General features: G+C 39.1%; 3 protein-coding genes across 5 annotated transcripts; 2 read left to right on the forward strand and 1 right to left on the reverse strand.

The window, feature by feature from the left end:
• Positions 1-7,690: 7,690 nt before the first annotated feature.
• Positions 7,691-21,050, reverse strand: LOC115925289 (UDP-glucuronosyltransferase 2B1-like). Its single transcript, XM_030988963.1, has 4 exons — positions 20,107-21,050; positions 16,807-17,035; positions 14,423-14,642; positions 7,691-7,982 (listed from the first exon to the last, which is right to left on the reverse strand). Exons 1-4 carry the CDS (start codon positions 20,989-20,991, stop codon positions 7,691-7,693), a joined length of 1,626 nt encoding a protein of 541 aa, XP_030844823.1. The 5' UTR covers positions 20,992-21,050.
• An 8,000-nt stretch (positions 21,051-29,050) lies between these two features.
• On the forward strand, positions 29,051-54,711 carry LOC115925587 (TNF receptor-associated factor 6-A-like). Of its 3 annotated transcripts, none has more exons than XM_030989751.1 (7): positions 29,051-29,180; positions 31,133-31,650; positions 39,166-39,217; positions 48,646-48,744; positions 49,555-49,716; positions 51,307-51,456; positions 51,940-54,711. In XM_030989751.1, exons 2-7 carry the CDS (start codon positions 31,196-31,198, stop codon positions 52,915-52,917), a joined length of 1,896 nt encoding a protein of 631 aa, XP_030845611.1. In that variant the 5' UTR covers positions 29,051-29,180; positions 31,133-31,195; the 3' UTR covers positions 52,918-54,711. The 3 variants fall into 3 exon arrangements, with proteins under 3 accessions (XP_030845611.1, XP_030845609.1, XP_030845610.1); XM_030989749.1 differs by having other exon boundaries at positions 29,051-29,176; XM_030989750.1 differs by lacking the exon at positions 29,051-29,180 and adding an exon at positions 29,983-30,058.
• An 8,399-nt stretch (positions 54,712-63,110) lies between these two features.
• On the forward strand, positions 63,111-65,654 carry LOC100893692 (ankyrin-1-like). Its single transcript, XM_030988965.1, has 3 exons — positions 63,111-63,357; positions 63,548-64,414; positions 64,564-65,654. The coding sequence occupies exons 1-3, from the start codon at positions 63,111-63,113 to the stop codon at positions 65,652-65,654; spliced, it is 2,205 nt and encodes a 734-aa protein (XP_030844825.1).
• Positions 65,655-72,089: the final 6,435 nt, after the last annotated feature.

The following is a 72,089-nucleotide window of genomic DNA, read 5'->3' on the forward strand; positions in this document are numbered from 1 at the left end:
CATTACGAGAGAGACATGACGAGAGCCATGACGAGAACCATGACGAGAGAGACATGACGAGAGAAACATTACGAGAGAGACATGACGAGAGCCATGACGAGAACCATGACGAGAGAGACATGACGAGAGAAACATTACGAGAGAGCCATTACGAGAGCCATTACGAGAGCCATGACGAGAGAGACATGACGAGAGAAACATTACGAGAGAGCCATTACGAGAGAGACATGACGAGAAAGCCATTACGAGAGAGCCATTACGAGAGCCATGACGAGAGAGCCATGACGAGAGAGCCATTACGAGAGAGACATGACGAGAAAGCCATTACGAGAGAGACATGACGAGACACACATGACGAGATAGCCATTACGAGAGCCATTACGAGAGAGACATGACGAGAGATACATGACGAGAGAGCCAAAACGAGAGAGACATTTCGAGAGACACATGACGAGAGAGCCATTACGAGAGCCATGACGAGATAGCCATTACGAGAGAGACATGACGAGAGAAACATTACGAGAAAGCCATTACGAGAGAGACATGACGAGAGACACATGACGAGAGAAACATTACGAGAAAGCAATTACGAGAGAGACATGACGAGAGCCATGACGAGATAGCCATTACGAGAGAGACATGACGAGAGAAACATTACGAGAAAGCCATTACGAGAGAGACATGACGAGAAAGCCATTACGAGAGAGACATGACGAGAGACACATGACGAGAGAAACATGACGAGAGAGCCATAACGAGAGACACCTGACGAGAGCCAAAACGAGACACACATGACGAGAGAAACATTACGAGAAAGCCATTACGAGAGCGACATGACGAGAAAGCCATGACGAGAGAGACATGACGAGAGACACATGACGAGAGAAACATTACGAGAAAGCAATTACGAGAGAGACATGACGAGAGCCATGACGAGAGAGACATGACGAGAGAAACATGACGAGAGAGCCATGACGAGAGAGCCATTACGAGAGAGACATGACGAGAAAGCCATTACGAGAGAGACATGACGAGAGACACATGACGAGAGACACATGACGAGAGAAACATTACGAGAAAGCAATTTCGAGAGAGACATGACGAGAGCCATGACGAGAGAGACATGACGAGAGACACATGACGAGAGAAACATTACGAGAAAGCAATTTCGAGAGAGACATGACGAGAGCCAAACCGAGAGACACATGACGAGAGAGCCATGACGAGAGAGCCATTACGAGAGAGCCATTACGAGAGAGACATGACGAGAGAGCCATAACGAGAGCCATTACGAGAGAGACATGACGAGAAAGCCATTACGAGAGAGACATGACGAGAGCCATGACGAGAGAGACATGACGAGAGAAACATGACGAGAGAGCCATGACGAGAGAGCCATTACGAGAGAGACATGACGAGAGAGCCATAACGAGAGAGACATGACGAGAGCCATGACGAGAGAGACATGACGAGAGAAACATGACGAGAGAGCCATGACGAGAGAGCCATTACGAGAGAGACATGACGAGAGAGCCATAACGAGAGCCATGACGAGAGAGCCATTACGAGAGAGACATGACGAGAAAGCCATTACGAGAGAGACATGACGAGAGCCATGACGAGAACCATGACGAGAGAGCCATAACGAGAGACACATGACGAGAGAGCCAAAACGAGAGACACATGACGAGAGAAACATTACGAGAAAGCAATTACGAGAGAGACATGACGAAAGAGACATGACGAGAGAAACATTACGAGAAAGCCATTACGAGAGAGACATGACGAGAGAGACATGACGAGAGAAACATGACGAGAGAGCCATTACGAGAGACACATGACGAGAGAGCCAAAACGAGAGACACATGACGAGAGCCATTACGAGAGAGACATGACGAGACACACATGACGAGAGAGCCATTTCGAGAGCCATGACGAGATAGCCAATACGAGAGAGACATGACGAGAGATACATGACGAGAGAGCCAAAACGAGAGAGACATTACGAGAGAGACATGACGAGAGAGCCATTACGAGAAAGCAATTACGAGAGAGACATGATGAGAGCCATGACGAGAGAGACATGACGAGAGAAACATGACGAGAGAGCCATTACGAGAGCCATGACGAGAGAGCCATTACGAGAGAGACATGACGAGAGCCATTACGAGAGCCATGACGAGAGAGACATGACGAGAGAAACATGACGAGAGAGCCATTACGAGAGCCAAAACGAGAGAGCCATTACGAGAAAGCCATTACGAGAGAGACATGACGTGCAGGCCACGCTGCATGTTTTTCAAAGGCTAAAGTATTAACGATCCGGTAGAGCGTAGCGTTGGCGGGGTCAAGCGGCGTAGCCCCCGAAAGCTCAAGTGGCATGGGCAATTAATTTATGAGCATATTTTGATACCTTATTCATGACACTAGCAGGTCATTAATTGGCGTAGGGTGAGGGGATGAGCCCCCTGAAACTCAGGGATTTGAGGCATTTTATAACGGTCAGATGAGCATTCAGGGGGCCGCCTTAGGCCCCCTGGTGGAATCGAGGGGGCGGAGCCCCCGGAAGCTCAGGATTTTAGACATTTAATTACGGTCAGATAAACATATTTTGATACCTTTTTTGTGACACTGGTGGTAGGACACTAATTAGCCCGGGGACCAGCGGGCGGAGCCCCAAGAAGCTTAGTGGTTTTAGGCATTAAATTACCGTCAAATGAGCATCCAGGGTCATCCAGGGGGCAGAGCCCCCGGAAGCTCAGGGGTTTTAGGCATTTAATCACGGTCAGATGAGCATATTTTGATACCTCATTATTTTGTGACACTGCAGGCACTTTTCTTTCTTCCTTAACGAGTAATGCTTGCAAAAAATGATCTCGAGTGTATAAACTGTGTTGTTATCAGTGGGGTCCCTAGACCTTTTTCAGAGGGGGAATAGAGGCCACCGATTACCGACAAAACTAGCCACCAATTATCGACAAATATATCAATGCGACAATGCCAATGTCCAGTCTACAATTTAACCCTATAAACCCGGGGCCAGGTACTAAGTTATTTTTCAGTCCGTCCCCCCCCCCCCCCTCCCGCGCAAAGTGCTTTGACAATTCAATAAATTATTGGAGAAAGAAGACAATTCGTTGCACCGTTCTCGACTCTTAATTCTTGCCTGAATTCAGCCCCCCCCCCCCCCTCTCCTCCCTTGCGAAGCGCGGAAGCTTTGTCGTTTCATTAAACCATTAGAGAAAGAAAACGATTCGTTGTACTGTTTTCGACTCTTATTTCTTGTCGGAATTCATTTTCGCCCATCCCGCGCGAAGCGCGGGAGCATTTACGTTTATTAAATTATTAGAGAAAGAAGACGATTCGTTGTATCGTGTTCTTGTCTGAATTCAATTTCCCTCCTCCTGGGTGGAACGCGAAAGATTTGACGTTTCATTTAACTATTTCTCTTAATCTGTGTCTGAATTCATTCTCGCCCATCCCGCGCGAAAGCTTTCACGTTTCATTAAATTAATAAAGAAAGAAGACGATTTCGCTGTACAATTTATCGACTCTTAATCCTAGTCTGAATTAAGTTGCCCATCCCCCCTCCTCCGCGCGCGGAAGCTTTGACGCTTCATTTAATTATTATAGAAAGAAGACGATTCGTTGTACCGACTCATAATAATTGTCTGAATTTTCAAAAATGCTTCTATGTCCGATAAAAAGTCACAGTTCGTAGGGAAAATCGGCCCGTGGATCCGCGCCTGCTCTCAAATGCATGTTCAGATAATCACATCCAACTTCAAAGTATGACGCTTGAGCAGTATCCTGGTGTTCTTTTTTTTTCCTTTAATTTGTTATTGAATGTAATCTACATGCTCAAATAGACTGCCGTTATTTATACAATGGAATCTACAATTTACAAGCTTAGCTTTTTACTAGACTTACCCATATTTCACTACAAACACATTTGTCTAATTTCAGATTAAATATCATGCAATTGTTTTTTCTATCTCCATATGTTATTTTGACTGTATTACTACTTTCATGACCTGGTTGTATGCATTTTTACACCTATGTAAAGAATATTTGTTTTCATTCTTATTGTATATTGCTAGTAAAACAAACTAAACTGAAACTGAACTGAAACTGAAGGTAAATAAATAATATTACTCTAACAGATTGAACTTATTCAAATATAATACAAAAACGGTTTGGTTTGTAATCAATTCATTACTGACGAAGCCTGAAATATCTTTCCCTGAATATTTGACTAATGACAATGAAAATATATATCCACAACATACCGCAACTGAATTTAATCAACATTTCCTAAACTGTTGTAAACAGAAAACCAGTCCAATGTCCAATTCTTGTAATGATACTTCAATTTTAAAAATATCTGACTAGATTCTAAAATTATTCTATTTTCTTTAATCCTATTACAGAACATGAATGTATGCATAAGTAATTCATTAAACAACAGTTGCTCTAGTGATTTGATCATCTTTGCATTAACTTAAAGGAAAGGGGTCTTCTTTTATATTTTAGACCCATTCGATTTTATATTTAATCTTTCTCTCTCTTTTTACAGGCATAGTCCCAGTTAAACTATAAAATTAGAGAAAACAATCCAGCATTCACAAAGATTAATCCTCATAAATTCGATAATTACAGGCCCATTTCCATTCTTCCAATCATATCGAAATTGTTATAAAAATACATTTATAATAGATTATATTTATTCTGCTTAAATCAAATTAGTCTTCCTGACTCCCAATAATAATAATAATAATAATGAACGTTATTTGTATAGCGCATATCACTAATACAAAGAAAGTCCATATATGCGCTTAGAAAAGAAGGAAATAGAGATAGGGCGAAATAGAAATGAACATTATGCCTGATACATGAAAATAATTAATTACAAACAATAATAATGATACACAATTCCTATATAGCTTACATGTATTAGATTGAACATTCAGGTAATACAAATTTAAACATTAAAATTAAGCTCTTACGTCAGACCGGGAGGGAGTCCAATAATCAACTGGGAAGAGAATGTCAAGAACTGAAGTGGACTCAAACTGCAAGAGTGCACTAGATTGGCAGAAGATGTTGCAAATTAAATATTAAATACGGTTTTAGAAAACATCATTCGATTAAATTATGGTTTGATATATTTACAAGATAAAGTTCTGCCAGCAATTAATACTAATACATTTGTTTTGGGCATTTTCATGGACCTATATAAGGCCTTTGATATAGTTGATCATGGAATACTCTTGTCAAAATAGGAACACTATAATAATAATAATAATAATAGAGTAAATTTGTGTAGCGCATAATAAATTGTAAATTTCTCTATGCGCTTTACATTTGAATATATAAACAACACTGATACAACAATAAATAACAAAATAGATAAGCAAATGACAAAAAATATTTATGAAAAAGTAAACCAATTAATGCACCTATAATTACACCTATTAAATTAATTAACATTACATATAACAAATTCAACAAACGGACAGACACTCATCATGTCGAATCAGCCTTCCAACCAGCAACGGACAAATCAACTCTAGGAGGAGACCCTTGAAAACAAAAAGGTTTTCAGGGCTCTTCCAAAGCCGTCAATGCTCCCAGCAACTCGAAGCTGGTCAGGAAGCTGATTCCACAAGACAGGCGCTGCCGTTGAAAGGGCACGAGAACCATATGTTTGGGTCGATGTGGTAGGGACAGTCAGGAGTTTCTTTGTTGAGGAGCGGAGATTTCTACGGGGTATGTAAGAGCAAATGATATCATGAAGATAAGTCGGGGATTTAAGAATCATTACCTTGTAACACAACATAAGAACTTTATACACAATTCTTTCTTTTACAGGTAACCAATGAAGGCGAGTTAACATGGGTGTTACTGGATCTCTCCAATTAGAGGCACACCATTAAGTTGGTTTGAAAGTTATTTTTGTAATAATAGATTTCTATATGTAGGTTATAACCATAATTCTTCAGATTGTTGTTCTGTTACACACAGCGTACCCCAAGGTTCTATCCTAGGTCCTTTACTGTTTTTACTTGAAATCAATGATCTTACACATTCTTTTGACAAATGTGATGACATCATGTACGCCGATGATACCATTATAATTTACACCCAATCTAACACTCATAATAGACAAAATAATATCAATACTGAAATAGTTAAATTCACAAAATTGTTCAAATCGACAAATTATTGACAATTCCTAGTAAAAACACATCATAATATTACCTTCTTCCATATAGGCAGTTTAATTGAAATTAGCAAATTCACTTCTTACAATCGACAATGTTCCATTAAATGAGGTTAAAAGTGTTAACTTTCTTTGGGTTCATATTGATTTTACTATGCATTGGGATACACATGTCCAAAAAGTTACTCAAATGGTAGCTAAGTATATTAGTAATTTAGTATATATTATATATATATACTATATATTATATTTATATAATATTTCACTTTTATATCGCGCTTAATACATCTACGATGTCTCCATTTAATTTACAGATATTGTATAGATTAGAAGACTCTCTTTCATCTTCTGCATTAATATTACTATATAATTCATTAGTTATGCTCTTGCATCTAAATTACTGTATTGCTGTTTGGGGCAATTGTCATCGTAATAAAATAGATCCATTGTTTAAATTACAGAAAAGGGCCCTTCGCATATGAATGGGATGTCCTTATCGTGCTCGTTCTGCCTCTTTGGTTAGACAATTGAAAAGGTTAAATAGTACTACTACTTCCTTTCTCTTCCTGTTCTATTTTACTTTTAAAATAAATTACCATTTGGTCTAACCATTTGTGATTTCTCAAATGCTCACTCGAATTACTAAATATATAATCATAATATCCGTTTTTAAGGATTTGTTTTCACTTAAAGACCTTCAATATTACTGGGCCAGAAGGGATTAGACCACACAGCGAGGTCACTGACAGGTGGCTATCTCATTAACTCAGCTCTCAACTAACATAAGAAAAAGAGGATCATGAGGGACCAACAGGCACCGATTGGGGAAGTTTTCTATATAGAGGGAGCAAGAGGGAGCAATTAGTAGCTACAAGTAGGACAGTGGGGCTTTAATGCCAGTAAAAACAAATAGCATCATGAAATCAGTGAGACATAATTTCCCTGTAAGACAAAGACATTTTTAAACGCAAGACAATCTTTTTTTCATAAAAAAATTCGAAGCAGTTTTTTCCCCTGAAATATGTATAGTTATTTTCCACAATCAGCACTCTGAACTGTAATGAATACACAATAGAGTACCGAAGCTGTGACGTCATAAAAATCTATTTTTAGAATTTATCAATATTTTCTTCATATTCCGAAAGAACATCAAAAATAATGTCCAAATGTCGAAAACCAATTGAATATGTTAAGTATTGGCTAAGATATGACCATCTGAATAAATATACTCCCCATAGGAACTCAGTGTTATATGCTCTGGCTCCTAATGGTTAGGAGCCAGAGCATATAACACTGAGTTCCCATAGGACATATATTCATTCAGATGGTCATATCGCAGCCAATACTTAACATATTCAATTGGTTTTCGACATTTGGACATTATTTTTGATGTTCTTTCGGAATATGAAGAAAAAATTGAGAAATTTTAAAAATAGATTTTTGATGACGTCACACTTCACCACTCTATTAGTCAGCTTTGGATTTTGTGCTTTTGCCAGGTATTACCAAATTAATACATATCGTAAGGCAAAACCATAAAACGTATAATATAACCAATACGAACGCTATAACGATTCCAATGAGGAATGTATACACATCGAGAAGGTTATATTGAACGAAATTGAGTTCGTTGACAGGTGGTCGCATGTTAGCCCCACCAAACTTGATAGCGTGTTCGATCCAGAAAGCAGCCTTATCAGGTCCACTCATTGGTTCGTTGCGGTAAATGGCCGACACTTCTTTCGCTGTCTTGGTGTAACTGTTAAAAGGAGCAAAGTGAAAAAATAGTCACAATAAGGGAGTTTCCAGATAGCACATGGTACAAATGACCCCAAATATCCACAGATCTTTTACACATGGAGACGTTCTACTTTGAGCAACTTAGAATAATAACTGCCAAAGTCCTAGGTGTGCTTCATGAAAACCTTTTGTTTGCCCTCTTGAAAAGAATACTTCCACCTGCGTACCTTAGAATGTACCGTTGGTGCATAAATGAATAATGTTACATAACTTTCATGAGGGCATATCCAGTATTCATCTCTGGTTGGTTTTACCTTTTTGGTATAAATGATCTTTATCTGCCCATGCGCAGATTGTATTTGTAAACTCCCTTATTTATTTCGTCTTCCTCCTGTTATAACCTTGTCATGCTTAAAACTAGAATTGCTTCTTGTTTTTCAAATTATTAACGGACAATCATGCAATACTAGTCATATTTTTTTATTTTTTTTAAAGAGAGAAATGTCAAATTATGCTTAACGAACGACGTTTAGACTAGGCCCAGCTACGCCATGCCCATTTCAATACAAATCACTACGAACTGAACTAATACATTGTGTCATGCCTGCATCATCTCTCCTGAATTCGCTCCTTGCGATAGAAATTGTACTAGAACCTAACTATCTTGCATTCGTCTCGATTTTTGTTGAAAAATATATATTAGGGTAATAATTTATTGTAACTAATTTATTTTAAAATACTAACAAAATATAGCAGTTGAAAAATCTATTTCATCTAAAGGCCAAGTCCACTCCCCCCAAAAACGTCTGTCGTATAACTTCACATATTATTTCGTCTGTCATCCCTCTTGACCTCCAATACCAACAAATAACACAATAATACACTTCAATTATTGTGGAATAGCCTGACAACGACATTTGTCTGCTATACAAACGTACCGCAGACAAATAATATAACTTTCAATAGGAGCAGATACACAAGGGAAACCAATCAAAAACAGTTTTAGTAAAATCGGACAACTTATGATTTCTTTTTTTTAGTATGAAAAAGTATGGAACAATGGAAATCACTACTCAAATTGCCAATTTAGTTTTCAGTTTGTGACGTCATGGCCTCACTATTTATCAGTTGCTTTATCCGTTAATTTCCCTTTTTATCCCCAAAAACTTGATTTCCCCATGCCTTTGCCCAAGTTATATGATTTGCAGGCATGACATTTCACGAAATCTTTTATGAACTTTGAAGAATTGATACTATTTTCTGAATATTGTATATTCATAATTGTTGATTCTTATATAAATAGTTTATCAAAATTCACATTTTTCATGATTTAACTGAAAAAATTACTCTATATTAGTGTATCCACACAAAAACATATTACTATAATATTACTTGGATGCTGGTGTGAGGAAATAATATTCTTAGGGAGATTTATATCATTTTTTGTATTTTTTTTTTGTATTTTATTTATTTAATCACGGTTAAAAAGCCTGCTATCAGCTAGAAGCTGCTTTTCAGCAAGGCCGTTAACAACAATTGAACACAACAAGTAAACGAATACAAAATTATATACAAAATAAATCATACAAATTATCATAACAACATAATAAGATGAAAACAAACAAAAATGAATAAAAAATTACTTGGAAAACAGAAACGATGGAAGGGGTGTATTATTTAAGAGAGGGATATAAGACGTGCGAATGCTCCCAGGCTTTTTTCTAATCGGATGTTTGCCGGTAGGTTATTGAAAAGTTTAGAGGCTGAATAGAGAGGGCTCTTTTTGAGGTAATTTGTATGTGGTCGTGGCAGTTGAATTTGGCAATCGATATTACGTAACAGGTAGTTGTATGATTTAAGATGGATCCGTGAGCATAGTGAGGGTGGGGCTATGTTATTAACTAATTTGAATATAAGTAAAATTGACTGCTTATTCCATCTTTCGTCGAGTTGATCTACATTTAGCGTGTTATACAAAGTGGCTCTATTGAAACGATTATTTACCTCTAAAACGGACCTTAACGCTCTATTCTGTAAAACTTGGAGACGATTTAGCTGGCTTTCATTGCCATTTCTCCAGACTGTACAACAATAGTCAAAGATTGGTTGGATTAACGATTTATACAAAAGGAGAGCAGTACTTCTCGGTACATAAAATCTGATGCGCTTTAAAGAGTAGAATGTTTTTAAAACCCTTTTCCTAACATTATCAATTTGGGGAGTCCATGTTAGACAACTATCAATTATCACGCCAAGATATTTACAATATGTTACTCTCTGTAATTGAGAATTTTGAATTTTGATTTTTACATTTTCAAATAACCGGAGTTTTGCTTTAGAGCCTAGTAGCATGAATTGACATTTATCGAGATTTATCAGCAATTCATTGTTTGAAAACCATGTAGAAATCAACTTTAAATCTCTGTTTATAGTTGTTTCTAACTCTGCTGACTCTTTTGATGCAAAATAAATACACGTATCATCTGCGTATAAGGAAACAGAACATTTTTCGACGGATTTTACCAAATCATTCAGTGTAAGGATAAAAAGAAGGGGCCCCAAAATACTCCCCTGGGGCACCCCGCTTTCCACCGTTCGAAAACTTGACATGTTACCATTGACAACCGTTGATTGCTCCCTACCACAGAAATAGTCACGGAACCAATCTATTGCACCCACGTCAAACCCGAAGTAGGATAATTTCTTCAATAATATGTTATACGAAATCAAATCAAATGCTTTCTCCAGGTCTATCGTAACCATACCAATGACATATCCTTGATCAATTTTGTTTGCAAAATCGTCGGTGATATTTAACAAGGCAGTAGTGGTTGAATGACCTGGGCGGAATCCGTGTTGACATGGATTAAGCAAGCTATTACTAGACAGGTAGTTATACACTTGATCGAACACAATCTTTTCTAATACTTTAGACAATACTGGGAGGACCGAAATCGGTCTGTAGTTCGACGGATTTGTTACGTCACCACTTTTGAAAATCGGCGTTACACGGGCCTTTTTCCACGCATCAGGGATTTTACCAGTACACAGAGAAATGTTGACAATATGCGTCAATGGCACAATAATGTAGTCTATAGCATCTTTAATTACACCGGCTGGAATTTGATCCAGGCCAGTGGCCTTATTTCTTGCAATTTTATTTATATGTTTCTTAACATCTTGACAGGAAATCGGTTTAAAACTGAAAGTGGTTGGTACTTTGGTCCGATATTGCTCTAAATCATCACCAAAGGTAAACTTTTGTTTACGATTTGTTGCCATGTCAACAAAGTTATTATTTAAGCGTGTAGCAATTTCCTTAAATCCAAAAATTTCTTCACCATTTATGGACAACTTTTGAATTACTTTCATATTCTTTTTATTTGGCAGCATACATCTTAAAGATTTCCACATTGCAGCACAATTTCCCTTGTTATTTAAAATACTTTCAGAGATATATGACCTTTTTGCCTTTCTTATCATATCGGTCACACTATTTCTCAGTTTTCGATACGATTTCCAGTCTTCGTCTGATTTTGAAAATTTAGCACGGGTTTTCGTTTTATTTCTTTCCCCTATTTTATTTAATATGTCGTTATTTATCCATGGCGTTTCTTTTTGTCGCACTCTTTTTTTCCTAAGAGGGGCATGTTTATCCAGTACGGAACAAAATTGTCTACACCATATTTCATAGGCACTATTTGCATCAGTTTCTAAAAGGACGTTTTGCCAACATTCACTGCTCAAATCATTCGAAAAATCACTTAAATTCATTTTCTTCAGATTTCTTGAATAAACAAACTTATGACAAACAGTGGGAGATTTTTGCTTTCCCAAGGAGCATATTATCATGTAGTGATCACTCATGCCTAATGGAACGACATCACAAAAAGTGATCTTCTTATGATTTGAGGAGTATAAAACATCAATCAGGGTGGCAGATGTTTGTGTTACTCTCGTCGGTTTTTCAACCAGTTGTTTTAAATCGTATTCTTCTACCAAGCTCAACAATCGCTTTGTTTGGTAAGAGGGAGGCTGTTTAACAATATCACAATTTAGATCTCCCAAGAGAATGAAATCTTTAGACAATGATTCTAAAGGCTGAAGTACGCTATCAAGCAAGTCAAACACTGCACTCTGTGAGTTTGGTGGTCTGTACCAATACACAATAAGAAAGGGTTTCTGTTTATGGATACATATCTCAACACACATTAATTCCAAACCGTCAAGAGTCAAATCATGTTTTATGTTGAACAAAATATTTTCTTTAATGTATATCAAAATTCCACCTCCGTTTCGGTTTCTATCTGTTCTAATAGCTCTAAATCCTTCAACATTAATCTCACTATCATACACAGAAGAGTCTAACCTTGTTTCACATAAACACAGGATTTGGATGTTTTGCTTGCACAATATATTGCGTACTTCGTCAATATTTTTCAATAATGAACATATGTTAAGATGGGCAATAATGATGCCAGAAATCGAATTAACTTTCGTGAAAATATCGTCGATACTGTTATAATTATACATAGCAGGTTCACTTTGATGTGGTAAACCACACTCGACATCAATACCAATATCTATACATGCATTTGTTGGCAGTTCATCGAATTGACAAGGGACACATGTCCAGTTTGTATCAGAGATAAAAGTTTCACGAGTCGCCCTTGAACATACCAAGTGGGCCCATCGTTTGCAAGATACGCATAATATAAGAAGGAAAAAAATTGGATACTGAGGCAAAGACGTCACAGACTCATGAGTGATTTGCTAATTTGTCTTGTGATTTTCAAAGTTTGTCATGTCATTACAAATTCATAACTTTCTTAATAGTTTAACTTTTTTGATTGGTTTGTCTGATTTTTCTGCTTTTATTGAAAGTAAGTTATTTTTGGAGCGGACTTGGCCTTTAACCCCAGAACAGCACCAACTTATTTATGCAATCTGCGTTCTGGCGATTGGAGTACAGAGGATAATAGCAGGTGAATGAAATGCTTCAACACCACAAACACCTGGGAAGAAAGTATCCCTAAATGTGAATACATTTAGTTGATAAACGACTCAGCATAGTACGTCATGCAATCAAGAAAATGACGATGCCCATGTCTTGCTGAGAAACTTTACTTTATTCTTGCTTTATGCCTTTCTCATACACTTTGGCGGGGAATCTTGTTGATTGATGGGCAAGAACGCATTAAACCTCTCAAAACAACCAAAGTTATTATGTGGGGTTACTTCTCCTTTAACAAATACATTTTCGTAGGGCTTTCGCAAATCCAGATTATGATTATGCAGGTCATGCGAGGAACGTGATCAGAACAGGAACGAAGGCAGAATCAAATAATACAAAGCGTGTAAAGCAATTTTCCCCACAAAGGTCATTTAAATACCGTGTGAGTAAAAAAAAAAATTAACACCTAGAAAATTGCTAATTATTTTAAAATCATCTATGAATTACAGTAAATTATTATACACGTGTGTTATCCCAAATCATTTGGTATCATTTTTGTGTGGTATGTGTTCACGCTTGGATGAACACGAAGCATTGTTTGCGAGAGATTTTAGATTCGCTTACATACAGAAGGAAATAAATGAATACATAAGTAAAAAATAAATAGAAACAAAATCTCAATAAACTCAAATTGAGCCATACGCGTATTCTTTAAGGATGCTAACGACTTTGCCCGTATGATAATAATAATAATAATAGTTCGTTCTTTTATAGCGCATTTCAGGAAGTGACGGGTACCTGAATGGTAAATGATTCATCTCATGGAACGCATCAGGGAACGCATTCCCCGCTCCAAACCAGGTAACACCCCCCCCCCCCCCCCCCCCCCCCCCCTCCCGCGTGGGCCTCGTATCGTATGAAACTGCAGGGGCTGAATAGAGGAATAAGCCTCGAAAGCATTTTGGTTTAGTGCAAGGACCTTGAAGACTCCGTTTTGTCCGAAAGCCACAGATTATAAAACAGCTATAAGAAGATGAAGCTATGGAGTGGATTATCGAGGGAGGGGATCTCTTGTCAAGGATTTTTGATTTTTGACAGAAAATAAGAGCAAAGTGAAAGCAATAGATTCCCTTTTCTCCCCTTCCCCGTTCTTTGTCTGTCTGTCTTTGTCCGTCTCTTCCTGTGCCTCTGTTCCTGTGAGTTTAATATGCATGTAGGCTATATCTATTTTTCAAAAGTAGCCAAATGCGTCGTTACCAGAGATGGGGGGGGGGCGATTTGAATGAACGCCCAGTGGTTTGTTATAAATTACTTTGTATATGCACGCAAGACTATTTTGTTTTCATTTAACTAAACAAATTTTTATTTCACACATGTCTTCCAAACTTGTACCATACCCTTTTTGTTAAAAAATATATAGCAATACTAATTCTATGAAATAAGATTTCATCTCATATACAAATATTATCATCTAGACTATATGCTATTTTTAAAGTTAACAATACCTTGGATTGCCAATGACCTCTTCAATGGTTTCGTAGATGACATCAGCACTCAGGGACATTTTATCGAGTCTCTTGCCCATACCTCTCACCTCGATCCTGGCTGCGACATCGGGTTGGTCGCTGTGAAGAGGAATGACTACGATGGGTACACCGTGATAGCTGGCCTCCTGGAAACCATTATTACCTCCTTGGTACATCAACATTCGGGTCTTGGGATGACCTGGAGGAGAGGGTTATGTAAGATGATAAATACTGAGTCATAACACCGATCAAGCCTGAAATGCAGTAAATTAGACGTTTCGCAAACGTTATGTATATCATGAAATCAAAATTATATGGTGATAGCTAGACTGATAGAGTGATACGAAAATTAAAAGGAATACACGCAGTTCTACATATTTGCTAATAATAACTGCTCATGAATATGAACATTCTTTAATATCAATGTGTGTAGGGGTATGTTTGTGTGTGGGTGTGTGTGTGTATGTGGGGGGGGGGGGGTAGGATAATGAATCAGAGCAGCCCTACGGCTACGCATGCGCATAATCCCATTGCAACTTTTAATGATTTTTGACGAGTAACTCCATCCCCGCAGTGACATCAGGAAACCCCCAGCCATGCATGACTTATTTGGTCTATGGCTGCTCTTCAACGAAAAGGAGTTAAGTCTTTTGTCAATTCAGTTTGTTGCTACGGCAGGCAGCCAGTGAAAACGAATTCGTTTAATGAAATTATAGAAATGCAAGCACTACTTTAAACAAACAGAACTTTGTAATTCCTAGCTCAATTTTCCTGATTGAGGTGTCATTTGAAAGGGCATAAACTGAACTTTCTAGAAATGTGATTTTCCCTGTGAAATTCAGATACCGTCCGCCAAATGATTTTTTGGTTTCTTCTCTTCAAATTGATTTTGATCACTCATGCGTGAGATATGTATCAAATAAGTTGCATCAAATGAAAGAGGAGGATCTAAGATTAACAAACATGTGTCGTTTATTAATTATCATTGTGACGAAGTTATGATAAAACATCGATAATTCTCGGTTTCGTTTTCTCTGGGACGCACTGTATACAAAAGGGAACGGCTATCTTTGAATTATTTTAAAGTAGATATTCATTGATTCTAAAAACTAACTTTATTTTCATTATTGGACAGTTGAAACTTTGATTCGACAAGGTTATCAAAATTCAATGTTTGGAAACATTCGAAGTAATGATTATTATAAATTACAAAACGCTTAAATACAGCCCCGGCATAGCACCTGAAGAGCTCTCCGAACGCTACTGGGATGTGTGAGATCACAATATGGACATGATTTGCACAAGCAGATGATGTCCCATGACATCTCACACATTTTCAGTGCATTTTTTCATCTTCTCTTGAGTTCTTTCTCTTTCTTCACTGCCGTCAGGCTAAATGTATTATCTATTGCCTCACTCTCAACCCCGCGCATGGTTTTATTTTGATGACAAATGCAGCGATACAAAAATAAAAGAATCTGTCGCTTGTAAACAAAATAAGACGCCATTGTATATTCAGCTGCACACACCGCGGTATGTTCGGCGTTTCAAGAGGGAACAAATGCCGTCCTTAATATCACTCCGGGGGTTTTCAATTTGAAAGTCTGGCTTATTTGATTGTTAATTAACCCCTATCCTGTGTATTTACAAACAAAAGATTTTATTTATCAGAATCGGTTTCATATTCCCTTTTGAATGGTTTGTAATGCCATCACATTTATATACACTAAACTCATTATAATAGGCCATTTTCGTAATGTAACCAAATTTAATGCATAAGTCTTTATGAAGTGCCTCAATACAAATTATTTCATTCACCTGATAAGAATAATAGTATTTCAATAGACAGAACCCGAAATGCATACATTAGTTGTTGCCAGGTTGGACAAACATTATGGCTTGACCTACCTAGCAACACTTAATATATGCAGTTTGCATTCTGACTATTGAAATACTATTATTCTTATCAGGTGAATGAAATTATTTGTATTGAGGCACTTCACAAAGACTTATGCATTAATTTTGGTTACATTACGAAGATGGCCTATTGGAGAAATAATAGCTTTGCAATTATGTTCATTCTTTATGGGATGTCGTCTTCTTGGGCTTTGTAACTGCCATTTTAGTAAAAATTATTTGGGCTAATGTAGGAGAGTGGCTAGCTTCACTTATTTTCTGCTTTAATTTCACACCTCAAAATATACTTTTTGGTTTATATGGACCAATGGTTGCCGATCAGGTTTTCTATATAGAGGGAGCAAGTACCTACAAGTAGGACAGTGTGCCTTTAATGTAGGGGATGCTATGTTTATTATTATAAGAAATTATTAAAGATAATAATAAGTTTGTGATAGACTGCATACCGAGAAGATCGTTTTGAGGTAGCCAGGGCATAGCCTTCACGTTAGAGGGTAGCTCCCAATCAGGCAATTTTTTGAGCTGCCAGATGACCTTCTGCGGCAATCTTCGGAAAACTTCGGCAAACATCGTCACTAATTCGGGTCTGATCGTCGTAATGGACGTCGAGTAGGTACCGAGGGTGAAGATGATAACGCCATGATCTCCAGAACTCTGAACAAAGTCTTCCAACTCCTATATACACAACGAAAAGAAATTAATCAATACTGAGACATCTTTCTTTTTCTTTTTCTTTTTTTCGGGGGGGGGGGGTGGATGCTTGGTTCTGATTCCGTTTTTAGTTCTGATTCCGTTTTTAGTTTTGAGCTGCACATACTAGGTATGAAAAATATTTGGCACTTTCAACACATGCACTCAGTGGTTGGTCCAAGGGGCATGGGGAAGCGCCTCCGGTAAAACCCAAATCTGGCATAAAGGCCTATCTATATAATTATATATATATATATATATATATATAAACATTATTTTGTTGTATCTGTAGAAAACCGATTTACCCTCTGATTTTTGCCTCCACTGATATTAGCCCCGAAATTATAACCGATTTGAATTGAATTGAATTGAATTGAATTTATTCACCACTTTCATAAAAACATGCAAAGGCAAACAATATTTACGTAGAACTTCAATAGACGTGTGTTTTCCACTTTAGATCTTTATCAATATTAAAGCCTAAGAACTTGGTTGAATTCGTATGTTCAATCAGATTTCCATTCATATATTATATTTTTTACTTCACTAGCACACGTCTTTGGGAAGATTGGTTTTTTCATAGTTAAGTTGCAGTTTATTTGCTTTAATCCACTCACTAACTTTTAGAAGCTCATTTTTAGATTTTTGATCAGGCATTCAACATCTTTGTGCTTATAAAATATATTTGTATCGTCCGCGAAAAGTATAAAATTCAAAATGGGAGAGACTGAATGTAAATCATTTATATAAATTACAAAGAGTAGGGGTCTATAATTGACCACTGCGGAATACCACAGGAAACTGATTGTAAACTTGAATTTTTAGAATTGAAAACAGTGAATTGTTTGCGATCATTTAGATAACTGCGAAATAATTTAAGAGTAACACCACGAATTCCATAATAATAAAGTTATGGAAGGAGAATATCATGGTTAATTGAATCAAAAGTTTTCTTAAAGTCTAAAAATATACCAACAATGATTTCTCTGTTTTCAATTGCCTTTGATACTTGTATTGACAAAACTAAAAGAGTATGCTCAGTTGAATACCTGAGTGGCCCTAAATCCAAACTGCTTTTTATAAAGTATACTATGTTTATCGAGAAAACCGTGTAGTCTGGTATAGATGCATTTTTTCAGAGACTTTAGAGAAGAGTGGAAGTAATGAAATGGGTCTGTAATTTGAGAATATATCTTTTGGTCCCTTTTTATGTATGGGAATAATTTTGGCAATTTTCAGGTCAACAGGTACAACACCTTGCTCAATACATGAGTTGAAAATATTGCACAACCGTTTAGATATCATGACATGAATAACCTTTGTCACTACAGAACAATCAATGGATTCAAAACCAGGAGCTTTACTATTCTTGAAAGACAGAGCATTATTAATTATTTCTTTTTCAGTGAGGGGTAAGAAATATGCAGTATGAGGAAAATTGCTATTTAAAGGTACTATTTCCCTTTTGCAGCCAACCTCAAATTCTGTAGAACTTTGCAGGAATTATGAATATGTCATGTATGTCCTATCTGTGAAATTTAAACGTTAGCAGTGTCCTCATATTCAAATTATGCAAGGAAACCCGTTTACTTGCTAGACTTCACTGTCAGACACTATTGAGTGAGTGACTGGCTTTTTTCTTCTTTGGTAATAAGATACATGAAAAGAGTTGTAAAGGGTACATGAGCATTTGTCTACATCAATAACCCACTTCTTGTGATGGCCAAGATTAAACTGATTGAATCTTTGCGCAGCATAAAACGTATGACCATTCGGTACCATTGTCTGAAAATCAAGACTATTACTTTTGGGCTCTATAGCCCTAAAGTCGATTTGACAACTAACAGTCGTTATTTTCCCACTTGAAGACATATTCAAGCCCCACCTGTTTTAGGGAAGTTCTAAATTAGTATTATCTTTCAAATGCAATTGGAATTTAACTTTTTTATTTTTTTGGCCTGCAAAGGGGACATAGTACCTTTAAATAAGATGTACAATTAATATCACTTACGTTCCTCTTTATACAAGCTTTTATATTCTTAAGTATTTAGTCTTCTATTTCAATCCTTATTGCTTTTTTGATGCATACCATTGATTTGGAGTCGAAAATCACGTAAGAAATATGTGTTCTTTTGCTCTTAAATTAAAATCATGGTTAAGTATCTCACTATCATCACCATGCTCATAACTACCATCATCTTCATCACCACCAGTCCACCACCATTATACAATAGGGACTTTTAGATTGAGTGGACGAGAACACGACGAACGCCGACTGATCATGCGTGTCAAAGTGCTAAACTTCCCATGTTGACTACAATTAGAAATCTTTTAGATTGCACTCAACGATATACATGCATGAAGGAAGTAACACTATGAACATCACGGACAAAATATACAGTTCCTCATTCTACCCTCAACAATAGGCCATTTTCGTAATGTAACCAAATGTAATGCACTTGATTTCATTCACCTGATAGAAATAATAGTATTTCAATAGTCAGAATGCGACTGCATAATTATGTTAAGTGTTGCTAGGTATAGGTCAAGCCATAATGTTTGTCCAACCTGGCAACAACTAATGTATGCAGTTGCATTCTGTCTATTGAAATACTATTATTCTTATCAGGTGAATGAAATAGTTTGTATTGAGGCACTTCACAAAGACCTATGCATTCAATTTGGTTTCATTACGAAAATGGCCTATTGCTGTGGTAGAACATCCCTTCACTGCTATTGTGTAAAAATGTGTAGAACAGGTGAATATGCATGTGACACCTGTTCTACACATTTTGACATAATAGCAGGGAAGGGATGTTCCTTTGTCTACCTGAGGAACTGTATATTTTATGCGCACGCGGCATATACTAGTACCGTACTAGATTTAGGAAAATCAAGGTTGATGCATTCTCGATCGCCGACTGAGACGACGAGACGCATGCGCAGTGCCTTAAAATGACGTCATACGTTGCAGTCAAAGCTGTCAACGTGCAAATCTAAAAGTCCCTATTAATTCATCATCATCATCGTCATCATTGTGATCATTCCCCACGTACCTGGGTGAGAGGGGAAGCTGGTCGGCAGGTTAATCCACCTACTAGTACAACGTTTGGTGTGAGAGCGCGGGGGAAGTCTACAGCAAAGTGGGTATTAAACAAAAAGATATCGGCCTTTGCGTACATTTCTAGCACATCGAAATCGTGGCAGTTTTGACCCGTTTCTTTCTGTATCTCGCAGAACCAGCTGCTTACGGTTTTAGACACGAATCGCCACTTCCAATGCTCTAGCACATTCATTGTTCTCTGAAGAAATGTCATTCTATTGGTATATCCAGTACCGAACTCGGGCTGGTAGGCGCGGTTCAATGTCGATGATATATCCTCTAATATCGAACCAATCAGATTGGCTGCCGGGGTCATAGCTACAAGTGGAACTTTCCTACTTTTGTTTGTCTTCATTTCCAAGAAATCTCTGATGAAATATCCACAATTCCACGCTGTATCCACAACTATCCCATCGATCCCCTCTATGTTTCCCATAAAGGCCTTGTCTCTGAGTATAGATAAACAGTCGTTTATATTATGCTCCACTATTTTAAGCCCAGTCTTAAGCTGCACCTGTGAGCTTTCGAATGCATGTTGGCCAATGAGATTGCTGAATACGTCAACGATTTCTTCTTTGGGCACCGAGTGCTTGAAGATCTGGAATGAAAAATTGGAATATGCTGGGTCTTCCGCTCGATGTGAGAAAGCCTCACTGATGAGAAATGTAACATTGTGACCTTTCTTCAAAAGGCTCTCTGCCACCTTAGATCCGGCAAAGAAATGGCTTCCCATTCCATAGTAAGATGACATAAGGATATTGAACCCAAATGTACAAGAGCAACATCCAAGAAGTATGAAAATAAATGAAGTAAGTGCAACACATCGTGTGGAAGCCATAGTGCTTTATATTACGCATGCAGTGTGGATTTGCCAACGTCTGCATCCTGGGTGTTGTACAAAACCCCCGTCTGGTATACGTGGATCACGGTAGAGTGAATAAGTATAAAACTCTTCTGTTCCGTATCTTAAGACTTGTACCCCGCATTCACACGTCGGAGATATTCTTTAAAGCTACTATATAGGCCAAAAAATGAAAAGGTCAAATTCCAACGGCATTTGAAAGATAATACAATATTAGAACTTCACCCCAAAGGGGGGGGGGGGGGGGCTTGAAAATGTCTTTATATAAGTGGGTATAACGACTATTAGTTGTCGAATCGTCTTAAGAGCTATAGAGCCAGTAAGTAATAGTCTGATTTTCAGACCATTGAACCGAATGGTATACGTTTTATGTTGCGCAAAGATTTGTCACATGTGGCATCCCTGACGAGCTGGCCTCAGATGGTGGCCCCGAATTTACAGCAGCAGCCACACGTCGGTTCCCCAGGACTGGGGTATCCATCATCGCCTTTCCTCCGTGGCATACCCCCATAGCAACTGTCGTGCTGAAGTGGGTGTTAAGACCACCAAGCGCCTTCTCCTGGGCAACGTACACCAGCCCTACCGCGGTGTCCTTGACATTGACGCATTCCAACGTGCGATGCTTTAGTACAGGAACACGCCTGACATGGACACCAAGCTCTCGTCCGCCATGTGCGTATTCGGCCATCCTATTCGGGACTTCATTCCGGTGGCTGCCGGTAGATACGAGCCTCACCCGGCACTTGGCGTGAGACCTTTGGGGCTCAGGAAGATGCACTGCGCAATCGCCACATGAGAAGTGCTGAACGCTGGTCAGAGCACACCAAGCGGCTTCCGCCCCTTACAGTTGGTGACCATGTTCGCGTACAGAACCAGATGGGACCACACCCCCTTAAATGGACCTGTCATGCCCCCTGCCCAGGCAGCTGCGACGACCCCTGCCGCTTCTTCTGGGACGTCCCATGACCCGCCCCGTCGTCCTCTTCGCCCATCTGTGGTTTTTCCTGTCCCTTCTATCGACACGCAGTTGCCGTCGCTCACACCCGTCGGACGGGCCAGTACTCGATCCTAGGCGATCTACCCGTCGCCCAGCCAAACCTGTTTGGCACTCAGACTATGACAATGTGACATTGACACTCGAACAGTTTGCCTTATGTTTTTATTTCTTTAACTGATATTTGGTTATTGCATTTCTTGTTTTGCTAGATTTTGATGACATTCTGTTATGCGTTAGGTTTCGTTTTAGCCTGGTCCGCGTTCACGTTTCTTGCTCTTACATTATTTTTACTTGTCGTTGATCATTGGGTCGTAGTTTAAGTCTTTGTCGCACCGTTAGCCTTTCGTTTCTTTTTGCACCAAAGACTTGGGGGGGGGATATAGAGGATTATGTTCTAGTTTGATCTTATAATTAAGGGTATCTTCTTTTATCTTATTTGTTTACAGACCGTGATCATTGTTGAAGTCTACTGATATCGACTGACACAAATAGCCAGATCTTATGCTCCACCTACCAGTGCCAAAAATAAGGTATCAAAATATGCTCATCTGACCGTAATTAAATGCCTAGAACCCCTTGACTTCCGGTGGCTCTGCCCCCTGGTCCCCCACCTAGGGCCTAGCTAAGGCGGACGGCTGGATGCTAATCTGACGGTAATTTAATGCTTCAAGCCCCTGAGCTTCTGGGGTCTCGGCCCACTGGACCTCAGGTCAATTAGTGTCCTGCCAGTGTCACAAATAAGGTCAAAATAATCATCTGACCGTAATTATATGCCTAAAACCCCTTAATTTCCGGGGCTCCGCCCCTTCGACCCCACCTAAGGGCTTAAGACGAGCCCCTGCATGCTTGTCTGACCTTTTTAAAATGCCTAAAACCCCTGTTACGCCAATTAGTGACCTGCCAGTGTCACAAATAAGGTATGATTATGCTCATCTGATGTAATAAGCGAGTACGTAATTAGGATTTGCGCATGGGCAGGTCTAGTCCAGATTCTGGCCTATTTAATTTTGATCTCACCACACCAACGCTACCTCTCCCTACTTACTTGCTACCAGCCGATGATGGCGTGATCATTAAATTAGAACGCCCGGTCCTCAGACTGGGCTGGTGAGCATAATTTGCTGATTGTTGAGTTTGTTGATAACGCCATCTTCGACGGCTTGAATCAAGTGTGTAGGGAAATTATAAAGGACCGTGCAGATTCTGGACTAGGGCAGGTGAAGGTTATTCGTACCCAAAAATTATTGTAAAACCATTGAGACGAATACTCGGATCGTGCTCATGAAAGTTATGTAATCAGTATTCATTTATGTACCAACAGCAGGGGCGTCGTTAGACTTTTTTCAGTGGGGGGGGGGGGGGGGGGGGGTGAGGAGGCCAACGATTACCGACAAAACTAGCCACCAATTACCGACAAAATTAAATGTCCCAATATCTACAAATTCAACCCTATAAACCCGGGGCCGAAGGCTATATTTTTCCTATAGACTATATATTGTTCTTGCGTATGCACTAATGGTCTTTTTCCTCTACGATATAAATATACGAATTATTTTAGTCAACTTAGTCAGCATCATAGCTATATATTTTAATGCAGGCGTGGAGCTAGGATCTTATTTTAGGGAGGGGCGGTAGTGAGCAAGCGAATCACTTAAAAAGCGCGCTCATTAGGAAGGGGATAAAGCGCGGAAGCTTAGGCGTTTCCTTAAATTATTAGGAAAAGAAGACGACTTATTATACCGTTCTCGACTGTTTATCCTTGTCTGAATGAAGTTTTTCCCCTCCCACGCGAAGCGCGAAAGCTTTGACGTTTCATTAAATTATTATAAAAAGCAGACGATTTGGTGTACTGTTCTCGACTCTTAATCCTAGTCTGAATGAAGTTTCCTTCTTAAGCGCGAAGCGCCGAAGCTTTGACGTTTCCTTAAATTATTAGAGAAAGCAGACGATTCGTTGCACCGTTTTCGACTCTTAACCCTAATTTGTCTGAATTCAGTTTCCTTCTTTCCTCGCGAAGCGCGGAAGCTTTGACGTTTCATTAAATTATGAGAAAAAGCAGACGACTCGGTGAACTGTTCTCGACTCTTAATACTTGTCTGAATGAAGGTTCCCCCTTAAGCGCGAAGCGCGGAATATTTAACGTTTCATTAAATTATTAGAGAAAATAGACGATTCGTTGAACCGTGCTCGACTCTTAATCCTTGTCTGGATGAAATTTTGACGTTTCATTTAATTATTATAGAAAGAAGACGATTCGCTGCACCGTTTTCGACTCTTATTAAGCCCTATTTATCTGAATTCAGTTTCCCCCTCTCACACGAAGCGCGGAAGCTTTGACTTTTCCTTAAATTGTTAGAGAAAGCAGACGATTCGTTGTACCGTTCGCGACTCTTAACCCTAATTTGTCTAAATTCAGTTTCCCTCTTCCCGCGCGAAGCGCGAAAAGCTTAGACATTTGTTTAATTATTATAGAAATGAGACGATTCGTTGCACCGTTTTCGACATTTATTAAGCCCTATTTATCTGAATTCAGTTTCCCTCCTCCCGCGCAAAGCGCGGAAGCTTTGACGTTGCATTAAAAATTATTATAAAAAGACGATTTGCTGTACCCTTCTCGACTGTTAATCCTTGTCTTAATTCGGTTTCTTCCGCTCCCGCGCAAAGCGCGGAAGCTTTGAAGTTTCATTAATTATTAGAGAAAGTAGACGATTCGTTGAACCATGCTCGACTCGTAATCCTTGTCTGGATGAAGTTTCCCCCTCCCGCGCGATGCGCTGAAGTTTTGACATTTCATTTAGTTATTATAGAAAGGAAGACGATTCGTTGCACCGTTTTCGACTCTTATTAAGCCCTATTTATCTGAATTCAGTTTCCCCCTCTCACGCGAAGCTTTTACTTTTCCTTAAATTATTAGAGAAAGGAGACAATTCGTTGTTTCGTTCTCGATTCGTCTAAATGTAGTTTCCCCTCCCGAACGAAGCGCGGAATTTTGGGCGTTTCGTTCAAATACAGAGAAAGGAAGACGATTCGTCGTACCGTTGTTGACTCTTAATCCTTTTGAATTTAGTTTCCACGAAAATGTTAAATCTCTGATTTCTTTAGCTGATATTATAGGAAAGTGAAACTTCGAGAAAATACAAGTATTGTAGATATATATTACTCTCTAAGTCGTCACAGCGGATAAAAAGTCACACTTCGTAGGGAAAAAAACTTGTCGGCCGACCGACAATATACATTTCACCGACTTTAAACTTCTGCAATGATATGGTACACGAGGATCGAGCAAGAATACCAGAAGCGGATCTAGATGGGGTGTTGGGGGGGTTGCAACCCCCCCCCCCAAAAAAAAAATCCGGGGACCACTTTTTTTAAATCTTATCTTTTTTTTTAAACTTGTAATTTTATTTTATTCTATTTCTATGTATTTATTTCATTTATTATTATTATTATTATTATTATTTCTTTTTTGGGGGAGGGGGGGGGGGGGGGGTTGGGCGAACAAATGTCACAGAGTCCCTTGCCCCCCCCCCCCCCCCCCCATCAGCTTTTTTGAGGACACGGGCCACCGCCGAAGTGACAAGCTAGGCCAGCGTTGCCGATTCTCATCCCCAAAATCCCCACATTAAAAAAAAAAAAAAAATTGGGGGATAGTTGAAGTCTTTGGGGATGAAAAATAAATATTTGGGAATGAAAATAATATTGAGTTTTATGAAAAACGAATTTGGGGATTTTCTGTCAAAATTTGGCAACTTTGGGGATATTTTAAGTGTCGTTTGGGTGGGGATTTTGTGAAGATTTAACCTGGCAACGCACGCTGAGCTGGGCTGCTCATTTCCTGGATTACTTGTTCAAGTTGCTCACTTTTTTATCAGTCTGGTCTGAGTGTAGTGACAAGCAATATGGAAGCAAACAGGGCAAAGAAGTTGCGGCAATCCAGTCTCGCATCTTTTTTTACTGGAAGGTATGTTTGAATCATGCAAAAAAGTTGGCATACAGGGTAAATTACCATACATGGGGGTGTAATACGGACGTGTTCATGCACTGCTTTTTATGGTCTCCATTGTGTTAATAGATGCCAGGAAAACATCACTTACGGGGTTCAAATAAACACCCCAAAAAAAATCGGCTCGCCGCTTCGCGGCTCGTGGACGATGCTCTGCATCGTCATTATTGGTCAACCCCCCCCTTAGCAAAAAGCTAGATCCGCCCCTGAATACCGACACATCTGATCCGACACAGCAACATATTTACCCGTGTCTTTCTTGCTCCCTCGACGAGACGACTCCACCCAACAACCCCCTCTCTCTTTTACACCCACTCCTCCTCTCTCAGGCCCTTACCTTCCCTCTCTCTCCTCTCTTTCATCCCCCGTTTCTTTTGTTTCCCTTTTCTGTTTTTTTCTTTTCTTTCTTTTCCTTTCTTTCCTCTCCTCCCTCTTTTTCTTTTTTTTCCCTTTCTTTCTTCTCTTTTCTCTCCTTTCTTTCCTTTCTTTTCCTTTCTTTCTTTTCTTTTCCTTTTCTTTTTTTCTTTTCTTTCCCTTTCCCACTCTTGGTTCCCTCCCCCTTTTTTCTTTTCCCGACGGCATCGCAATTTTACCGACAATATCCTGACAGGTGGGGGGGGGGGGGTGTCGCACCCCCCCCCCTTTGAAGACGCCCCTGACCAACAGTACATTTATCTGATACACAGGTGGAAGCATTCTTCTCAAGCGGCAAACAAAAGGTATTCATGAAGCACCTCAATCACTTCGGCAGTGATTATTGTAAAATGCACATTATGGGAAGTATCCATCGTGTCTAAGATCTGTGGATATTTTTGGGTCATGCGTTCCAGAGCTATTTATGAACTCGCTTATTAAATGCGTAAAGCCTTGAGCTTCCCGGGCTCTGCCCCCTAAACACAACCATTGCCCTAAGTCGGGCCCCTAGATGCTCATCTGACCGTAATCTATTGCCTAACACCTCTGGGCTTCCGGGGTTCTCTGCCCCCTGAACCCCACGCCAATTCGTGACCTGCCAGTGTCACAAATAAGGTATCAAAATATGCTCATCTGACCCTAATTTATTGCCCCAAACCCCTGAGCTTATGGGGGTTCCACCCCCTGGACCCCACGCCAATTCGTGACCTGCCAGTGTCACAAATAAGGTATCAAAATATGCTCATCTGACCGTCATTTATTGCTCAAAACCCCTGAGCTTCTAGGGGCTCCGCCCCCGGACCCAACACCAATTTGTGACCTGCCAGTGTCACAAATAAGGTATAAAAATATGCTTATCTGATGATAATTTAATGTATAAAAACCCTGAACTTTTGGGGGCTATGCCCCCTAGACACAACGCCAATTTGTGACCTGCCAGTGTCACAAATAACGTATCAAAATATGCCCATCTAACGGTTATCTAATGTATAAGACCCCTGAGCCTCTGGGGATTCGCTCCCTGGGGGCTCCACGCCTTGACCCCCGCCGAGAAACGTTCAGCGGGGCCTGCATGTAAGAGTGGGGTGATGGCGATTTGTTGTTGTTGTCCCCCCCCCCCCCCCCCCAAAAAAAAAAAAAAAAAAAAAACCTACCAATATTTTGGTTCGCCATATTGCTCCGATTGTCTCATTTTCGCTCGCGTGAACATTGCCAGCAAAAACCACTGACCTCTACCTCCTGGACGGATCATCGCCCATTCCCATTCACTATACGTTACGTACTAAAAGGCTGTATTGTCTGACCGTTCATGAATATCAATGATTTTGCTAACGACTTTTTTGGGGGTACAATTCCATAGGCTAACTAACAGGTATGGCTGCTGACTCTGACGACAGGGGGCGTTGTGAAATGAGACTAAACGGAGCTATATGCATAATTTCAAATTTGCCCCCCCCCCCCCCTAGGAAATCCTGGATCCGCGCCTGGATCAGACACCCTTTACTAGGTCTCGATAGCGTAAACAAACTTGATTACCATGATTGGTAAGTCGCACATGTATTCTATGACCCTTTTCGGTATATAAAAGTTATAATGACTGCTTTAATATTCGAGGCATAGTTGTTTTTATAGATCTTAGGGGGGGGGGCATGATGCCTCCCCCCAGCCGTATTAAAACCTCAAATAGCCCGACCTTTTTAGGGTTAAGAGAAATGCTATTCCTCATGCTCCCGCACCTCTTTTATCGTTGTTTAATTCTCTTTCATTTGTTTCCTTTCTCCTTTAACTCACACAAATTCTCTCTTTCACCCCTCTTTTCCATCTCTTTTTTTTTGGGGGGGGGGGGGGGGCTACACGCCTGGCAATAGGGACCCCATATCGTCCACAATGCAAAATTACGTTTCCCCGCCCCTTTCCTGGAGAAAACACCTTTTTATAATATAATCCCCCTTTCTTTCTTTTCCCTTCTTATTATTCTCCTTCCCCCCCTTTTCCCACATTCGTCTTTCCCCCTTTTTTCTTTTTCCAACTTTTCTCTCCTCTCTCTTCCCCTTTCTTCCTGCCCCCTCCCTTTTCTCCTCTCCCCTTTTCTGTCCTCCCTCTTTTCTTCTTCTTTCTCTCTTCCCTTTTCTTTCTTTCCCCCTCCCCCCTTTAAACGGGGGGGGGGGGCACGTGCCCCCTGTGCCCCCTGAGTCCACCAATGAAAGACATTTTCAGTTTAAACCCTCCGATTCAAATAACTCTATGGCCCCCAAATACTAGACTAGTAATTAGGGGCCATAACTCTTCAATTTATAAGGATGATATTTTTGCTTTGTTCTTCCCTTTTCTGTTTCTCTCTTTATTTTTTTAATATTTTTTTTCATTCTATTTACAAATAATACTGATTATTATTTTAGTTTTTATTCAACCGAGTCAAGTGTGCAGATAGCTTTTCCTGCGCCCAATTTTATAATTTTTTAAATTTACGATATAAAGATGAATGATCTTTATATTTAAAAAAAAACAAAAAAACGAATTTTTGTTCACTTTTCCTCAAGTTTCATCATGACTCGAAATGTAAACCAGTCGAGCGCGCACCGTACCGCCGAGTCGCGAATTAACGTGGAGCGCGCGAGTATACGGTCGAGTGCTAGTTATAGAGTATGCAGTGCGTGGAAATGCAGTGTAAACTGTTTTAGATGTCTCTCGTTAGACCGAGTAGGCCAGGATGAGTACAAACTGTACTCAACGAAATTATCTTTAAGGTAAGTAAGTGAGAGAATCAGTTTCCTTCTGTCTCGTGCATTGGAATCCACTCAGTGAAGTGGCATTAAGATATTGGTGGTGGTATTTTTTATAAATTATGTTTGTCCACGTCGGCGCCAGTTATACAACAAATGTTGCTACAGCCTACAGTACAGGCTTTGCGCCACATCTGTCGGGGAGGTACGGCTCAGTTGTACGATATAGCTACACGGATGCATGTGAATTTCGGCGAATTGGAAGAGGAAGTTGAACGAATGATGTAAAATTCGCAAAAGCAGTCCCTAATATTTCTACGTTAATTAGGTTGGATTGATTAACGTGATTGATTCCACGGATAAATGTTACAATTTATGTGATACTTTCCTGCATATAGAAGTAAAATATAGGCTTTATAGGCCCTACAATTTCTGAAAATGCCTAGAGCTATAGTAAGTAGTCGTTGATCTACATGCGATGTACGTATGAAGCGAGCGCGCGCGCGCGTCCTTCAGAAAAGGGATTTCCCCTTATTTTCCCAATTCCCCATTTTGGGCAGCTCAGTGTGTATTGCAATTGATTTTGTTTATTCATTTAAACCCTGCTATCTCATAAACCTGAATTACCCTACCAGGGATCGCTGAGCAGAGCAGATCTGTTCAACAAACACAGGGCCTCTCGCAGTTGTTATGATCGGGTGGCTTTTACTTATTTATAGTCTACTGACTGACTATAGACAAATATATTAGCAGGACCAGGTCAGCCTGTTTTCCAGAAGGCTTAGCAAGTTGAATAGGACTCAAATAGGGACTATTTGTTGTTAATCTACATGCTACACTAAGGAGTGGACTGCTTGTGCATCATTGAAAAGCATACAAGGCACGATACGAGAAGCTTTTTAAAAGGTATTTGTATTAAATACAGTATTTCTGAAATATAATGGATTTATTGCAGGATACTCTAACTTTGCTCTTCTGGTAAAATTGATTCTTTTACTTGATTTTTTGTTCTAAATTTTGTGTAACTGTGTTGATGCTATATTGTTCAAAACATTTTATAAAACCTCTTTTCTAGTTATGTATATTTATCGTACTACATGTTTTTTTTATAAGGATTCAGACTCATTTGCTTTGATTAAGGTTATGTTTTTTCTTCCTAAGATTAATAGGCCAATGTGTTTATTTGTCTTGTTTGTTTGTGTTTGTTTAATGTTATTATTCAATTTCTTTGTTTTGCAATGAAACAGAAGAAGCTGAGGAGTTCAAGACAATGAGGATATAACGATTGTAGCACAATGTGCCTCTGTAATATGTGGAAGAGAGATTTGAAATTAGATTTCTATTTTTGTTCTTGTTGAAATTGACCAAGTAGCATTTGTGTGCATGGATGAACTATCAAATTGTATGTTATAGTAAACCCCAACTTCTTCATTTTCAACGTAAAATGTTAATTAAATTTATGATTCAATTCAACTTAATATTGAATAACTACAGGCAGCCTTTTGCATGATTCCTTTTGAAAACTAACATGCATAAATGTATACAGACAAACCTGTCTACAGCGACCGCCCAAGGAAAACACATAAAGTGGTCTTTGTAGACTGGTGGTCTTTGTAGACAGGTTCCTTTAGTTCATGTTACAATGAGAAACCATTTTCAAGGGAAACAAAAAATGTGCTTGTTGTAGACAGGTGGTCTTTGTAGATAATATTCGGGGAAATTTTTATACAAGGCCACCATGGGCTTTTCCTTTGTTCTCCCATTCCATTTGAAATTATTTAACTGAACATTCTTTGTATGTTTATTTGAATTTGTGTTTTTTATGAAAATGAAATAAATAAATGAACTTGAACTTGACAGTTGGTCACTAAAGCAGGTTTGAATGTATATATAATTGCTTTGCTTCCAAAGGCAAATACAAAGCTCAGTTGAACAAAAGAGTAATTTTCTCTCTTCATTTTCCATGTCTACTCTTTTCAGAGGCTCCACCCACCTATAGGCTCCACCCACAATGTCCTTCCCAGTGAGAATGAAAAGGACATCATGAGTGGCCAATATCCATGTAATAGTGATCCCGGCCTGGACCCACGGTACGTAGGGCGTCCTCAGTCACCGAACGTTAATGAGCTACGAGGGATTCAACGTGGCTACAGCTCACCGACCGGGGGTCGTCATGACGTCCAACAACCGACGGGACCGCCCCCAATCCCGGAAGCTTACTACAGGAACTTTGGTCACATCCCGGCGACAATCCAAGGTCATGTCGGTATGACCTTTAACCCCGACGGTAACCAGTGTCAAGTGACTGGGCCGTTGCCTCTCTTAAGGAGCCCTAATAGGGGTGCGGAATCGCCCCTCCCTAGTGGGTATGACTATCATTTTGAACCCACTCTAGATCCAAAATATGAGTGTCCGATCTGTTTGATGTGTCTCAGGGACCCTGTTCAGACGGAGTGTGGACATCGCTTCTGCTCAGACTGTATCAAAAGGTGTCTCAGGTTTGTCATATTGGTTAATATTTTTTTCCTCTTCTTTTAACCCTTTCATGGAATTTTATTACACATATCTATAGCGTTCACAAGATAGCATACTGTAAACGCTCTTATTTTCGTGTGAATAATTTTTCGCGCTGAGCGACCCCAAAACATATTTGACGGTTCTTAAATTTGTGTTGCACGCAATTCATCCTGTTCAAAACATGTGAGTTGTACAATCCGCGTTTGTCGATCTTAGTGCAAAATCACATGATCACAATGGAAATTACATGTAATATACTGCAAATATTTCTACTTTTACAGTATACATATCAAATATTGGTTATATATTGAAAGCTCTGTAGATAAATCCATTTAGGATTGTTAAGTATTTAACAAAGGAGACTTTTTATCAACTCAAAATTGCATCATTGTCTGCCCTTCTGCAGGGCTCCACTCTTACTTTCCTAGAAGGGGCTCTTGGGACCTGTTTCACAAAGCCTTTTTTAAGGAGACTATGACAAGAATCAGTGACAAATACATGCTATTACCAATTATAAGCAAGGATTTCACTAGCTTATAACAAAAACTGTCATTTGTCACTGATGACAAGTTTTGTGAAATGGGGTCAAGGATGAAATTTATAGAGTTAGTACATGCATACAGTACATACCCAGGGCTCGAATTACCCACCGGCAATCGGCAATTTGCCGCCATGCCCCTCTCACTGGCCGGAATGCCCTTTTCAAAATCAAACCGTTTACGGCCACAATATTTTAATCCACAAAAGTTTTGCCGACATTATAGTCATCGTAAGCCAACCCGACTTGTAATGTTCAAAAAGGTTTTGTTGCCCATACGGAGCTCTAAAAGCAATGATAGTCGGCAAGGTTTTGTTGCCTCTCCGGAGCTCTAAAAACAATGATAGTCGGCAAGGTTTTGTTGCCCCTCCGGAGCTCTAAAAACAATGATAGTCGGCAAGGTTTTGTTGCCCCTCCGGAGCTCTAAAAACAATAATAGTCGGCAAGGTTTTGTTGCCCCTCCGGAGCTCTAAAAAAATATTTATCGGCAAGGTTTTGTTGCCCCATTGGAGCTCTAAAAACAATAATTACCGGAAGGTTTTGTTGCCCCTCCGGAGCTCTAAAAGCAATGATAGTCGGCAAGGTTTTGTTGCCTCTCCGGAGCTCTAAAAACAATGATAGTCGGCAAGGTTTTGTTGCCCCTCCGGAGCTCTAAAAACAATAATTACCGGAAGGTTTTGTTGCCCCTACGGAGCTCTAAAAACAATGATAGTCGGCAAGGTTTTGTTGCCCCTCCAAGGCTCTAAAAACAATAATTATCGGAAGGTTTTGTTGCCCCTCCGGAGCTCTAAAAACAATAATTACCGGAAGGTTTTGTTGCCCCTACGGAGCTCTAAAAACAATGATAGTCGGCAAGGTTTTGTTGCCCCTCCGAGGCTCTAAAAACAATAATTATCGGAAGGTTTTGTTGCCCCTCCGGAGCTCTAAAAACAATAATTACCGGAAGGTTTTGTTGCCCCTACGGAGCTCTAAAAACAATGATAGTCGGCAAGGTTTTGTTGCCCCTCCGAGGCTCTAAAAACAATAATTATCGGAAGGTTTTGTTGCCCCTCCGGAGCTCTAAAAACAATAATTACCGGAAGGTTTTGTTGCCCCTACGGAGCTCTAAAAACAATGATAGTCGGCAAGGTTTTGTTGCCCCTCCGAGGCTCTAAAAACAATAATTATCGGAAGGTTTTGTTGCCCCTCCGGAGCTCTAAAAACAATAATTACCGGAAGGTTTTGTTGCCCCTCCGGAGCTCTAAAAACAATAATTACCGGAAGGTTTTGTTGCCCCTCCGGAGCTCTAAAAACAATAATAGTCGGCAAGGTTTTGTTGCCCCTCCGGAGCTCTAAAACAATATTTATCGGCAAGGTTTTGTTGCCCCTCCGAGGCTCTAAAAACAATAATTATCGGAAGGTTTTGTTGCCCCTACGGAGCTCTAAAACAATAATAATCGGCAAGGTTTTGTTGCCCCTCCGGAGCTCTAAAACAATAATAGTCGGCAAGGTTTTGTTGCCCCTCCGGAGCTCTAAAAACAATATTTATCGGCAAGGTTTTGTGGCCCTACGGAGCTCTAAAAACAATAATAGTCGGCAAGGTTTTGTTGCCCCTCCGGAGCTCTAAAAACAATAATTACCGGTAGGTTTGTTGCCCCTCCGGAGCTCTAAAAACAATAATAGTCGGCAAGGTTTTGTTGCCCCTCCGGAGCTCTAAAAACAATAATTACCGGAAGGTTTTGTTGCCCCTCCGGAGCTCTAAAAATAATAATTACTGGAAGGTTTTGTTGCCCCTACGGAGCTCTAAAAACAATAATTATCAGCAAGGCTTTGTTGCCCCTACGGAGATCTAAAACAATGATAATCGGCAAGACTTTGTTGCCCCTACGGAGATCTAAAACAATAATTATTGGCGAGACTTAATTTCCCATATGGAACTCCTAAATTAATTGGCGGGACTTAATTGCCGATACGGAGATATGAAAGAATGTCTTCATCCAAATGACTGAAACGTTTGGCACGAAAACCGTAATGACTCAGGCTTAGTTTTTCAATCCATCCTTTTTATTTGAACCAATCAATATCGGGAAGTTTTGTTTACCCATCGTTGGTTCAACATCTTTACTTCGCGTTGTGACCTTTTTTGGTGCGTTTTCACAGTTTTTAATCAGTGAAAAACTTGGATTTTTCTCGGGAGTAGGGTCTGGAATTAAGTCAGAAAAGGATTAAGAGTCGAGATAATGGTACAAAGAATCGTCTTCTTTCCCATACGTTTTAATTAAAACGTCATAGTTTCCGCCCATCGCGCGGGAGGGGTGTGAATTGAGTTCAGAAAAGGATAATACCGGTAGTCGAGATCGAGACGAATCGTCTTCTTTCCCTAATAATTTATTAAAACATCTAAGCTTCCGCGCTTCCCTTGGAATTCAGAAAAGGATAAAGAGTCAAGAACGGTACAACGAATCATCTTCTTTCTCTAATAATTCAATGAAACGTCAAAGGGGGAAACTCCCCCCCCCCCAATTTTTTTTTTGAAAAGCATTTTAAAGAGAAATAGAAAGAAAGAGAGCAAGAAATAAAAAATAGTTAACTACCAGTTTCTCAACAAAATAAGGTATCAAAAATTGCTCATCTGATCGTAATTAAACGTCTAAAACCCCTGAGCTTCCGTGGGCTCTGCCCCCGGGACCCAACCAAGGGCCCTTTGGCAGGCCTCTTGATACTCATCTGACTGCAATTTAGTGCCTAAAACCCTTGATCTTCTGGGGGCTCCGCCCGCTGGACCTCACGCCAATCAGTGTCCTGCCAGTGTCACAAATAAAGTATAAAAACATGTTCATCTGACCGTAATCAAATGCTTAAACCCCTGAGCTTCCGGGGGCTCTGCCCCCTGGACCCCACTGGATGCTAATCTGACGGTAATGTAATGCTTTAAACCCTTGATCTTCTGGGGCTCCGCCCGCTGGACCTCACGCCAATCAGTGTCCTGCCAGTGTCACAAATAAAGTAAAAAAACATGTTCATCTGACCGTAATCAAATGCTTAAACCCCTGAGCTTCCGGGGGCTCTGCCCCCTGGACCCCACTGGATGCTAATCTGACGGTAATGTAATGCTTTAAACCCATGGGCTTCTGGGGGCTCCGCCCACTGGACCTCACGCCAATCAGTATCCTGCCAGTGTCACAAATAAGGTATAAAAATATGTTCATCTGACCGTAATCAAATGCCTAAAACCCCTGAAATTCAGGGGTTTCCGCACCCTCGACTCCACCAGGGGCCCTGAGGCGGGCCCCTGAATGCTTATCTGACCGTAATTTGCCTTCAACCCATGAGTTTCCGGGGGCGAACAAGGTATCAAAAGATGTTCATCTGACCGCAGGCACGTAGCCGGGGGGGGGGGGGCAGTGGGGGCGCCCCCCCAAAAAAAAAGCCAAAAAAAGAGAGGAGAGAAAAGGAAGAGGACGTATGAAGAAAAAGGAGCAGACAAAAAACATTTTTGAACTTCAGACAAGGATTAAGAGTCGAGAACGGTACAACGAATCGTCTTCTTTCTCTAATGATTTAATGAAACATAAAAGCTTCCGCGCTTTGCGCGGGAAGGGGAAAACTGTATTCATGCAGGCGAGTATTATTTTCGAGAATGGTACAACGAATCGTCTTGTTTCTCTAATAATTAAATTAAATGTCAAAGCTTCCGCGCTTCAATCGCGCAGGAGGTGGGGTAACTGAGTTTAGACAAGGATTAAGAGTCGAGAACGATACAACGAATTGTCTTCTTTCTCTAATGATTTAATGAAACGTAAAAGCTTCCGAGCTTTGCGCGGAGGGAGGGGAACTGTATTCAGACGAGTAGGCACGTACGCAGGGGGGGGGGGGGGGGGTTTTGGGGCGTTAAACCCCCCCCCCCCCTTCGTTTTTTTTTATGTCTGTATTTTAGAGAAACCCCCCCCCTTTTTTTTTTTAAATGAAACACACACACACAAAAAAATTATGCCAATGGCTGATCTAAAAAAGGTGACCTCACCCCCCCCCCCACCTCCCCCCCACCCCAAAGGGAACAAAATGTCAAATTTTCAAATTTCGAGACCAAAAAAAAAAAAAAAGTGGCCCCCCCCCCCCCTAAGGAAGAAATCCTGGATCCGCCCCTGGGTGCACATATCCCCCCCCCCCCAACCTTGAAAACAATGGCGTGAGGTGATTTTACGCGCACTTTCCACGTTGGCCTTAGTGCCCCTTAGGATAGATTTGTGCCCCTTTCAGTGGATTTGTGCCCTCTCAAAAAAGTGGCCTTGACCCAAATTTGATGTAATTCGAGGCCTGCATACCCTTCATTACAATGCCGAAATTTTGGGGGTCCAGACTTTGTTTCATTGTCGTAAATATGAAGTGCATAATAAGATACCAGTGATGCCAATCGCTTTAGTTCATAAAAACACAGTTTCTGGAAACACATTGTTCGTTTTCTGCTAGACCACTGCAAGTATTTTTTGCTGGTACATGTCTATGTAGGCTACACAAGTAAATCATCCATCAGTACAAGCATGGTACGTGTGTGCACCTAAGATGTCCTTAGTAATCCACACTGTATCCTTTTCCCCTGTCTGTGAAATTTGGTAGGCAACCCCCCCCCCCCCCCCCCCCCCATTAAAAAAAAATCAGTAATGAGATATCTCAATTTTTCTCTGGAATATTCAGAGCTCACTCAAAATCATGCATTATTTTATGTTTATCCATGAGAATGCCCAGTGTGCTCTTGTTTGACAGGAAACTAGAGCACTAGATTGGCCATGGGGGATTAGACCTCCCTGCAAGGTCACTGACAGGTGGTTATCTCATCAAATCAGCTCGCAAATAACAACAGGGAATCATGGGGGACCAACAGGCACCGATTAGGCATTGTTAACTATATAGAGGGCGCAAGTAGCTATAACAAGTGCAGTGGGGCTTTAAAGGCTGGTATCTAGCAGAGATGATTTTCTGTGGATAATTATAACAGTTCACGTTCAAACAGAAACTAATATTATTCAGTAATGGAGCGTTTACACTGGTCTGAAAGGAAGTGAAAGCGTTGAATGATGGCATTTAGCAGCCCTTTAGGTAGCAAAGTAATGAGCTGGAACTTTATTTGAATTTAAGCTTCTGTATTTCCTCATTCCAAACTACATTTAGCATACATCAAAAAGCCTTGTGATGCCGGGGCAATTGATTGGCTTACTCTACATGTGCAGAATTGGAGTGCCCCTCCCCCCCCCCCCCCTTAAAGTGGGATGGACATGTCACCTTGCCTGTTTAAAACCAAGACCAGTTCTGGTCATGCGATTGCATTGTGAAAGAAACGTTATGGAATCGATCAGAAAAGGTTGATCATCTAGCATATAAGTATTGGTGTGTACTGCAAGGTACTGGAATCATCAAAATGATAAGAAATTTGGCCCAGTCGTGGTAAAGTTACAAGCACTGCACACAAAAAGATGTATATGGGACGACGTGACACGTGCGCGATATCTATCAGGTCCAAATTTACCAAGTATATCATTTAGTAGGCGGTTTCTCAGCAAAATTTGTATCATCACGTATTATTCAAAACATATTCTTTCACATGATTGGTAATAAGAGCTTCCATTTCATTTTTTGAGAGGGCGGCGATTCCAAAACATTGATTAAGGATCCTAATAGCCTAATGCATTAACTTGTGAGGGTTCTTTGTGGAAATGTCTGAGATAATTACATGAAGTTTTGTTTCTGTTCTTTTCATGACAAACCGTACTAATCGCTTAATGTTCTTTTGCTTTGTGCTTGAAGTTGTACAAGTACATTCAGGGAATTTCCTTTTTTAATTTTCTAGCTCATCACAGATAATACATATGTACGAACAAAGTAATTTACTCTCGTATTGTGTTTGATATGGATTTGAAACGTTAACAATTCATTTCTTTTTAAGGTAATAGTTTCAGATGAAAAAAATTGTGCATCTGTCCAAACGCCGTGATTATTCACCATATTGGAATGAGAAGAATATGCTAATTGAATTTCAAAACATATATATTCCAAGAAAATCAATTTCTATACTATGAACAGTGTGTTGTTCCAACAATAGTCATTTTATTGTCTTTCATGACATTATCTCCTTGCCCTGCTTTGAGTAAGCGAGCAACTGAAGGGAATTTCCCCTATCTTCTCCATCTCATGCTACATTGTGTACTACATATACAGTAGCATTATTGCCTTGTTAACTTCTTAAATCTGCAAGTAATATTCAAGTAACTTTGAAGGGAATTTCCCCATACTTCTCAAGTTCTCATGCTATACTGCAGCTCTTTAAGCTAGACGACTTGCTAAAGTTGCTATGATGCATTGAGAATGTTTGTTATCGCAAAATCAAATTAGAGGCACTGCGGACAGCCTGTCTATCAAAATATTAATTTGTTTACAAAATAAAGTTAGATCACAGCTGATAAGCTTACCTTACAATATCATTTTACAGTTACAAGAAACGAGCATATCTGTACATGTAATATGAGGACAGATGAAGATACATTGATAGAGGGGAAAATGCTGGTTACAAAATAACCAAGAGATAGTAGACTGTTTAAAGAGATAAGTACTTGCCAAATTATTTTGTGAGGTACATGTAAGTACATGTACTGTACATGTGTATGTACAATGTATGTGTATGAATAATATTATTGTTGTTTTCTTGATGTCATGGTTAGTATTAATATTATTATTATTATTGTATTATTATGATTATTTTGTTGGTTCTTTATTTAATTTTCAAATTAAAAAAAATAAAATCAATCATCGTCGTCGTCGTCGTCGTCGTCATCATCATCATCATCATCATTACTGCCATCATCATTCTCATAATCAGTATTGTCATTATACATAGCATTATGATTTACATTTATACATACTTGTCAATCACTCTTGTTTATGATATATAGTTTGATATATATCTGTCGATCTCTCTCTCCCATAGGAATGCTGGTTTACGCTGCCCAGTTGATAATGTATCTCTTACAGAGGCACAGGTGAGTATTACATTGTATACATGTATAAAGCTGTTAGTAAAAGGATGTTATGCAGAATTATTTGTCAGTATGTATACAGTCAAATATGCTTTTGATATCAAGTGAATTCTGCTTGCGATTGAAACTATTTATAATAATAGTAGTAATAGTGGGTTCTTGTATAGCGCTCATGTCTGTCAGACTTGACACTCCTGGCTTAAGCACGGCTGCCATTACAGCGCTCCGGCATTTCAAGGAATTAATTCCTGCCAGGTACCTATCACCTGGGTTGAGTGTGGCGCATGTAGATCAATGTCTTGCCAAAGGACATATAAGTGCCACAGCGGGAATGAAAATGCGGACCTTGTGATCGACAGTCCGGTCTACCACGACTGTTGGTCGATAGGAAGCTGTATTTTAATGTACATGTACATTAAAAATCTAAAAAATGGGAGATTCTTTATTTCTCATCTTTTATCTTTCTCCCTTAGACAGGAATCAACATTCATTTGGAATTAAGGGTTTTTGATTTTCTAAATGCCAAGACAAAAAGGGTGTAATCTAGCCTGCATTTTTCAGGGCATATGTCGGATACCTGATTGAATTTTTTTTTAAAGATGTGGATTTCTCGACAAATACATGGTAACCTTAACATCCAAATGTTTTAAAGGAACATATGCTTTGCTGAAAGCATGACATAAATGAGCTCACTTGTATTAGACTTTTTCATCCATGTTACTGTACAGTGGAACCTTTTTATAAAGAGCCCTGATTTATAATGAGGTTATAAGAAGGTGGTTTTGCTGGTCCCAGCTCTTTATATTCTTTTGTTTTTTTACCCTGATATAACAAGGTAATTTCCTTGGTCCCAAGGACCTCGTTATAACTAGGTTCCACTGTACAGATAATCTGACTATCAATATCAGAAATACATTATTTTGTTATAAATATAAGAGAGGATCAGTGATAGACTTTGTGAGTTCAACCAAAGTTCAATAATTAATGAAAAAGGGAACAAATTTCCCCTTTCTTCACACATTTAGTGACAAGTGACCTTATGTCAATAGCTTCAAGAATTTGAGGTGACATTTCTGTCTGATATGAATAACATATCCTTCAACAAAATGGGGGAAACCCCCATGTGTAAAGACCATGTTGAGTCGATGTGAGTTGTCTTGACTACGCAACTTTTCACTCTTCCATTTCCTAATTAAGGCATTCAAAGTTGGTGCATGCTTCATTTGTTAACGCTTTATGACAAGCTTTCAGTATGAACATGACGGACAATGAAAGCGGACAAAATATACGGTTCCTCATTCTACCCTCAAAAATTGCTGTGGTAGACAAAGGAACATCCCTTCACTGCTATTATGTAAAAATAAGTAGCACAGGTGAATATGCATGTGACACCTGTTCTACACATTACTTGTAATCCTTTGTCTACCACAGCAATTGTTGAGGGTAGAATGAGGAACTGTATATTTTGTTCTCTTTCTTTGTCCGTCATCTTCATAGTGATTGGCAAGCTTTCATATTCAGATGTGATTACCTGGTACTGATTGTGCTGAATGCAAAGTGCATATAATCATAATGTTGTGAGGTCAAACTAACTACAATGTTAAAGCATACCAATCACCCCCCAAAAAAATTGTGATTTAAAAAAAAAAAAAAAAATTTAATGTACGGCTAGAATGTATGAAATCAACTTAAAAAACTTAAACAGGCATTCTGTAGGCCAGCTGATAAGGAGTAAGACAAAAATATAAAATAACTTAAAACTTTGAGCATGGAACCCATGTCGGACTTCGGTTCTGTGCTGCCCCCCCCCCCTCTCTCTCTCTCTCTCTCTCTCTCTTAAAGGGGAAGTCCATCCTGAAATTAAGTTAGTTTTAATAGGAGTAGAAAAATGAGAGAAACAAGTCAGTGAAAGTTTGAGCAAATTCCGATTATAAATAAGGAAGTTAGGATTTTTGAAGTTGTGATCAATCAAACACAAATTGGCAACTCTATGACGTATCATGCGAGCTCAACTTCCATTTGCTCAGTACTAAAAAAATCTAAAATTTTCATTTTCCCTCAAGAAAACTTTCAACCATACATGCACCCTAAATATAATAATTGCAAATATGTTTCTATACTCCCCCTGCAAGGAACAAATATATATTCCATCATCAATAACGAAGAAAACATGATTTTATGGAATATTATGCACAAAGCAAATGAAGGAGAGCTCGTATAATAAGTCACAGAGTTGCCAATTTGTATTAGATTGATCACAACTTCAATAATTCATAACTTTCTTATTTTCATTCAGAATTTGCTCAAACTTTCACTCACCTGATTTTCTTATTATTCTGCCTCTATCGAAACAAACTTATTTTGGGGGTGGACTTTCCCTTTAATACTTTCAAATTCTGGAAATGCTTCTCACCCTTTAATCTGTTATTAATGTTGATAATCATGCAATGTCTATTTAACTCTAAGTTCTGCTTGTCTGTGTACATTGTATATTTATCACTTACTTATTTAGATTATTACGGTTCTTTTGTAAAATACCATGTAAAATTTCAATTCATCTTAATTTGGACGAGCCTTTATTGAAATTCTAGTTATCGCCTTATCGCTATCATTCAGGTTCTGACCAGGATATAACACTTAACAATAATTTTAACAATAGTAACATTCTACATGCGCCGACTTTATGACCATTCAATGAATATCGTTCTTTCTTTGACCTTCAATTGACTTTCAATGTATTCTGTGATGGTGAAAAGTCAAAGGGAAAACAAACAACAACAAAAAAAAATTGGGGGGGGGGATGCTCGAATGTTCAAGATAACAAATAAATGACATGTGCCAAACAATTTTGATAGGAAATGTATAGGGGATGAGTAATGAGCATAGAAAGATAAGGAAACCAAGGTACATGACACCATTTGCTAAACACAGGTCACTACCGGTATGTGCAAATGAAGGTTGTGGCTTTTAGTGAAGATGATTTCCAGCAAGTTCGTGTGAGGTTGTTTTTATTTTACTGGTTTGAACAACCAATCTACTGCAGGATAAACAATCCAGAGTGAATTATAGCCATGTTCTCTTGACATTCCCGGATGCCCATACCAGAGCTCAAGATTAGCTTGTATCGAAAGAGGAAAATGAAAGTATGTCACACTACACAGATACCCTGACCTACTTAAGATAGGTTTGCCCTTTTTGAGAACTTTCAATGCTACTTGTAAACTGATCATCAGTTTCCTTGTAGAGAACCTTGAGGAGCCAAGAAGACCTTGATCAACTCTGTTTGTGCTCTTTAAGTTCATGTCCTGTTCGACTGAGCTAGTATGCCAGTATTGATAAGCGATCAGATTGTTAAGAATAGGGGGATTCCCTAAACCTACCGTGTTGTAATTCAGTAAGTGCAAGCTGCCACTATGAGATTTCAGTGTTGTTTTGGATGAGTGCATCTGTACATCCTCTCTTTCAATTAATATTACTACTACTGTATAGACAAAATACACATACATGTATGCTGTACTGCAATATAGTATACTGTAGTTGAGTTCTAATGCTTTTGATGGGGCTAACATGTACATTGTATCTTTGGCCATATGAAAGAAGTGGTCCCTGTTCGTTGGCATTTTTACAGGATCAGTGAAGATAGTTTTTCATTAAATGTAAAGCTTGTGTAATACAGACCTAGTATTCATAACTTTTGGTTCATTTGAGAACATTTCGGATTAATGGTTTGCACTAGTATGCATCATGAATATAATGGCCCGTATTCTGAAATCGTGTCTAACTTAGCCACGTCTAAAGTTAAACAACTGTTTAGTTAGACACGACTTAGACAGGACTTAGACGCGAGGTCGTGTCTAACTCCTGTCTAACTAAATTTTGTATTCTGAAGTCGTGTCTAAGTCTCGTCTAACTAAACAACTGTTTAAGTTCTGCGCAAGTCGTGTTTAACTCTTAGTACTTCACGACTTCTACGCATGCCCAGTAGGCGTTAATTCTGACGTAAGACCCAATGCGCATGCGTGCGCGCACCGGATAAATAAATTAACGCGCACAGCTAGCTGTGCGCATGCTTGTACCATGGTGATGTGATCGTGACGTAATGACTAGACTGCATGTACTTTGTGTAGTACGTACGTAGTACACGTACTGGTACTGTAGACTGAGATTGACAAACACACTACTTATCAGTGCCTCAGTGCTCAGAAGAACCAGAAAAGAAACTTCTCCAACAGAATGGTTAGTTTATTATAGATTATGGAATTTCCAAGATGTCACCAGTAGATAAGAATAGTTAATATTATCAAGAAAAAAAATAGGCTACACGAGAAAAAATCCTGCAAAACGTATTTGAAATTTTAGAGAATGCACGTACCATCGTTCTCCCCCGCAAATTTTGGGGTCAGCAAGTAGAGTGTACCGTTGACGTTGAAAAGCAGCAGAATCGCGCCCTAAAACAGGACTTACATGTAAACAACCCCTCGCAGTTGTCTAAAGTTAAACAGGACTTAGACAGGACTTCGTGTTTAACTTTATTTAAACACAACTTCAGAATACCAAAAAAGTTAGACACGACTTCGTGTCTAAAGTTAGACGGGACTTAGACAGGACTTAGACAACTGTTTAGTTAAACAGGAGTTAGACACGACTTCAGAATACGGGCCAAAGTGTGTAACTTTCTTTCGGAGCTCACTTAAAGATAAAGTTGAGTTCTGGTCATGTGATTGCATTGTGAAAGAAAAGGTGTGGAATGGATCAGAAAAGGTTGATCATGTAGCATGTACATGTACATGTTAAAGTATTGGGGTGAATATGGGACTACACAAATGGTGTCTGACCTACTTACTTATGTTCATTATCTTTCTATGCTCATTCCTCAGCCAGTATACATTTTCTACCAAAATTGTTTGGCGAATGACTTTGTAATCTTGAACATTCAGTGTAAGTTTTGTTTGATTCTGTGAGAATTCATTTCCTTTTTTTTTTACCAGAACTCAAGTTTATCTTTAAAGCTCTCCAATTCCAGGGCTCTATCGCCTATTACACAAACAATACATTATTATTATTAATTGATTTCCTGTTGGAGTCTGTACCCTGTGGAACATGTTTAGAAAGTCAGGGGAATTCCCATCCATTGAAGCAGCTGATAATATGAGAGAGAGCGAGAGAGAGAGAGAGACACACAGAGACAGAGACAGACAGACAGAGAGACAGACAGAGAGACAGAGAGAGAGAAGGAGAGACAGAAAGAGACCTACAAACATAGAGGGAGACAAAGAGAGAGGAGAGATGGAGAGATAGAGAGAGAGAGACAGACAGACAGACAGAGAGAGAGCAACAGAGAGACAGAGAGACAGAGAGACAGACAGACAGACAGAGAGAGAAAAAGAGAGAGAAGGAGAGACAGAAAGAGAGCTACATACAGTCATACATGCATGTAGGTCTACATTGTACGTTCATTATTTTGTCCTTTATTTCTATAACATGTACAATAATGCAAAGCAACTTTGTTTATTGAATACTGTATCTTAATTGTAGAAAAGACAAATATCTACATTTTCAGAGGATTTTTTTTTTTTTTGCTCTTCTGTGCAGCCTCTATCAGCCTGTCATCATGCATGAAGGCACCAGTGGATGTGAAATCTACTCTTTTTTTAAGGGAGAGGGAGAGTCAGAGTTATATCTTGCCCTTCAAAACTGTTTTTGTTTAAGAAACTCTACGGATTGATCCATTAGGAGTTTTATTACGGAAATGAAACTGCGTTGATAATTACTCATCGTTTGACTGACAAATACTTCATGGAATTTTATGATGCCATAAAAAGCTTAGATGACATGTTGATTATCTGTTTGGAGCCAGAAGGGCATTAGGTCTGTGTGAAGAAAAACAACATTTGTACATGTAGTAGTTATATGTGAAGGAATCCAGGAAACATCTTCATACACTGTACATGTATTACAGAAACATGTCATTGAATACAGATATAGCCAAACAAAATCTCACTAAGAAGTTAATGTAGAATAAAGTTACTCTGCCATTAAAGGTATTACAAAGTTTTGGGAAATTTTGAAAAATGGGTGGATAGTGATTCTTTACAATTTTGATATATTTGGATGCCCCTGTAGATGAATTAAAAACACCAGAATTTTAGCCCCTAAAACGTTTCTGCCTTCGAGAAAAATCGAATATAAAGATTTACCGGTGCTCCCGGTAAATTTTGATAAATTTCAAATAGCTCCTACGGCCGTATACAATGGTAGCTGCGACCATGAAAATCTCAGAGTATGTAGTTGTGGTATATAATTTCCGAACGGTCAATTTTAGTCAATAAACATTGTTTTATAATTTAATTAATATCTTGACCTTGAGAGGGAGCTATTCAACATAAAGTGTTTATTATTGAAAATGTCATAACTTTAGAGTCGATTTCGACCGCGACAACGATCACTGAATATTGTAGGATCGTATATGCTTCCAATATGTTCATTTGAACCAAATTCATGACCCAATACCAAAACTTTGTATTACCTTTAAGTTTGGTTTTATTTGGTCAATGGTAAAAGATTATGACTTACGTTGTGATAGTGTGGTTTACTGGTCAGTCGCTTGTATACATACAGTAAATCTTACCTTTGAAGTTGTAATTAGGAGTACCCGTAGCATATTATTATTTGTTATATCCCAAGAGTCATGTAGAAACAAACTTGTTGGCATTAGGTAGAATATGGTTGAATGTTGTTCAAAAGATTAATGCTTGTCATCGACTTTATCCATAGTTATTTTGCCACACTAATAATAATCCTCAGCATATCCCTGGACAACATTATGATGAATCTAACCCTAACACTAGAATTATTGCACCGTAACTTAACCTAAAGCTGTCATCAAAATGTAAGCCCTTTAATTGTACAAAGCCTGAAATAAGGAAATGCTGGATCTCCATATATATATGTCATACCAATAGAAAGGTCAGAATACCTACACACCATTTCATTGGAATGCTATTATGTACTTTATTTCAAAAATAATTCCTCTTTTTACTCATATATTCTCTTCGTAGATATTAGGCAAATAAGAAAATAAAACAACAAATGAATTTAGGACCGTGTGGTTTCATGCGGCGTTCAGTTGCGTGTATGGTTTCATTGAGAAGGGATTTTCCCACATTTTGTAAACAGAATTCCCCAGGTAGAATTCGTGTTTGGCCAAGTAAGTGTTAGTTTTGTTGTTATGAAAGCGATAACAGTACAGCAAAATAGTTTACCGTCATGTAGTTTGACATTTTGAAATGCCACAGGTCAATGTTTCAAGTTTCATAAGTACAAAAATAAGGCAAGATCATTTGTTTATTGACAAAGAGGTTTTTCCCCATGTGTGTTTGCCTGATTGTGATTGTTTATTTTAGTGATATTTCCTCAATAGCGTCTGGTAATTGGGACCTCTCCCCCCCCCCCCCCCCCCCAAAAAAAAAAAAAAAAAATTAAAAAAATAAAAATAAATAAAAAAAATAAAAAAAAAAATAAATAAATAAAAAATAAAAATAAAAAAAATAAATAAATAACAAATAATAATTTTTAAAAAGGCAACATGCATGTCCTTTAAAGGCAGGCTTTACTACTTTAGCTAGAAGGGATTAGACCACCCAGTGAGCCAGCGAGGTCACTGTGACAGGTGGCTATCTCATTAACTCAGCTCTCATTTAACATAAGAAAAAGAGGATCATGGGGGACCAACAGGCACCAATTGGGGAAGTTTTCTATATAGAGGGAGCAAGTAGCTACAAGTAGGACAGTGTGCCTTTAAAGGCTTGTTCAGATATGACTCAGCAAGCCATGGTATTTTTTAATGATGTCGTTAAGTGTAACACACGTCACATTTCTGTATCTGAGTAAATATGCTCAAGAAACCTTTGTTTGCATACACTTACCATTCACATTCAAATGTAAAGAAACTGTGGTGGCTTTTTGCGGCGGTTTGTATTTGAACAAGCCTTGAGGGTGCAAAGGGGATAAAAGGGAAATAGGGCAAGGGTTCTAAGAGGGCAAGATATTACCAACATTTAGAGCAAATTACAGCCTCTGTGCATGTTCCCACATCTTGCCAGTCCAGTATAATCTGTCTGCATTCTGTAGTAAGGGATGCTTCTATCATGTTCATGGTTGGGCCGCCCACAGGCGAGTACTGCTGTATCAAACTGTATCCATATTCAATACGCCTTTCATGCTTAAAGCCTGTCTGCACTAGTTTGGCCAGGAGGGATTAGACCTCCCTGCATGGTCACTGACAGGTGGTTATCTCATCAAATCAACTCTCAATTAACATTAAGAAAGAGATCGTGGGGGACCAACGGACACCGCTTAGCCATTGTGTGCTATATAGGCTATAGAGGGTGCAAGTAGCTACAAGTAGTGCAGTCCCGCTTTAAGGCTCTCTTGAGTTCATGCCTTTAACCCCCACCCCTCCATCCTATCGAAAAACATCCAGTACATCCATGAGGAGATATTTTTTGTGCATAGAGTTATTAGAGTATTTTAAAGGCACTTCTGGAAGAAAGTTGAGATATTGAGACAGGATGTATCATGCATATTGCAAAAGGGACGTTGATACTGTTTTATACTTAATAATAATAGTAATACTAATGATGTCTTCTATAGCACCATTATCTGCCATCTTGGCGCTCTTGGTCCTGGCTCCAAAATATAGTATATAATCAGTTAAACTCTGTAGGTATACACCTCTCATCATATGTAGTTAATACAATATTTTAAGAAGTAATTTGCAGTGTTCATTCAATAATCATTTGACATGTACATCAGAAAGGCTAGTTCTTCAAATTGCAGAGATGTGTCTTGAGCAATTTCTTTGAGGATTCTTTGAAGAGAGCTGCTAGGTCAAAGCACGGAAGATCATTCCAGACCTTTGTGGCAGCCACTAGGAATGAACATGGATGGCCATTCCAGACCTTTGTGGCAGCCACTAGGAATGAACACGGATGACCATTCCAGACCTTTGTGGCAGCCACTAGGAATGAACACGGATGACCATTCCAGACCTTTGTGGCAGCCACTAGGAATGAACACGGATGACCATTCCAGACCTTTGTGGCAGCCAATAGGAATGAACGCTAATGAACTTACTGAGAAGAGATGTACATGTGGAGGCGCGATAGCTCAGTCGGTAGAGCAGTGGTCTTGTAATCCGTTGACCCGGGTTCAAAACCAAGGCGATGCGCTAGTGCCCTTTGGTAAGGCATTAATCCTCACTACCAGGTCCCTCGGAGAGGACCTTAAGCCGTCGGCCGTCTGGTTGCTTAATACTTACAAGCATTTATGCTTCCTTAGCAGTCAGGTAAAATAACCATCACATCCAAGTACCAGTATGTACATTGTAAAACTCAACTTTTTAATTGATCTGTTTTTTTGTTTTTATATAGATGTTTCCAGATGTGTGTGTAAGAAGAGAGATCCTAGACCTTCAGGCAAGGTGCCCATATCAGGACTGTCCAGATCTTCTAGAGCTCAGGGATATTGAGGTAAGACCTGTATAATATAATATAATAATAACGTTTTATTTACCCAGGGTAGCCACTTCAGTTATGAAACTGCTCTTCCAGCGGGCCCTGCATAACATAATATGTTATTACTACCCTTCTCCAATCTAATATGCTGAGCGCCTAGCTAGAAGGCAGAAGGTCCCATTGTTATAAGTCTTTGGTATGATTCGGCCGGGGTTCGAACCCACGACCTCCCGTTCATGAGGGGGTGCTCTAACCACTGAGCCACCATGCACCATAATGTATTGTACAGCTCCGTTAAAAACGATAGTTGTTTTTACGCAGTTAACTTTTTATCAGACATTATACACATCTGCACTGCACCTCAAACGTACGACAATACACCTGATGGCCTGTACTGCAACTAAAGAACAAGAAGAAGAATTACAGTATCTCCAGTGGCCTGGCTGGGGAGGGGGGGGGGGGGCATGGGAGCCTCTACCCCCCCCTCCCATACCACCTGAATGGTTGTCCCCCTCTTAACAGGAGATACATATTTTGTCAATGTGAAATATTGTTCCAGAAAAAAAAAAGGCTGATACAGGCAACCGCCAAAGTGAAACACAAAAAGTGGTCTTTGTAGACAGGTTCCTTTAGTACATGTTTCAATTAGAAACCATTTTCAAGGGAAGCAAAAAATGTGATTTTGTAGACAGGTGGTCACTAAAGCAGGTTTGACTGTACCGATATTTAGTTTGTCTGCGTTTTATATACAATGTAGTTTGAATTTACCTTAAATATATTTATGTAACTCATAAGATAGTCCATTTTTGTTTTCCTGATTTTCAGAGCCACAAGGAAAGTTGTAGCTATAGAACGGAGCCATGCCCTAACCAATGCGGTGCTTCAATGAGAAGAAGATCCATTGATCGGCATGTAGAGAAGGAGTGTCCTAGGAGACTGATTGAATGCCAGTACTGCAGAGGTCCTCTGTGCTTCAATCAAAAGGAGGTAAATTACAGCGTGTCCACACACAAAACAATTTATCCCGAAACTCTATAACGAAACGTTGTATAAAGAATCATCATATAAATTTCAGGGTGTCCACACACAAGAAAATTTGTATAAAGAATCATCGTATAAATTCCAGGATGTCCACACACAGAAGAAAGTAATCATGAAACTCTACAGCGAAATGTCGTATAGGTGCGCAGTTTGCTACTGCGATCATGAAATGGAAGCGGAAATGAGAGGTCAGGTCTCCTTTCGCTCGAGGTCACGTTAAGCCCCGCACAGTTATACCGTTCTAGTTCGACTAGTTATACTAGTTACGTCCACACCAAACACACTCCGTGATTTAATAGGCGTGATTAGGCGTGATTCTTTATACGTCGTATAACGAAACGCATGTTTGGGCATCGTTTTCGTTATACGACGTTTCGTTATACGACGTATCGTTTGTAAGCGTCCACACACACAATTTCATCATATAACTATCCCGAAACGGTATAACTAATCACGGAAAACTTTGTGTGTGGACACAGGGTTTAATAGAGGTTAACATTAAATGGAGACCCTTTGTAGCGGAGAGCCATCACTTCTGCACATTAAAGCGGGACTGCATTACTTGCGCCCTCTATACAGCCAACAATGCCTAAGCAGTACCCGTTGATCCCCAATGGTCCCCTTTTGGTTATTTTAATAGAGAGCTGATTTGATGAGATAACCACCTGCCAGTGACCACCCAGGGAGGTCTTATCCCTCCTGGCCAAACTAATGCAGGTAGGCTTTAAGCCAGTCTGTACTAGTTTGGCCAAGAGGATTAGAGCTCCAGCTTGGTCACTGGCAGGTGGTTATCTCATCGACTCAGCTCTCAATTAATATAAGAAAAAGAGAATCATGGGGGACCAACAGGCACCGCGTAGTCTGTGTTTTTATATAGAGGGAGCAAGTAGCTACAAGTAGTGCAGTGGTGCTTTAAAAACCCACTCCTCTATTTCTGTAAGAGTAGGGGAAAACCCTGGTGTAGTGGTCAACCTGCAGAACCCATATCAGTTATACCAGGAGGAGAGACCGGAGGGTCATAGTGATAATAATATAATAATGATAATAATAATAATGATAATGACAATTATAATTATAATGATAATGATAATTACAATGATAATGATCATGACAATTATAGTACAGAAACAAATTATCCTATCATTTTCATTTAGGAGGCCCTCTTGGCAGGTACCATAGACAGGTGGTTTAGATACCCAGATTTATTTTACATTCAATAATTGTTTTAGGCAAAGTAAAGCTTTTTCTCTTGTTGAAATTTTGAAAAGGTCTATAAAATGTCAACTTAATAAAAAATACCAACAGTCCTTTTCAGGACTATAAACCCTCAAGCAAGATTACTGAGAGTCCTTTTCAGGTCTCCTCAATCTTCCCTCTTTCTCACATGGTGCATCCGCAAGCCTACTGTATATTAATAATAATAATAATAAAAATTAAAAGACAGTGCTTATAAAGCATTTACCACAGAAGTCTCTATAAAGCGCTACTTAGTCGCAGCTGAAGGGTTAATGTTTACTTTCTTCTCATGCTCAACAGAGACATCATGCGGAGTGTCCGAAGCGTCCAATCAGCTGTGAGTATTGTCATAAGGAGGTGTTATCTGATCATCTACACATTCATCATCAGCATGATTGCACTGAGATACCAGTACCTTGCCAGTTTGCTTCATTCGGCTGCTCAGAGAGGGTAAGATGGTATGGTTGGGATGGAGATACCACTTGTTGAGAGGGGGTAAAAGGGGTGGCTGAGGGGGGCAATCAAGTGCAAATGGGTGTGATCAGGTGCATTAGAGGTGCATTTGGGGTGTATAAAGGGATGCAATCGGGTGCAAGAAGGGGTTTAATAGACTGGGGTGTAAATAGGAGGCTTTGGGGGTAATATGGGTGCAATTAGATGCATGAGGGATATTATCAGGTGCCTGTTGGATAATACGGGTACAATTAGGTGTAAAAGGGTAAGTGTAATAACGATGCAAAGGGATAAATAAAATAATAATAATGGGTTCTTGTATAGCGCTCATCAAACAGTTTTTTTTTTAATGGTCACAGCAGGTATTTTGAAACTTTCAGCATGATAATATTTTTTTCTTAAAAAGACAACTCTATTATCAAAGCCATTTCAGAAACTGTGTTAATATTGTGGTCCTTCGGTTCTTTCCTTTAATTGCAGTTACCTAAAGAACGCATGGCAATACACGTTTCTCAATCTATGGAAGCCCACCTGCAGCTCATGGCTATTCATTTTCAGAACCAACAAACTCAGCTTCCACGAACAACCAGCTACCCTGGAACTAGCTGGAGAATGGGCGCAACGTACGACAGTCAGATGAGTGAATTTGCCACAGCTGCAGGGGGTAAGATCACGGATGTTCATGAACATGGAGCTAGGAAGCTAGACCCTGAACAGCTTGTGAGGACACAGATAGGTCCGTCTAATTACGTGACGTCTCCTTCTGTGATGCCCAGCTTTGGATCGGGAGCCTTTGATCCGATGGATCAGTTCAGGGCCTTGAGGATCACGGTCAAAGAACTCCAAGAGAAGGAAGTGTGGATGAGACAGAAGGTGATAGAGCTCGAGAGCAAGGCAGCGCGTAAAGATTCAGAGATAGCCACTCTTAGGAATGAGGTTCATAGCCTGCAGGAAGAGACTAAAGATCTACGTGAGCATGTCGCCAATGGGATCTTCGTCTGGCGGTTGCGTAAGTACTCAGAGCTACGGGTGTCGGCGGAACGAGGAGAAGCGATGGTCAGACATAGTGAAGGGTTCTACACAGGCTCTTGTGGATACCGCTTGTGTGTCAGGGTCAATATAAACAAATCAGAGACACGGAAAGTTCTGTATATTTCCCTCTTTGTGCACTTCATGCAAGGGAAGTATGATAGCTCCCTGGAATGGCCTTTTAGGGGGTCAATAACTCTGTCCTTGGTTGACCAGAACATTGACCCGGAGTTGAAACAGAAGAACATCACCGAAAGGTTGGTAGCGAAGAGTAACCTGGACGCTTTCAAAAAACCCAAAACGGCTCGAAATCATAAAGGATTCGGCTACATGGAGTTTGCTTCGATCGAATCCCTGGAAAAGGAAGGATTGTTCATCAAAGACAATACCATCTTAATCAAAGTGGAGGTCCACCCACAGTCTAATTAGTTTAGAAAGCATCACAGTTTCATTTTTGAATCCCCTTTCACATATGACGCAGTATGAACCACTGTAGCAAAATGAAAGGCCATGAGCGCAGCACACGTCACCATTCGGTACACCGGTATCGTTAGCTGCTTCCAAAAAGGCAATACGAGCTATGTATTGTCAATGGCAGTAGTTGCCTTCTTGGGAGCAGCCAAACAGAGTACTTGTTGGGGCTTTTGTCACATGCATCAGTTTGTCTCTCTTCACCTCTGCTTGCAGTGCATTTAAAAGTAAATAATTTTGCCACAGTGTTTTCTTGAAAGTGGTTTAGTGCATCATATGTAAGCAGGGCCCCATTTCACGAAACTTGTCATCAGTGACAAATGACAGTTTTTGTTATAAGCTAGTGAAATCCTTGCTTCTGATTGGTTATCAGCAGATTTGTCACTGTTTTTTGTCATTTGTCATTGAAAAAAAAGGCTTTGTGAAACGGGTCCCAAGGTTCTTCGATTGTTCAGAGTCAGGAGGGCATTAACTCTGTATTAAAGAATATGAGTTAACCCCCTTCTGGTGCCACACAGAGGATGATTTGTATGCATTTCAATAGTTTAATTATATCTTTGTATTGACGCCCATCATGTAATGATCAAGTCTAATCATATTTTATTCCATGCTTGATACAAATAGAATTGATATTTTATACCGGTACCAAATAATTCAACCTATTAATATAAAATGAAATTTGATTGCTGTATGGTACATGTAGACATAGTACCTTCATAGATGGTTCTGTCAAATAATTCCATTTCTTTTGTTTATATGTTTATTTTTCTATTTAATGATATTTAAACCATGGCATTCATAAGCAGTACTGGTTAGGTTTAAGTCATTACAGACTTTTCAAACCCCAAAACACACATGATACAGGTTTGATATATCAAATCTATCTATCTATCTATCTATCTATCAAGGTATATTCTCCCAGTTCGGAGGTTGATTGCAACATGTTTCCACCCATCTCTGTTTTCTGCCATCCTAGTACATGCTTGCAGTGTCATTCCACTCCATGTCTTAATGTCTCCCCTAGTTGGTTCCTTGTTTCCCTCTTGGTCTGCTATCTTCTACTTTTCCGTCCAATAAATCTTTCAAGAAACTGATTTCTTTTTATGTAGCCAAAGTATTCTGCCTTTAATAATATAATCTTTAAAACAGTTTGGTCTCAAATAAGCTGTTCACTCATACATGTAGGTCCGGAGCATATAAGTTTATATTTTATTTACATAACCATTATAACGTTAATTGTGAATATTTAGACAAATTTCTGTAATGGTTTTGATTAAATTAATCCTGTAAACTAATTGTACATTTACTAAATTGCAATAACATGTAAAAAGGGCTATCATGTTCATGATTTAACAATATAGATTTAAGTAATAAAAAAGAGTATTAATCTGTATTATAAATGATGCAATGAGCAGATCTCTTCAATGGGCCAGGCATTGATGGAGCTGTGGAACCATGGAAGTGAAATTAGTTTTATGAGGTGGATGAAATGGGAATTAAAGGTGTAGACCAGTTTTGGAAACGCCCCCCTCTCAAAATATAAAATGGAAGCTCTTATTACCAATCATGTGAAAGAATATGTTTTGACTAATACGTGATGATACAAATTTTGCCGGAAAACCGCCTACTAATTGATATATTTGGTAAATCATATATCTATCAGGACCGAATAGATATCGTGCACGTGTCGCATAGTCCCATATGAATTATACATCTCGCTGTGTACAGTGCTTGTAACTTTACCAAGACTGGGCCAAATTTCTTATCATTTTCATGATTCCAGAACCTTGCAATACACACCAATACTTATATGCTAGATGATCTACCTTTACTGATCGATTCCACATCGTTTCTTTTACAATGAAACGGCGTGACCAGAAGTGGTCTTTACCTTTAACAAGGCCACTGATTTAGGAGGGTGTGTGTGTGTGTGTGGGAGGGGGGGGGGGCGTCCTATCATCATCTTTTTGCATTCCTTTCTCCCTCTTCCCCTCTCATTGACATGATTTGATTAAAGGATTAGAGAGCTGGAAATGTAATGATTTACAAAGTTAGCTATGAGTGGATTGTAAGCCAGGGTAATAATCGGGAGCGCCAGGAGGGTCAAATCTGACTGACATGAGCGCTATACAAGAACCCACTATTATTATTATTATTATTGTAACATTGTTAATTTCTAAACAAAGTTAGTCAATGGATGATTGAGGCACTCTTTAAAAAAAAATTTGAAGTAAGTCTGGGCATTTCTTTGTTTTTATATATTGCAGAATACTAGGTAAAGGGAATAGTATATTTTTTGTAAAGTTTGTTTGAAATGATAATTATGTGTAACATATATTAATTATTAACTCATTTAAAATTACTATTGAACCTTTTGACATTCATATTTTAAATCAGTTTAAATTGTTAACAGTAATAATAATATATTGCTTTCATATAGCGCTTAATACATCAAATATGTCTCTAAGCACTTTACAAATATATTATTCAACTCAATAATATTATTCAATTCAAGGTCTTGTGACTCTCTCATGATTCCTCATTCGGTTTGATTTTTTTCTTGTTTTAAACTCTGATTGGTTACTTTAAAAAAACTATCAGGCTTTTCCCATTTTTATCCTACTTCATTTTAATAAACCCATTATCCACTGGAACCGAGTGGTCCCTGTTGAACTCAGTAGTTAATGAGTTGATATTTTATCTACTTGTCATAGTACAGAGGAACTTCTGCGAAGAAAAGTAATTCAAGGATTCAGAAATGTTATTAGGGACTTTTAGATTGGCCCGTCGACATAGTGGACTGCTATGTGTGACGTCCTTTTAAGGCACTACCAGTGCCTTATATGGACGTCACACGTATAGCAGTCCACTATGTCGACATACAACTCTAAAAGTCCCTATTATCCACTATCATGGGAGCCTGGCAAGTTTGGTTGATTGTTCTAGTGCACAAGTAGGCCTATGTGAAAGAAAAATATTATATGAACCTGATATTATTACGAGAATATTTTGTCTGTTAAAGCTCCTCTGCACTAGTGTGGCATGGAGGGATTAGACCTCCCTGCAAGGTCACTGACAGGTGGTTATCTCATCAAATCAGCTGTCAATTAACATAAGAAAAAGGGGACCATGGGGGATCAACGCGTACCGCTTAGGCATTGTTGGTTGTATAGAGGGCGCAAGGAGCTATAAATAGTGCAGTGGGGCTTTAAGACCCAGAAGGTGTTATTCCTTTCTAGATGTCAGCAGGCAATGGGTTCATTCTGTTTCGTACTTCTCACCTGTATTCATATTATTTTGTTACTGTTTTCATATAATTCCTATCATATCAGTGTGTATGAATGTTATATCAATTTAGGACGTACTGTTTGTCTATAAAATTGATCTATATATTTGTCATTCAAGACAAAATATGACTCGTTTCAGTTTGAAATAATAGAAGGACTAAAATTTGTTATTATTTGTATATTACTATGTTACTGGATTTTTGTTGAATTATATTGGCTAATGGCTATAAGTTGATTAAAGGTACTGTTTACAATTTTGGGATTGAAAATGATAGTGTGTGAGTTGTGCCCAATCAAAAAAAAGGAAAGCTCAAGGCCGATTTATTTCTTTAAATCTTGAGATTACTCACTTTACACTGGTTTCTTTCTCATAGTCTTTTGTATAAGTGTGCTTGTAAAAAGCACTTTGAAAAAGGTTCAGTGATATTGCCTACAAATTGCAGTTTTTTTTACAGAATTTTTCTCAAGATTCTTTTCTTGTCAATAAATATTGGATTGAGTGTGGATAATTGCCCAAAATTCTAAACAGTATCTTTCATGGAGGAAGTATTTTTTGAGAAGCACTTTTGTCAGGCTTATTGCTTCATTTGGTCATCGTGTTGGGTCGGGCGGTCGTGCTACCTGTCATTTTATGAAAACATGCCCATTTATTCACGAAATGTCTGGGTTAATGTTTGTGAAATAAACCCCTACCATCTACAAATGCCCTGGTCCATTTTACCTGACACTTTGAGAAAACCATATGGCAAATCTATCAAAGGTCGCATGATATAATCCCACATTTGTTTCACAAAAATCTTGTAATGCGACCACCCGACCAGACACAATGACCCAGTTATTCGAAGTGAGCCCTTTTTCTCGATTTATATACGAGGGATGGTTGTAAATTCTCTTACTATATAAGAACTGAGATTCTATGAGTATATACTGAGTCGTATGGTATGCATGTTGCAAATATCTTACAGTGTAAAATGTACCGGTAATGCATATTGCAACATTTGTAAAGTTACTATGATACAAAAACATGGTTGTTTTACCACACATAGTTAATGGAAGACTATGTAGAATAGCTAATCCCAGCAAAGGAATGAAAAACAAACAAAATAATTACGTCATTGGTTCCCTGTCAATCATGAATTGTGTAGCTTATTTTTTTGGCATTCCATAGACCACATAGTTTTAGGTTTGTTTAAAGCGATGCGCACTGATTTAGTCTGTTATTGTTGTAACTATAGGAATCTCATCAAAAACCTCTTTTATGCAAAATTAGAAATAATTTGAGCTCTGTCTCCTTTTAAATCATAGAAATAATCTAACATAATCCTACCAGGGAGATGAGAGTTTATCTCCCCGATCCTACTAATCAACAATTTCAGTTTAACATGTAAGGTTATATCAGGGAGATGAGAGTTTCCCTGGTTATATTGGTCATAAATATGTTGCTTCATGAAAAAGAAGTCAATTTTGATCGTTTATAACAAATATTGAAAAAAATCACTAGGTATCTTAAAACATACAATTTAATATTCCATTTCTTTATGTGTTCACAAAATGCATCATGAATTAAGATTGTGTAAAAGTTTGATTAATAGAGAAGTTTTTGATTGTCTTGCTTTGTAAGACTACAGATTTATATATAACAATGTAGCATCAAAATAAATATAACCATTTGATAGGTTTATAAAGGTAAGCTCACACATAATAAGGAAATATGTGACATTTAAGAGGTGATTCTTTCTTCATTGATTATCAAGAAATAAGGGATGACATGTCTAACCTATTCTTAGCCCACTCATAGGCCTAGTTCTTAATAATGAAAGTAATTTGTTAACACATACCATTACAACAAAAAAATGACTGTCAGAGTAAATATCCATCTGGAATGTATGTTTCAGACAATATGAGATATGTGGACCAATTTTATCTAGTAAACATTTTGTGCTTGTAGATTTCCATGATTAGTGATTCTGTCTTTGTAAAGATTTATGAAAGTAGTGCTAAACTGAGGAGAAGAAAATCAAAATATATTTCCTATAATTTATGAATAACTTTTTTGATTTAGTGATTATGTCGCATTTTTAACTTTCTCGATAAAAAAAGAAAAGAAGATGCATACAGAGAGAGATGGGGTCAATGAGATGCAGAATTATTATAGAGTGTAGATAGAAAGAGAAAGGAAGAGAGCCAGAGAGAAGGAGGAGGAGAGAGAGAGAGAGAGAGGGGGGGGGAAGGAGATTACAGATTGTAATAAAATCTGGGGGATGGATAAAATTATGCGAGATCAAGTAACAGCAAAAGTTAGAAATCAACAGTCATGAAGAAAAAAAATGAAAGGAACAAATGAGACACAGAGAGAGAGAGAGAAAGTGGAAGAAAATTTAAGAGATTGAAAGATATCAATTATTTAAAGGGAAAGTCAACCCTGAAATTAAGTTAGTTTTAATAGGAGTAGAAAAATGAGAGAAACAAGTCAGTGAAAGTTTGAGCAAATTCCGATTAAAAATAAGGAAGTTAGGATTTTTGAAGTTGTGATCAATCAAACACAAATTGGCAACTCTATGACGTATCATGCGAGCTCAACTTCCATTTGCTCAGTACTAAAAAAATCTAAAATTTTCATTTTCCCTCAAGAAAAATTTCAACCATACATGCACCCTAAATATAATAATTGCAAATATGTTTCTATACTCCCCCTGCAAGGAACAAATATATATTCCGTCATCAATAACGAAGAAAACATGATTTTATGGAATATTATGCACAAAGCAAATGAAGGAGAGCTCGTATAATAAGTCACAGAGTTGCCAATTTGTATTTGATTGATCACAACTTCAATAATTCATAACTTTCTTATTTTCATTCAGAATTTGCTCAAACTTTCACTCACCTGATTTTCTTATTATTCTGCCTCTATCGAAACAAACTTATTTTGGGGGTGGACTTTCCCTTTAAATAAATTGCATCTTTCCTCGCACCACCATAAGCAATTTTACGTTCCTAGTCTTTTGAGGAGTACTAAAATAAGAAATGCCTTTTATTTTGTAACATTACAAACTGGTAAATGGCGTCATGTTACAGATGACAACAAATAATGTTATGGCTTCTAGTCTAATTTGGCTAAAGATAATTGAATTGGAAAAAGAGCCAGCTCTCAGCTGAAATCAGTACAATTTAGTTACAATTTTGTAGCTCATTCATAAAGCCATTTGATTGAGGTTTTAGGGATTAGTAAAATAAAAATGGGTTTTACTGAGCAGGATATAATTGTATTATCTACTTCAAATTATAATCCCCTCTTTGTCATTAGCAATTGTGAGCCAATGTGGACATGTGGTTCCACTGATCAAGCTGTAAAGTTTACATTATGTAATAATAACAGCCATGTTGCCATTTTCATGACATATAGCCAATATTATACAAATAATGAATGGTTATGAGTTCAATAGTGCGAATATTTTCATGAGTTGAAAGATTAACATTCTATTCAACGAGGCGTCAGCCGAGTTGAATAGAATTAATGTTAATCTTTCAACGAATGAAAATATTCGCACCATTGAACGAATGAATAACATTCATTATTTGTTTTATACAACATCGAAGAAGATCTAATAGAACGTCAATCAACAAATTATGCTTTACTCCTTATAAAAGATAAATTAAAGTTGGATTCAAACCTTCTCGATTACATTCAGATTGCCTTCGCGTCAGATACACGCAGGGATACGCGCGCGCACGGCAGAGAGGTACGCAGTCTGCATATAACCAAAAATGCACGGCGCATATATAACCAAAAATGCACGACCGTGCAATATACCATCTATTGAATATCATGTGACCAACAATCCTCCAATCAAATGACAGGGATTCACGTAGGTGTTGTATAAAACAATATATACAACACCTACGTGGATCCTTGTCATTTAATTGGAGGATTGTTGGTCACATGATATTCAATAGATGTTATATTGCACGGTCGTGCATTTTGGTTATAATTATGCAGACTGCGTACCTCTCAGCCGTGCGCACGCGTATCCCTGCGTGTATCTGACGCGAAGGCAATCTGAATGTTATCGAGAAGGCTTGACTCTAACTTTAATTTGTTGATTAACGTTCTATTAGATCTTCTTCGATGTTGTATAAAACAAATAATGAATGTTTTTCATTCGTTCAATAGTGCGAATATTTTCATTCGTTAAAAGATTAACGTTAATTCTATTCAACTCGGCTGACGCCTCGTTGAATAGAATGTTAATCTTTCAACTCATGAAAATATTCGCACTATTGAACTCATAACCATTCATTATTTGTATAATATGACACAGCCGTGTTGCCATTTTCATTAAATAGCAATATGAGACAGCCATTTTGCGGTTTCATGACATATAGCCTATAATTTATTGATAAAAAATGGTACAGCAACTTGGAAATTAATTAAAGGCCTCTGGGAAAGACATTGAATTAATTAATCCAATGATTATCAATATAACTATAAGTTGTATTGAAGTAACAATTAGTTTTCATCGATAGATGAAGGTCTAAGCTAAATATATACACCGAAATTAACCCCCACGATATCTTATGTGTATATCGTTTCTTTAAAATTATGTGAATCTTAATTTACTCAAAACGACTGGCTCGTGACTCTATAGCTGCATAGGACCTGCATTGGCGTTCCCCAAATATAAAGGGGTATTTTTCACGCATCAAAGTCCGGCCCGTGATACACTAAAATCCGACCCTTATTGACTTTACACCCCGGAGATAGGGGGGGGGGGGTGTGCATGCTTTCAAAGGGAGGGAACATGCATACACCGAGTTGTGGAAGGGGGCCGGGGGGGGGAGGGGGGTTCTATTTCCGATCTTTCCTGATTTTGGGTTTGCAATTTTGCCTTAAAACATTCACACCCTGTAATTTTATGTTTAATGTTAGGCCTACTTATTCTGAATGTGCTCGTTCATTCTTGCAAAATATCCAATATCCAATTTTATTTAGCTGCATTTCCTTGGTACGTGGGGCTGATCGATACCGCACTACTCGCGCACCACACGTACAACGGAGGCCCTTCCTTAAAGGTACTCTCATTTGCAGCTACAATTAATTCTGTGTACGGAACTTTGCAGGAATGATTGAATATGTCACGTATATATCTGTGACATTTAAACGTTATAGCAGTGTCCTAGTATTCAAATTATGCAAGTAAACCCGTTTACCTTCTAGACTCCACTGTCAAACACTAATGAGTGACTGACTGACTTCGTTTTTTCGTTGATAATAACAAGGGGCGGCGATCCCGGGGGTTTTATAAAGGGTCGGATCACCCCCACCCCCCGGAATTTGTTTTAAAGAGTGGGGAAAAAGTTGTAGCAAATACTGACTAAATACTGCAACACACGTTTAGGCTCTTGCTGGACGGTTGCCCAAAAGTGTAGAGTTTAGACTAATATATAATATATATAATATGCTTCAAAATTTACAAGTAAATATTGTAGAAAATCTGTATTCTGTTGGTATATCGTAAGCACAGTTTACACTGTATTTTTCCAAGATTAAGAATTATAGAAATAGATCAGTGCTACCAAAATAAATATTCCGCTAGCTCTTTTAAAGAAGTCGTATTTAACAATGTTAAATCTGAGATGCATGGCCCTACGTGTTATCAGTGTTTGTGATAAGGTGTAATATTGAAGCCCTAACAAAAAAAAAATGCGCTTAAAAATGATCAAGAAGTGCCTCAAAAAAGTAAAAAATATAATCTTTGAGTGACCGGTTTTACCATACTCGTTTCCCCAATAGACTGTAGTGTTATGAAAACCGTTAGGAAAAAGAAAAAGTATATTGCTTGTTTTTATACCATAGTTTTGCTAAGGATGTAATTTTGTAATACAACAAAACTTCAAAAACCTGTGAGGGGGAGTGACTTCCGTCGCCTTTGCCCCTCTCGTTCACAATGCTCCCTCGTCCCTCGAATTTCGCCCTCCCCCCGGTCATGAAAAGAAATCACCGCCCCTGGTAATAACACAAAATGAGCTGTAAAGGGTACATGAGCATTAACTTTGATTTTGTCTACATCAATAACCCACTTCTTGTATGGCCAAAATTAAACTGATTGAATCTTTGCGCAGCACAAATTTGTACAACCATTCGGTACAAGGGTCTGGAAATCAGACTATTACTAGATGGATTGCAATCACTATATGTAAAGTCGAGTCGACAACAAATGGTCGTCATTTTCCCACTAAAAGACATTTTGAAACCCTTTCATTTTGAGGGAAGTTGTAAATAATAAGTATTATCTTGGAGGGGGGGGGGGAGGCTGCAAATGGGACATAGTACCTTTAATAAGCCAATCAAAGAATGTCAACATCACTGTTTCTAATGGGAAGTCTAAAGAGTAAAGTCTAGCTAAAGGAGAACTACGCCATTTTTACCGCTTCATCCCATTTTCTCAATATCTGTTCATCGGTTACGTTGGTTTGATTGGGGAATCGGAGACCTATTTTCAGTTAGATAATATACTAGCGTTTTGTCGTGATAAAATTTAGTTTACTGTTCTGTCCTTTGAGTTTGACAATCTCCAATTTCAGTTTGATGCAGATAAAGGGATCGATCGTTGATGTTATTCATGTGGATGGATCAGACTCAGATTCAGACTCGATCATAGCACGCACGTTCATGGTTTAATAATTGTGTGACGGAATTAAGACCAATGAAGTGGAAATATCATATCTTGTTGGTCAATGAGCACAGATAAATAATGTTTGTGAGACAACTCTCAACCGCATGGCTGCATCACCAATGGTCATCTCCAATCCATGTGGATCTAGATCAGTATCCGAGTCATTGGTCAAGGAGCACAGACTCAGATGGATGATAATGATGGTCATCAGACAGTGACACGTCTTCACCGTGCATCGCACAATGGTAATCTCGATGCAATTCAGTATCTCATTGGTCAAGGAGCACCGATTGACAGTGGTAATAGTGAAGGTCAGACACCTCTTCATTTTGCATCACGAAATGGTCATCTCGATGTAGTTCGGTATCTCATTGGTCACGGAGCACCGGTTGGTAGTAGTGACAATGATGGTCAGACACCTCTACACTGTGCAGCACGCGATGGTCATCTCGATGTAGTTCGGTATCTCGTTGGACAAGGAGCACCGATTGACAGGGGTGATAATGAAGAGACACCTCTTCACTGTGCAGCACGCGACGGTCATCACCATGTAGTATCTCGTTGGTCAAGGAGCACCGATTGACAGTGGTGATGGTGGTGGCATGACACCTCTTCACTTTGCATCACGCAACGGTCATTTCAATGTAGCTCAGTACCTCGTTGGTCAAGGAGCACTGGTTAATAACCTTGATAATGATGATCAGACACCTCTTTACTGGGCATCACACAATGGTCACCTTGATGTAGTTCAGTACCTCGTTGGTCAAGGAGCACTGGTTGATGGGGGCGATAACGATGGTCAGACACCTCTTTACTGGGCATCATGCAATGGTCACCTTGATGTAGTTCAGTACCTCGTTGGTCAAGAAGCACTGGTTGATAAGCGTGATGATGATGGTCAGACACCTCTTCACTGTGCAGCACGCAAAGGTCATCTCCGAGTAGTTCAGTACCTCGTTGGTCAAGAAGCACTGGTTGGTAAGCGTGATAATGATGGTCAGACACCTCTACACTGTGCATCACGCGATGGTCATCTCGATGTAGTTCGGTATCTCGTTGGACAAGGAGCACCGATTGACAGGGGTGATAATGATGAAGAGACACCTCTTCACTCTGCAGCACGCGACGGTCATCACCATGTAGTTCAGTATCTCGTTGGTCAAGGAGCACCGATTGACAGTGGTGATGGTGGTGGCATGACACCTCTTCACTTTGCATCACGCAACGGTCATTTCAATGTAGTTCAGTACCTCGTTGGTCAAGGAGCACTGGTTAATAACCTTGATAATGATGGTCAGACACCTCTTTACTGGGCATCATACAATGGTCACCTTGATGTAGTTCAGTACCTCGTTGGTCAAGGAGCACTGGTTGATGGGGGCGATAACGATGGTCAGACACCTCTTTACTGGGCATCATGCAATGGTCACCTTGATGTAGTTCAGTACCTCGTTGGTCAAGAAGCACTGGTTGATAAGCGTGATGATGATGGTCAGACACCTCTTCACTGTGCAGCACGCAAAGGTCATCTCCGTGTAGTTCAGTACCTCGTTGGTCAAGAAGCACTGGTTGATATAAGCGTGATAATGATGGTCAGACACCTCTACACTGTGCAGCACGCGATGGTCATCTCGATGTAGTTCGGTATCTCGTTGGACAAGGAGCACCGATTGACAGGGGTGATAATGATGAAGAGACACCTCTTCACTGTGCAGCACGCGACGGTCATCTCCATGTAGTTCAGTATCTCGTTGGTCAAGGAGCACTGGTTAATAACCTTGATAATGATGATCAGGCACCTCTTTACTGGGCATCATACAATGGTCACCTTGATGTAGTTCAGTACCTCGTTGGTCAAGGAGCACTGGTTGATGGGGGCGATAACGATGGTCAGACACCTCTTTACTGGGCATCATGCAATGGTCACCTTGATGTAGTTCAGTACCTCGTTGGTCAAGAAGCACTGGTTGATAAGCGTGATGATGATGGTCAGACACCTCTTCACTGTGCAGCACGCAAAGGTCATCTCCGAGTAGTTCAGTACCTCGTTGGTCAAGAAGCACTGGTTGGTAAGCGTGATAATGATGGTCAGACACCTCTACACTGTGCATCACGCGATGGTCATCTCGATGTAGTTCGGTATCTCGTTGGACAAGGAGCACCGATTGACAGGGGTGATAATGATGAAGAGACACCTCTTCACTCTGCAGCACGCGACGGTCATCACCATGTAGTTCAGTATCTCGTTGGTCAAGGAGCACCGATTGACAGTGGTGATGGTGGTGGCATGACACCTCTTCACTTTGCATCACGCAACGGTCATTTCAATGTAGTTCAGTACCTCGTTGGTCAAGGAGCACTGGTTAATAACCTTGATAATGATGGTCAGACACCTCTTTACTGGGCATCATACAATGGTCACCTTGATGTAGTTCAGTACCTCGTTGGTCAAGGAGCACTGGTTGATGGGGGCGATAACGATGGTCAGACACCTCTTTACTGGGCATCATGCAATGGTCACCTTGATGTAGTTCAGTACCTCGTTGGTCAAGAAGCACTGGTTGATAAGCGTGATGATGATGGTCAGACACCTCTTCACTGTGCAGCACGCAAAGGTCATCTCCGTGTAGTTCAGTACCTCGTTGGTCAAGAAGCACTGGTTGATATAAGCGTGATAATGATGGTCAGACACCTCTACACTGTGCAGCACGCGATGGTCATCTCGATGTAGTTCGGTATCTCGTTGGACAAGGAGCACCGATTGACAGGGGTGATAATGATGAAGAGACACCTCTTCACTGTGCAGCACGCGACGGTCATCTCCATGTAGTTCAGTATCTCGTTGGTCAAGGAGCACTGGTTAATAACCTTGATAATGATGATCAGGCACCTCTTTACTGGGCATCATACAATGGTCACCTTGATGTAGTTCAGTACCTCGTTGGTCAAGGAGCACTGGTTGATGGGGGCGATAACGATGGTCAGACACCTCTTTACTGGGCATCATGCAATGGTCACCTTGATGTAGTTCAGTACCTCGTTGGTCAAGAAGCACTGGTTGATAAGCGTGATGATGATGGTCAGACACCTCTTCACTGTGCAGCACGCAAAGGTCATCTCCGTGTAGTTCAGTACCTCGTTGGTCAAAAAGCACTGGTTGATAAGCGTGATAATGATGGTCAGACACCTCTTTACTGGGCATCAAACTATGGTCATCTTGAAGTAGTTCAGTACCTTGTAAGTCAAGGAGCACAGGACGATTTGGGCGATGACGATGAACATACACCTCCATTTCGCCCCATATCCCCATGTTTTGGCGCACCCTCGAAGTCTCATCAGTACAAAGAACACTACTACTCACCGTCGATAGCGAAAAAATTGTTTTAGGAAATAGTTTGCGCCGACTCAGCCAGCCGCTGAACAAGCGGGGGGGGGGGGGGGGTTAAGAAGAAATTTTAATTTTTGTTTTGTCCAATTTTTTAAGAAATATGTTGAAAATGTATTCAAATTATGCCAGAATTTTGCTAAAAACAGCGAAATAATTTTTTTCGATTGTTTTCGAGGGCAAACAAAATTTGTGAAAAAAAAGTGTGAAAAAAAAGAAAAAGAACAAAATTCTTCACAAACAATTTTTTTGGGGAAAAATAAATTTTGAAAAAATAATTCAAGAGAGAACAAAAATTTCGAAAACAAAAATTGAAAACAAAAATTACCCTAGGTAATGGTGTAATGTGTGTAATTGGTGACATACAGTCCTCAAGAGGGCTGTCATTTCACCAGCTGGTTAATATTGGAAAGTGACCGGCAAGGAAAATAAAACAATTTGGATCCTCACAATTGATATCCCGTGACGAGCTCTAATCTCGGTATCTGTTTAAGCTATCTTATATACCTAGTTGTTCGGGGCAATTTTCTTAACTTTTTTGGAGTGTTTTTCCTCAACACTAAATTATTATATTATACACTTTCTCACAGGTTTCACGGCAAAGCACTCAACAATACAAATGCATAATACTGATATCTCCATGCTCAGATCCTCATTAAATTCATTCACATTATCAGGGGCGGCGATTTGTTTTCATGACGGGGGGGGGGGGGCGAAATGCGAGGGACGAGGGAGCAGTGGCGTAATGCGCAAAAACGTTTTGGGGGCAGAAGAAAAAGATCCGCATCACCACCACTGTTACATGTTACGCAGGCCCTGGGAACGTTTTTCAAAGTGGGGGGGGGGGGGCTATAGTATATACGATCAGGTAGTGCAAAGCAAAGCAAATTGGAGCGTGATTGTCGTGGGGTCTAGGCAGGCGCGTACGCAGGATTTTTTCAAGGGGGGGGGGTTTAACATTTATAAATCGGGCCGAAAATTTCGCAACGACTCAGCCAGCCGCTGAATAAGCGCGGGGGGGGGGGGGGGGGGGGGGGGGGGGGGGGGGGTAAGAGGTCACTTTTTTTTTTTTGGTCCCAAAAAAATCGTAACGACTCAGCCGACCGCTGAATAAGCGGGGGGGGGGGGTAAGAGGACACATTTAAATTAATTAAAAATAATAATAATAATAATAATAATAATAAAATTACATTCCTTACTAAAATTATAGTATAAAAAAACAAGCAATATACTTTTTTCACACTTCAATTTTCTCGGTATTTACTTTTACATTTTGAAGGATATTATGCGAGGGAGCGTAGCTACCGAGTGAGAATATTTTTGCATTTTTTATTTGTCTAAACGCTGCACTCTTGGGCCCTGCAGAACCTAAAAGTGTGTTGCAGTCTTTAGTCAGTATTTGCTATACATTTTTTTTGTGTGCACTTTTTCAAATTTTGAGGGGGGACGTGTCCACGCGTCCAGTGGCGGATCCAGGGGGGTGCAAATTTTCAAATTTTCGAGGGCAAAAAAAAAAAAATGTGCTCACAAACTGCTCATTCCAAGGTCCTGCACATGTAAGTTATATTTTTTTTAGATAACTATAACGTTAGTAGTAAATATTTAGACAAATTTCTGTAATGGTTTTGATTACTAAGTACACTATTCCTGTAAACTAATTGTACGTTTACTAATGATTGCAATAACATGTAAAAATGGCTATCATGAATCATGATTTTAAATAATAAAATAGAGTATTAATCTGTATTATAAATGATGCAATGAGCAGATCTCTTCTATGGGCCAGGCATTGATGGAGCTGTGGTACCATGAAAGTGAAACTGGTTTTATGAGGTGGATGATATATGAATTAACAAGGCCACTGATTTAGGTTAGGAGGGGTGTGTGGGGGGGGGGGGCGTCCTATCATCTTCTTTTTGCATTCCTTTCTCCTTCATTGACATGATTTGATTGAAGGATTAGAGAGCTGGACATTTAAGAAATTACAAAGTTAGCTACATGTATGAGTAATTGTAAAATTGTTCATTTATAAAAACTTCAGTCAATGGATGACTGAGGCACTCTTTTTACATTTTTCTAAAGTAAGTCTGGGCTTTTCTTTGTTTTTGTATTGCAGAATCCTAGGTAAAGTGATTAATTTAATTATCTGTTTCGTACTTCACACCTATCTGTATTCATATTATTTTGTTAATGTTTTCATATAATCCCAATCATATCTGTTTGTATGAATGTTATATCAATTTAGGACATACTGTTTGTCTATAAAATTGATCTATATATTTGTCATTCAAGACAAAATATGACTTGTTTCAGTTTGAAATAATGGAAGGACTAAAAATTGTTATAATTTGTATATTATTATGTTACTGGATTTTTGTTGAATTGTATTGGCTAATGGCTCTAACTTGATTAAAAATACTGTTTACAATTTTGGGATTGAAAATGATAGTGTGTGAATCGTGCACAATGAAAAAAAGGAAAGCTCAAGGCCTATTTATTTTCATTAAATCTTGAGATTTATTATTTTACACTGTTTCTTTCTCATAGTATTTTGTATAAGTGTGTTTATAAAATGCACTTTGTATTAAAGGTTCAGTAATATTGCCTACAAATTGCATTTTTTTAACAGAAATTTTCTCAAGATTATTTTCTTGTCAATAGATGTTGGATTGAGTGCGGATAATTGCCCGAAATTCTAAACAGTACCTTTAACGGAGGAAGTATTTAATGAGAAGCACTTTTGTCAGGCTTATATCGAATCATTTGGTCATCGCGTTGGGTCGGGCGGTCGCGTTACCTGACCTTTATTCACGAAATGTTTGGGTTAATGTTTGTGAAATAAACCCCTCTCATCTACTAATGCCCTGGTCCACTTTACATGACACTTTGAGAAAACTATATGGCAAATCTATGAACGTTGCATGATATAATCTCACTTTCGTTTCACAAAAAATCTTTTAACGCGACCGCCCGACCGGACACGATGACCCAGTGATTCGAAGTGGGCCCTTTTTCATGAGTTACATACAAGGGATGGTTGTAAATTCTCTTACTATATAAGAACTGAGATTCTATAAGTATATACTGAGTCGTATGGTATGCATGTTGCAAATATATTATAGTTTAAAATGTACCGGTAATGCATATTGCAAAATTTGTAAAGTTACTATGATACATAAACATGGTTATTTTACCACACATAGTTTATGAATGACTTTATTATAGAATAGCTGATCCCAGAAAATAAAGAAAAAATAAATAAGGTGATTGGTTCCCTGTCAATCATGAATTGTGTTGCATATTTCTTGGCATTCCATAGACTACATAGCTTTAGATTTGTGTAAAGAGATGATAATAAGCACTGATTTAGTCTTTTATTGTTGTAGCTATAGAGCTTTATGAATCTAATTAAAAACCTATTTCATGCAAAATTAAAATAGTATGAGCCCAGTCTCCTTTTGAATCATAGAATAATCTAACATAATCCTACTAATCAACAATTTCAATTGAAAATGAAAGGTTATATTGAATTAAATCTATTACTTGCATTAAAAAAAAAAAAAAAATTGTTATTGTTTAAAAAAAAGAAAGGTATCTTAAAACAGACAATGTAATACATTACATTTCTTCATGTGTTTAATTTCTAGAGAAGTTTTCAATATTGCCTTGCCGTAAGGCTTTGGATTTATATATATACCGGTATACACTGTATATTACAATGTAGCTCAAAATAAGTAAAATCATTTGGTAGGTTTTTAAAGGCAAGCTCAAAATAAGATGAAAATATGTAACATTTAAGAAGTGATTTTGTCTACAATTATTATCAAGAAAAATAAGGGATGACATGTCTGACATACTTAGCCCACATCATAGTTCTTAATAATGAAAGTAATTTGTTGAAGGAAGTGAACATTCATCATTTTGTCTGAAAGCCAAAATGACTGATTCTATGAAATCAGAGTAATTCCATCTGGTGCATGTATCAGAATGTATTAGATATGTGGGCCAATTTTATCTAGTAAACATTTTGTGCTGGTTGATTGCCATTATTAGTGATTCTGTCTTTGTAAAGATTTATGAAAGTAGTGCAAAAGGAGAAGAAAATCAAAATATATTTCCTATAATTTATGAATAACTGTTTTGATTTTGTGATATGTTGCATTTTCAACTTTTCTCAATCAATACAAAAAGGAAGAGACAGACAGATGGAGATGGGGGAGGGTGAGATGCAGAAATACAGGTCTATAGAGTTTAGAGATAAAGAAAAAGGGGGAGGGAGTGCTCATTAGAGATTGCAATGACATCCGGGGGATAGATAAAACGTATGAGTTCAAGTAACAGCAAAAGTGGGAATCAGCCATCTGAAAAAAATTGAAAGGAACAATAGAGTGAAAGAGAGTTAGAGAGATTGAAGAATTTTTTCCGGGGATCCACAAACTACAAGCACTGCTTTTTAGTGAATCCCCCCATTTCCTCAGAAATTTATTTTTTTGTAATAATTTTATTATGTGCAAAAGTGTATGTGTATAGTTACATGTACCTGAAAAAATGAATTATGTATGAAAAAACGTAATACATTTGTTTATCTTTCTGTTGGAAATGAAATACATATGAATTGAGTTGAATTGAACGATATCCTTCAATCTCTTAAATTTCTTCCACTTTTAACTCTTTTTCTCACTCTCTCTCTCTCTCTGCGCGGATCCAGGATTTCTTAGGGGGGGGGGGGCAAATTTGAAATCATGTGAGCCAAATATTGGTACTAATGGTGACCATCAGTGGCGTAATGAACAAAAGCGTTTGAAGGGGGGGGGGGGCAGGAAAAAAAAGTTTTTCAAAGTAGGTGGGGGAGGCTAAAGCATTTATTATCACGTAGAGCGTATAGCATAAATTGACGTGGGGTTCAGGGGAAAAGTCACGGCGGGGGTCAAGGGGCGGAGCCGCCTGAAGCTCAGGGGGTATGGGCATTAATTAAGGTCAGGTGAGCATATTTTGATACCTTATTAATGACAATGGCAGGTCACCAATTAGTGTGGGGTCCATGGGGCTGAGCCCCAGGGAACTCGGGGATTTGAGGCATTTTATAACGGTCAGATAAGCATTTGGGGGCACGCCTTAGGGTCCTTGGTGAGGTCCAGGGGGTGGAGCCCCCGGAAGCTCAGGGGTTTTAGGCATTAATTACGGTCATATGAGCATATTTTGATACCTTATTTGTGACTAGCTGGCAGGTCACTAATTGGCGTGGGGTCCAGGGGTGGAGCCCCAAAAGCTCAGGGTTTTTATGCATTACATTACCGTCAGATGAGCATCCAAGAGCCCGCTTTAGGGCCCTAGGTGGAGTCCTGGGGCTCATGGGTATTAGGCATCACTTACGGTCAGACGAGCGGATTTTGATTTTTTTTTTGTGACACTGGCAGATCACTAATTGGCGTGTGGTCCAGGGGGAGCCCTGCCCCCCCCCCCTCCGCTCCACTCAGTGTTATTTAAGGTACGCATATACATGTTCCCTCCTTTTGAAAACACCCCCCTAAGTCCGGTGTGTAAAGTCAATACGGGCCGGATTTTTGTGTACTACGAGACGGACTTTGGTGCGTGAAAAGTACCCCTTTACCGGACATTTTGGGAACACGCTTGGTATCCCTCCGTTCACGGAGTGGGGGGGGGGGGGGGAGGAGCGGAGCCCCGGAAGCTTAGGGGTTTTAGGCAATAAATTACCGTCTGATGAGCATCCAGGGGCCCGCCTTAGGGCCTTCAATTGAGTCCAGGGGGCAGAGCCCCCGT

The sequence above is a fragment of the Strongylocentrotus purpuratus genome, unplaced genomic scaffold (assembly GCF_000002235.5).
Source record: "Strongylocentrotus purpuratus isolate Spur 01 unplaced genomic scaffold, Spur_5.0 spur5_scaffold_18, whole genome shotgun sequence".
Lineage (NCBI taxonomy): Eukaryota > Metazoa > Echinodermata > Echinoidea > Camarodonta > Strongylocentrotidae > Strongylocentrotus > Strongylocentrotus purpuratus.

Bases quoted from the DNA above. Each gene is read 5' to 3' on its own strand.
- LOC100893692 (XM_030988965.1), top strand. From the start codon at position 63,111: ATGGATGATAATGATGGTCATCAGACAGTGACACGTCTTCACCGTGCA. The intron at 63,358-63,547 runs CACGCGATGGTC...TTCACTTTGCAT, and splicing joins GACACCTCTACACTGTGCAG to CACGCAACGGTCATTTCAAT. The intron at 64,415-64,563 runs GTCAGACACCTC...ATCTCGATGTAG, and splicing joins TGATAAGCGTGATGATGATG to TTCGGTATCTCGTTGGACAA.
- LOC115925289 (XM_030988963.1), bottom strand. From the start codon at position 20,991: ATGGCTTCCACACGATGTGTTGCACTTACTTCATTTATTTTCATACTT. The intron at 14,643-16,806 runs GTATGCAGTCTA...CCTCTCCTCCAG, and splicing joins ACCTCAAAACGATCTTCTCG to GTCATCCCAAGACCCGAATG. The intron at 7,983-14,422 runs GTATTGTTAACT...TCCTTTTAACAG, and splicing joins GAGGTCATTGGCAATCCAAG to TTACACCAAGACAGCGAAAG.
- LOC115925587 (XM_030989751.1), top strand. From the start codon at position 31,196: ATGAGTGGCCAATATCCATGTAATAGTGATCCCGGCCTGGACCCACGG. The intron at 49,717-51,306 runs GTAAATTACAGC...CATGCTCAACAG, and splicing joins TGTGCTTCAATCAAAAGGAG to AGACATCATGCGGAGTGTCC. The intron at 51,457-51,939 runs GTAAGATGGTAT...CTTTAATTGCAG, and splicing joins CATTCGGCTGCTCAGAGAGG to TTACCTAAAGAACGCATGGC.